Genomic DNA, 72,089 nt, shown 5'->3' on the forward strand with positions numbered 1-72,089 from the left:
CCGAATCACACTGAAGAACAACCTTATACTTTCACTACTCTGTAATGCCTCAACGACTAGCTCTGGATGCTTACCATTATGTAATGCCTCGACAACAAGTAACAGTTTCCGGAGCTGAATATTGATGAGCGTCATCCAAAACAAACCTTCCATCACTCCCCAATGGCTTTGTATTGATGCTTATAAAATGCTTACTTCCCCACAATTACAATTGACACAATTTATTCCCACTTAATACCTCTTAGTTTTTATTCTCATACTGAGTTGAGCGTCATAGTGCTGCAAGTAGCCCCATGACATCAAATTCCATGGTTGTTATTCCATCTCGGCCAACTCATCTCGTTCATATACAATCAATATCCAAGCATAATTTTTGAAATATATATGAAAATAAAATGTGCATTCTCATGCTTTTTTGGGTACAATTAGACTACTTTTATTGAGGCATAACAGATTTTGAATAATAAACGTAATTAACAAATTTCAAATTCTTTGAGTTCTATACTTCCAAGTAAGGGGCCAGGAATAGATTCCCACGTGGGAGTTAATTTTATATATGTAAAATTTATTTATTTATTAAATTTATATAATCATCTCTATACTCCACTAATATAAAAGATTCTTCAAATATCATAATTAACTTTTGGCTAGCTGACACTTTTTCTAAAAAATATTAAGGAATAAGATTCTTATCATTATATTTTTTTTAAAATATTTAAAAATATTAGAAAATAAAAAAATTCATCCTAAGTTCTTCACCAACGTATTATAAGAAAGAATGTAGAAGTTTTTAAATCACTTAAAAGACGGGCATGACATAAAATGAGGTAGGCATCTTTCATATCTTTATTTTGCAAAAACTTCGCTAAAATATGCGATAACCCCTGCTAAATTCACACATATACTCCAAGTTTGTCATTGCTTTCTCTTAGCAACTTACCACTATGATCAGACTATTGAAAGGTCATTACTTTTTCCACCTTGTAAGTTTCTCGCGCACCCTATTCGAATTCTATAATCCGAAATGTTTTAATGTGTTTTGGAGGATTTTATAGGGTGTTCATGCCGTTTGGATTATATAATCCGAACTGCATAGGACGCACGAGAAATCAATAGGGTGGGAAAAGAAGGAGTTCTATTGAAATTGGATCTGATATTTATTGGGCTCTTTTTACTGCCAATCGGGCCTTACTGGGCATTATTTCCTCATTTTAGATTTTTTTTGTTACCTTTGAACTTTCGAAAAATTTACCCCGTACCCCTACAAGTGTAAATTCACCCCTACAAATTATGTAAAATGCCAATTTTATCTTTTGTGTCATTGAATTTTTTACACCTTCATTTTTCTTCATCATGTTTAACCTTTCTAAAACCAACACGACTCTATCCTCACATGACATTTCTGATACGTAAGATTTTTTTTTGAAGGAGGATTGTAAAAAATATTATTGAATTTTTCCGGTAAGCTTAACAAACTGGAAACAAACATTCGAGAGAATTCATTCTTGAACAAGGCTTCTTGAGGCTAAGTGTGTCTATTTGTATGGCTTTATCTTAATAGATACAACCAAAGAAAATACAGGAAATAAAATGTACCAAGCCAATGTTTCTTCTAAAAAATTTGTTATGACTAAAGAACCAAATGTTGTGGTTTTCCGAAAATAAACAGTGAACTGAAAACTACAACTAAGGTTTCCGGAGTTGTTTGTGCACTCGATATGTCTTGATTACGTTTTCTGGGAAGTAGTTGCCGACTAGAAAACTTAATATTTGCCACTTATCCATTCTTTGTGTAACGGAAAGCTTAAAAAATGTGGAAAATATAAAAAAGTGTAGGGTTTTAGGGCCTGTTTGAAATAGTTTTTGTTTTCAGTTTTTGAAATATACAAGTCATCTTCTCACAATAGTTATCTTTTTACATGATTTAGTTTTTTTGCCCCAAAACTAAAAAATTCAAAACAGTTTCCAAAACTGTAATTTTAAAAATAGTTTAGCAAACAAGTTTTTAATTTTCAAGTTTTTAAAAACTAAAAAAGAATTTTTGGAAAATGTTTCAAACAGGCTTGTGTCCGAGGGCAAAAAAAATATTTCAAGTAAAATGTATACGTGGAGGTAGGGCTGAAAATGAGTCGAGTCGAACCGAACTCATCTGAGCTCGACTCGACTCGATAAGAATTGGTTCAGCTCAAAACTCGACTCGAGTTCAAAACGAACCTTTTTTTTAGCTCGAGTTCGACTCGTTTGTAGTTCACGAACAACTCGGCTCGGCTCGTTAGGTTCATTTAAATTTAAAAGCCTTTTAACATAGAGCCTCACAATTTAAAGGCCAAATAGTAACATAATTTACTACAAATCCCAAAAAAAATATTAACTGCATTTGATTGTGGAAAGTTGGTCATTATAAGACCAAATACTCTACCAATGCGCTGCACTCTCTTCTTTTGCTTTTATTTATAGCCAATATTCATTCCTTTACTTACTAAACTTTCGATGTGGGACATCAGTTATGTATATTACATTTGCAAACCTCATAGTGAAGACTAGACTATATTCAGTTCCTTTTACTTTCAGTTTAGTTTTTTAATTGTTTTGCAGGAATATGATTTTTAATAACAAAGTTATTGGAATAGTAAAAAGAAAACATAATTATGATGTGAATATAAAATCATTCATCCATCGCCAAACTAATTTGGCTCATCCTATTACCAAATTTATATCAATTCTCATGCAAAATTGGTTTTAATTAAGGATGTTATGAGTAAGGAAAATAAGGATATTGGAGAAACTTAAAACTACACAAGAACTAGCACAAATAAAATCAACATAAATAAGCAATGAGAATATTCTCAAAATACTTTTCTACTTCCAATATATATGTATATTTAAGAGGATATATATTTCCTAAAAAAAAAGAGGATATATATTATCGAGTCAGCTCATGAACCAAACGAGTCGAACTATATATAGTTCAAGTTCGGCTCGTTTAGTTAACGAACTTCATTTTGAACTCAAGTTCAGCTCATTTGGTTCATGAACCAAGTTCAACGAGTTAATTGTCGAATCGAGTTTCGAACTATTTTCGAGTTGGTTCGGTTCATTGCCAGCCCTACGTGGAGGTATAATTGTAGTGGTAGTGGGTAAATTTTTCCGACCTTTTTTCAAAAGACCTTGTTACTGTTACCCTGGACCTAAAGTGGTTAGTGACTGATAAGAAGAAATGGACCCTTGTCCAAAAAAAAAGAGAGAAGAGGAATTGACCATACGTGAGCTCAACCCTACACCATGCACAGAGTGTCAGAGTCATATAGGATTTTCTTTAGGAAATCCATGCAGCATGAAATAACTTGCACCTGAAAGAATTTAATAAATTGACTTCTTTTAAGAGTTTTGGTTTACTATTTATCATGTAAAGTAAAATAAAAAGGTTTATTTATTGTGTGTAATCATAGTATTATTTTTTTTAAGAGGTAGAAAACAAATGCATTTTCAGTCATATTTATAAGAAACAATTAATTTTTTAGATTTATTAAATAATTGATGTATCTGGTCTAGAACAATGTTGTAAATTAATGAAAGATGGTCAGAAAGTGAATGGTAAAAAAGAAAAACGAGAGCCAAAAGCCGTGCTTTATATTCATTACGCATTGACAAATAGTGTTGTAAAAATAGAGGAAACCCTTGAGGAAAAGTGTGAAGGACAACTTAGTGCTTTAACTACTCTTCATTCATCAGCATGATTGAAATATAGTGATATAAGGTGTAAAACTTGGAGACATACACCTGTTAGTAACTTCACACTATACCACGGGTAAGGTAGTATAAGTTGAGACGTTGAAGAAATGTTATGAAAGAGCTACAAAATCAATTTTAAAAAAATCTGCAAGACCTTGTAAAAAAATGAGACAGAGCAAACAAAGAGAGTCTTTATCTTTATTACACACACTTTCTAAAAATTCTCATCTCATTACTAGTACCAATTTGCCCTCAGGTAGGAATATTATTAAAAATGTGTGCCAAACACGTTTTTTCTTCAAAATATACTTGGGAATAATATTTCCAACATATACTCCTGGGAAAATTGTACCCGAAAAGATATTTTTCATTACTTGAAATGAATTGAAAAGTGTTTAACTTGTAATCTTAAGACAAATTTCCTTTTTTTTTTTTTGGTACAAGACAAATTTCCTTTTTATTAATCATGGATGTGTATGGGGAATCTTAAGGTATCATTATAGTATATCTTGCACGTTTTTATGCCACCTAACAGCAAACAGGTCTCTCATCATTCAAGAATTTCTTAAGATATCTATTGATGTGAGACAATTTATTAAATTCTTTAAAAGGAGATCCTAATAAATTGTTTCGAATAAGCTGTTTTTGAAAAAGAAATCCTAATAAGTTGTTTTCCATAAATAAGCTGTTTTTTTTTAAAAGAGATTCTAATAAGCTGTTTTGCGTAATTAAGAAGCTACTCCCTACGTCCCGGATTAACTGAGCCAAAAGCTCATTTCACACTTATTAAGAAAAATGTATAAATGAAAGAGAGAAAAATAGTTTTAAGTGCACTTGTTAAGTATTGGTGCATTCTCCATTATCATAAATGTAAAGTGGAATATATTGAATTGAGAATGATGAAAGTAGTATTAATTAGAATTATAAAGTGAAAAAAGTAATTAATATTGTATTGAAAAGTGAAATGACTCAGTTATTTTGAGTCACTAGTTTTTTTTGCAAATAACTCAGTTATTATGGGACGGAGGGAGTATTGACTATCTCAAAGCCAAAAAATGTTCGAAAATTTTAGCAATGTGGGACTTCATACCTACTGTGGATTTGTCTATCGTAGACCCTGTGTCCAATTAATATCAACATTGTTGTCTTTGACCTAACTTTGATGTCATGTTAAATTGATTTAATCTCACTCCCAAAAAGTTAGCTCTCAAATGATGAATGTGTCCAAACAAAAATTTTGACGGTAGGAGACTCAAATACATCTTCAATATTTACTATGAATAACGTAAGTCTTGATTCTAATTCCTATGTTATTATGTAATATGAACTAAGTCATTACTTACGGAACTAATTTACTTTGTGTTGCTTTCAACTTGGAAAGACGATATACTATATTTTTGAGTGTTATAAAATTAATAGCTACTCTCCCCGTTTCATTTTATAAAAGTAGTTTACCAAAATTTTTGTTATAGATGTATGGATTACTCTTTTTCCATATATATATAGGGACACAACTTTTTTTTCAAACTACTCTAACAAAAAGGGACGAAAGGAGTATATATGTTTACTCCTTTGTCAACCACCAACCAAAAAAAACAAGAGAGGGAAATGTGGGAAGGAATAAAGTGAGCTTTGTGGACCTAACAATGATTTGAAAGAAGAACGACTTGGAAATGAATAGTCTCGCAATTACGTGGATTGTCCTCAAGAAAGATTTACTTTAATTAGGGTCCAAATTAATATGATACATAAATTAAAGTAGCCAACGAGCTACAGTACTACACCCTCCGGTCACAAATATAAGCAAAAATTCACTTTTAAGGTTCATTCAATAAATGATGTATGTGGACTATTAATAGTCCACATACATCATTTATTGAATGAACCTTAAAAGTGAATTTTTGCTTATATTTGTGACCGGAGGGTGTACAAATCAATTTGCTTTCGTGTCATGTCCTTTATTGATCATAATGAGACTTTAGGAAAGATAATGATTCTATTATTAGAAATCAAAATATGAGAAGTTTATGCAACAATTGAAGGAAGAACTTGTTCAAAAAAAACAATTGAAGGAAGAATTTATGTGCACATCAAGCAGAGGGAAAACTCTCAGATGCGGGCGGCAAGAGCTCTATGATTGGAGGTGGTGTAGTTGCAAATACTCATATACACAAGTTAATGAAGATTGAATTGAGTGAGAGGTTGCGAGAATAATGGATATTTTTTTTTCTAAGTGTAAAGATAATTTTCAGTGGAGTTCTTCAAGAGAATTGGTGGAAAATCCCATTGAGGTTGTTGAGTGATTTTCGTCAATTGTCGGACACCTTCTGATGTCCATACAATGATATCTTTGGAAGGATGTTACATATGTGATGTCCCTAAGTAAATAATGAAGTTTGTTTGTTCACTAAATCCCTTTAAGTGGATCACCATACTTCTAAAGATTAGTTCGCGCTTTCGACCAACCCACTTAAGTTGGTTTGATGATGTTGACTTGAAACATTGGATTGAAGTGTGTTTCTTCTCAAAGTTTCAGGTTTAATTTATATGGATTAGTTTAGTCTCTTAAAAAAAATTATGGCTTTCCGCTAGGAGATAGCAACCAAGAAATAATTATCAATACATTTAAAAATAACACACATTGGTTTGATCTTATCCGATATATATATATATATATATATATATATATATATATATATATATATATATATATATATATATATATATATATATATATATAGTTGACTGTGGGTTTTATCATCTATAATACGAATACATTGGTAGTCTAGATGGAGAAAAAAAACCCATAGTTAACTATATATCTATATATTAATCGGATAAGATTATCTCTATGTATCTTATCTTAAGTTCACTTCATTATCCATAACTATTATATACGATGGAGTGAACTTAAAATAAGGCACATGAATATGAACTTATACGAGTATACTAGTATCTAGAAGAGACAAATATTCACCTGGTCGAGTGCATGCAGTTGAAATCATATATAGTAAGAAAAGAGAGGTAGGGGACCGTTAAATTAGGGACATAATTGGCTAAAAGGTAGACCGACAAAATGCACGTTCACTGCCATGAATCTTCGAGCTAGCCATTATTGTAAGCAGGTTTAAGAAGAACACGAGTACTGTGCATATAATATCAACTCAATTGGAACTTGGGAGTAGTTACTTTTCAATCTATCTAGATTTTAAAGTAACTTTTCTTGAAGGATTTATCATTGGTGTTGTGTGATCTGAAAGTCACACGTAAGGAAGAACATTCATTCTACAAGAATTGTTCTCGACAGTAAAAAATATAATGTGGGTTAATTTGTGATCATAAATATAAAGGAAACAATTCAAGTGCAAATGAGTATATAAATATAGGAACGATGGTGGTAGGAAACGAGATAACATATTATTATAACATTATCTCCTTTCTTCAAAAAAAAAAATTTATAACATTATCTCCTACTTTATTTGTTGTTTTCTGGTTAGAACTTTATTTGTTGTTAAGAAAAAACATTATTTCCTACTTTTTATATTTAAACATGTAATTTTATTTTAATTAAAAAAGTTTAAGCAAATTGAATTTTGATGGTTGACCAACGTTAAAACATATTTTGAAAGTTGAACTCATAACTTTGCGGATGAGCCAACGTCTTATCAAGTGAATCAATATTCATTAGCAACATTTTTATTTTTAACTATAAAATAATAATGGTAAAAAAAACTATAACATGATAATATAATATTTAAATGACAAGATTACTCTAGTGAAACATTTACATATATCTTTTTGAAATAATTTTTTATATTTTCAAATTTTACAAATTAACAAAAAAAAATAATATTTTCATAACCTATGTTATTAAATGATTTTATGTAATTTGATTAAAAAAAACATCACACCACTAAATAAAACAATTTCATTTTTAAATCACTAAATATTTTTATTACATACGTTAGATAAGTTAAATAAAGATATGATATATTTTTTTTGAAGGGATATGATATATTTATATATAAATGAAAAATCAACCCTTACATAAAAATAATATAAAATTTGTTAAAAAATTAAATTTAAATTCATATTTTGATATTTTTTAGTACAATTTAAATTTTAAATACTCTAATTTTAATAAATTAATCATTAATATTTTTTATTAAACTTATTTTTTAATATTAGATTTCAATTTTCATATTATAGCATATTATAAAAATAAATCAGTAATTATTTTTGCAGTCTATTTTATTGGTTTTTAAATCAGCTCGTATATCGGATTAAAATTATAAGTGACGAGATAAAATATGTTTTTGAATTAACTTATCATATAATTTAACCTTAGATTAAGACATGATATGATACATATCCTACTATATCTACTAATGATACATATCTTACTATCTGAAATAACTTGAAGTTTGGTTTTAGAAATGTAGAAATCAAATTTTTTTTTTTTTTGAAGGAAAAGAAATGTAGAAATCAAATTAACTTTTGACTTAATAGCATCGATGATGGAATTTGGTTTTAGAGAGGCGTTTGGAGATAGTGGACTAATTCTAGCCATGTTCACACCTATTTTTTTTTTGACAAAATATTTCACACCCAATTCTTTCATGTATTTTTTTTTTTCTCTTCGTATGTTATTGTCCTTTTCATCACATCATTTGTCAGTCACTGTCTCTTATTTTCTTTTTCTTAATTTTGTCTCTATTCTCTACACTTTCCTCACACACTGAGAATTGAGAGAATTATTTTGGCCTGTTTAGACAGTTTAATCACCGATTAAATGAATATAATCTTTCTCCGTATGATTTGAATTGATATAGACTGTTTGATCACCGATTAAGTGAATATAATCTTACTCCATTTATTGGACTTACATGGAATCTTCATGGGACCTCATTTTTTGAGATTGGTTGGTAGTTCTCCATCAAATTTCACGTCTACCTCTCAGTCTGCTTCTTTACAAAATCATGGCAAGAGAGAAAAGAGAAATAATATTTGTATAACCACTTTATGATAATTTCTTGACAACTTTATCTCTCATACTTACATTATGTTTTTATTCTCTCTCTTCCTTTTTCTCTTTCTATTGTTTTTGACCAATAAAAAGTGAGAAAAAAGAAATTGTCACAAAAGTTATCTCAAATGGTTGTTCAAATATAACTACTCGAGAGAAAAATATATGTGAAAACAAATAACCATATTAGGATTTGAACGAGGTTTCATTGTGTGATTAGGAGTCGAAACTTTTATTATAGACAAACAACTTTAAAAGTTACGTCAAGTAAAATGGTCAAACATGAGAAGATGCGTTCTCCCAATCAACATTCTTTTATACAATTTACTTCATTCGTTTTAAAATACATGTCGCAATTTTACAATGTGCACTATTCACACAATTTACTTTGACCATATTTTTTTAACTAATATATAAATACAAATGTTAGTATGTAAGATATTGTTTGATTTGTCTCGATGAATATTTTCAAAATATCAAATTTTTATAATTTTTTATTATATATAATGAAAGATATTAATGGTCAAAGTTGAGTATTGACATGTGTGCAGTGGTTGACTGCGACATGTATTTTGAAACGGAGGGAGTATATTTTACACATTTGACTTCTTAAACACTAGAGAGATTGTTGACGTTCTACATAGAGTTCAAAATGTTTTGCATAATAATATAATGTTTCTTAGGTCCATGAATGTTATGTTTATGAGAATTAGTTTTACCATCTAAAAAGGCCAAAAGATGTAACTTATTACACACTTGCCTTTCATTCATGTGTAATTAATCATTGATATTGACATATATGAAAAAATATGATAAGATATAAACATATTCTACAAGTAAAAATTGAATAATGTTACACTTTGACACTCCAACGACTCACGTGTTAAGTCAATTCTTTCATCTAATATGATATCCTTCAAGTGGAATCTTTTTCATATTCGACAAATACTTACACTACAATTGACTCATATATACTTCATCCGATCACTACTATAAGCAAAAATAAACTTTTTAGATTCATTTAATAAATGATATATTTGGTCTATATTATTGGGGAGGGTTAGAGAGAAGGCGGAGTTCCCTTCACTACACATGCCTTATTTTGACCTAGTTTTTAGTATTCCATTCCACATTGATTAATTATGCTTGTTTTGGAATATATTGATGTATATTACATACTGATATTTTAGAAGAAAAAAAAAATGTATTATTTGAATATCAAAATACAACCCTGTATGTATTTCTGATCTTTATCCATCTTACTTTTTATTTTTCTCATTTTGTATTCTTACACAAAAATTTACCATTAGTCCCCCTAAAAAAAATTACCAATAGTTTTTTACCTAAAAAGGGACTTTTTTTTATGGTTTAATATTTTTATGGACTATAGTGAGATATCTCTAATATGAATTAGGTCCAATGATATGCTTGAATGGACTGCTACCTACTCGATTAATATTTATTGGTCTATTTTTAGCTTTTAAGAGGTTTATGTTACATAATGCAATTCTTTGCATTTGAGTTACAAATCAACACTATTTAATAATGAGTTTTTCTATCATGTGCAAATTTACATATGTTAAGAAGTTTAAAGTAGTAATTTTGTATTAGAATTTGCACATTTTGAATTGAATATATAACATTTTAATAAATAATTATTGTTTTTTAATAAAAACTTGATATTTGTATTCTTTTTAACATGTACAATATTGCACATGTTAGACAAACCCTTTGATAATATCGATATACGTAAGTATATTTTTGTACATATTTCCATAAACAAGACCGAGTAATCTAAGAAATACTTTTTTTTTTTGACAAGAAGAAACTTATTGCATTTCATTCATAATAATAGTAGAGATACAAGATGGAATCCTAGTATGAATATGGAAACTAGCATGACGCAAAGCCACTCTAGCAAAGCTATGAGCAACTTCGTTGGCTTGTCTCCGAATGAACCTAACATCAGAGGTTACTAAATCAGAAGCTAACAGACGTCTACAATCATTAATTACTGCGCTAAAGTTAGAGACGCCACTTTTACTACCATAAAGACTGTCTACCACGGTTTTGGAATCAAGCTCAAAGTCCACAATACCTAGTTGTAAATCACGAACCCAGTACATTGCTGATAATAAACCCAAAGCCTCACCCAGATCCACATCAAGGAGCGGAGTCATCCATTCAGTCTTGGCTAACACAAAGCGACCTTCATCATCTCGAATGCAAACACCAATACCAACCCGATTTCGAGCTTGAGAGAAGGACGCATCAACATTACAAGTAAACCTGCCTGGACTTGGTTTGTTCCACTTCAAATCATTCGGGGTATCAGCATTATGAGGGATAAGATGTCGAATATTCTGGGCGTTCTTCCAGCTAGTAAGAAGAGAACCTGCACGAGCACAGATATCTTGAGCTGTTTCAGTAATGTTGTTCCATACCTTATTGTTTCGATGCTTCCAAATACTCCAGAGAGTCACACTGAAAATTTGTTGTTGCTGCTGATCCAGGTGATGGAGGATAGCAAACACATTGGTTGGAAAATTGACATTAGTATCAAAAACATCCATCAAATGACTCCATAAACCAATACGTTGCCAGCAAAGCATACTTTTTCTGCACATAAAGAACAAATGAGTACTATCCTCGCCAAAATCATCACACACTGCACACCTATCAGTACACTGAACTCCTTTAGATTGCAAACGGATTCTCGTGGGCAAGCAATTACGGCAAGCTCGCCAAAGGAAATTCTTAACTTTCGGGGGCAATTTTAAACTCCAGATACAATTCCAGTTTCCCGGCACACGGTGTTGAACAACTGCCACATCATGATTCAGAATATCCTTATAAGCACTTTTAACGGAATAAGTACCATCCCTCTCAAACTTCCAAACATGCACATCATGAGTTACCGAAGGAAGCAATGGAGTATTAAAAATATTTCTAGCAGTAGCATTGTCAAAAAAAGTATTAATGAGCTCCATATTCCATTGTTTCTGGGTTGTAATCAACAAGTCAGAAACAGTGATAGATGGCCATTCCAAATGATGATGAGTTGATGGTGAAATTGGAGCAGCATTACTGATCCAAGGGTGATCCCAAACTGGAATGTGTTCGCCTGTACCTATACTCCACTGAAAACCACGTCGAATCACATCTTTAGCACTCCAAATACTACGCCAAACATAACTAGGATTATGGCCTATACTAGCTCCAAAATAATCACTTCGAGGAAAATATTTAGCTTTGAGTAAACGAGTGATTAGAGACTCTGGAGAAGAAACCAACTTCCAAGCCTGCTTACCAACCATAGACATATTAAATGCCTTTAGGCCCTTAACTCCCATACCTCCAAACACCTTTGGAACTGAAAGACGCTCCCAAGACAGCCAGTGCAAACCTCGAGAATTTGCGGAATTATGACCCCACCAGAAGGAATTTAACATTTTTTCTATCTCATTTATGAGGGATCCCGGAAGAAGGAAAATACTCATCATATAGGAGGGAATAGATTGCAAAACAGACTTAATAAGAACCTCCCTACCAGCCTGCGAGAGACATCTGCTACTCCAAGAGTTTATTTTATTCCAGATACAATCTAAGAAATACTTATATACTTCAAAAAATAATTATATCGACACAAATATTTAGACACACTATTATTATTTTAAAATATCCATTATTTGATTTTTTTTCTCTTTCTACATTTTTTTAAATATGTCTGTGTGTCTAATTAGTGAGATTAAATAGTTGGAACTATACAAGACTTCCTCAATGATGTAGTACACCTGATATATGAATACTTAAACAAAGCTAGTCCTATTACTTATAGAAAAACAAAAACATAAAAAGAAAAGTAAAGCTAGCCCTATTAGCTATTGGACTTATCTGGTTTAGGACAATAATGAAAATGGAATCGATTAATAAAAAGGCCATAACGTTCGTGTTTTGACAAATGAGGGCAAACTTACATGATTGTATCCTAATGCGGAAAATTTATAGTTAATGCTAATGTGTGACTCCCCTGCATACTATAATTGTTGTTTGAAAATTCGAATATGGTATCTCTAGGACAGTTCCACATTGCCCTAAAATAGAAGAACTAAGCCTTAGATATGGTGACTTATTGAATGTCATAGATAACTAGGACATTAACCTAGCTAGACTAATCGAGAAATTTTATTATTTTATATCATTAATTAATTTTAGAGCAAATAGTCACTTTAGTCCTTGACTCACCTCGCTGTCACAAAGGTCCCTGACTTAGGATTAAATACAAAGAAGTTCATAACTCAGCACTTTCGTTAAGTGATCTGTTAAGTGATGATGTGGCACAGGTTAATACAGACTAAAGTGATCAGCATTTTCATACGGACTAAAGTGAAAGTAGAAAATGATCACTTTGGTCCCTAAACTAAAAATCAATATCCTCAAATTAAATCTCAAATTCCGAAATCCCTAAATCTCAAATCCTAAATGTCATCTAATTCACTCTTTTGTTCAAAATCAATCTTTTATTAAACACCAATTTACTATTAGGTCCCTGACTATGCATACTTACTATCAGTTAGGTCCCTGACAGTAAACATATACTCTCACTAAGGTGCCTGACAAGTTGTTAGTTTAACAGAATACATGTAGAATTAGTTTACTTATTTTAATGCACATTCCTTAAGTTTTATTTCTCCATATTTTTGAGAAATATTTATTAAATATATGCATGCCTTCTTAGTTGGAATACATTTCTCACTGATTATTTAATTATTTAGTTATATATAGTTCTGCTTTTTTCTTTGAATGGATATATATATATATATATAGGTTCTGTTTGTGTTGCAATTTTGGTGATGTAAGTGGAGTATCATATTTAGTGGAGAGATTTCTTGTCTATTGTACAATACAAGTATTGTAATATTTCTGGTCTAATGTTTTTTGGTTTTATTGGTTTTGGCCATGACAGTTTTAGTGTTTTCTATTTCTAACTAAGCATAATAAGGAGTTGTCCTTGTTTGTTGTTAGAGTTTGGTTTAAGTCATAAGGGCTTTTTTTTCTTTGTCTTTTTTCTTTTTGCTGAAGGATATGTCAAGACAATTTTTTAAAGGTTCATTATTATGATCCTTCACCTAGATTGAAGGCATGCTTGTATGATCCTTCATTATCTTTTTATTGTATACTAAAAAAAAGATTAATGAAGTACATTTTATGGTAGTAAATAAACACAATTATTTTTTACTTTACATAACATCTCTGTAAGTAATGTTTTCACCAATATAAGATCTTAACCCTTGATTAAAGAATTGGTAAAAATCATATGTTTGTTTTAGGATAGTCCATCACAAGCTTGAGATTTGTCTTAATGTTCAATACATCTTGACAATTTGGACTCATGCTCTCCCCAACTTAATTACATTTTTAAAGTAACAACTTGCCAGAGACCTTAGTGAGAGTACATGTTTATTGTCAGGAACCTAACTGATAGTAAGTATGTACAGTCAAGGACCTAACAGTAAGTTGGTATTGATTTCTTCAAAAAAACAGTAAGTTGGTATTTATTGGAAGATTGATTTTGAACAAAAGAGAGAATTAGATGACATTTATGGATTTGAGATTCAATTTGAGGATATTGATTTTTGGTTTAGGGATCAAAGTGACCATTTTCTACTTTCTCTTTAGTCCCTGTGACACATCATATGTCATGTCATCGTATAACTTGTGTCACATCATCACTTAACAAAATTATTTAACGTCAGAGATTATAATGATAACGGAAGTGCAAAATCAGGGACTTCTTTGCAAGGTTTTGCAACTCGAGAGTTTACCTCAACTCGTTTTGTCTAGGTAAACTCGTACGAGTTTATATAAAATTTATTATATGCAAGACATATAAGCTAATATAATATTGTAAATAGGTCAATAGTGCAAAATATGACTTAATTACAGGGGCAAATTATACCAAACTATCATAATAAAATGTTATGCTCAACTTAGCATGAAAATACAAAAATTAACGCACAAAATCATAAGTTTCACAAGTCTCCCATCTATAAAACCATCCAAAAAACCAAGTTTCACAAGTTCCAAAAGTTGTTAATAAAACTATCTAAAAAATAAACTAGTTAATTTCTTCAAAAGGTTAACAAACACCACCACCACAACCCTAACCGGCGTCGCAATCACCGGCATCGAAATTTGAATTTCCACTGTCAGAATCTCAACCCTAACTGGTATGTGCTCCTCTGTTCATGGTTTGAGAAGAAAGAAAAAGAAACTTTTCATTTCAGGAACGTGTTATGTAAAGGTAACTATTCAGAAACGTTTCAGTCTTTGGGTTTGTAGAAAAGGAATTGGGTTTTGAAAAAAATGGGCCCAAAAAAAGGGGTATATTTTATTAGATGTAAATTTGTAAAACTCGGTAAACTCGATCGAGTTTACACGAGTTTACCGAGTGTTAACTCGATCAAACTCGTCAAACCTTCCGATTTTACCAGAAACCGAGTTTACCTCAGAGTTAACACGATTTTGGTACCTAAAAACGTAAACTCGGAGTGTTAACACTAGATTTGTGGAACATTTGTATTAATTAATCCAGAATCAGAAACCTTTGTGACAACGAGGTGTAGAGTCGGGAACTAAAGTGACTATTTGCTCTTAATTTTAAGATTTAGTATCACTATAAGATTTTTTTTTGGTGAGTTTATAAGAGTTTAGTTGATGTGACATATAATAAAACTTGATTTGTAATAATAAATAATTTTTATTTATATTTTTCAAAATGAAACTAATTTATATTTTTTTTACCATACAGAAAAATTACAATTTTTTATAAAAAAAATCAATTAAAAAATGATTTTTAAAAGAAACTACACTGAAAACAATTTATCTTTTGGCTATCATTTTTCTAAAATCTATAATAAACCGATAAAAAATTTTAATAATGTAGGTATGCCATAATTTGTATCTATGATCTATTATGAAAATGGAAAAATAATATTAAACTATAAATGAAAAGAGTATACATATGAAAGAAAAGAAGAGGAGAGAATTTTTTTTTAACAGAAATAAAAACTAATATGGCCCATAAAATGTCTACTCAAGATCACCATATATACCCACCTCCATCTCTTCCTTCAATCTCTCCTCCTTCTATTCCTTTCACATTTTTCACCTCCCTTTTTCTTGGCTTTATTATTTATTATTTAAAAGAAAAACCAAACCACGCAATCTCATTATTCATCAACACACACACACACACAAGAAAATGTCTACTAGTGGTAGCAATTTTCATGGCAAGAATCTGGAACAAGAATCATCATCAACAACCACTCCCGTAGCGACACTTAGCCGCTATGAATCACAAAAGAGAAGAGATTGGAACACTTTTGGTCAATACTTGAACAACATGAGACCACCAGTTCCACTTTCACAGTGCAATAGCAACCATGTTTTAGATTTCCTTCGTTACTTGGACCAATTTGGAAAAACTAAGGTTCATTTACAAGGTTGTATGTTTTATGGACAACCAGAACCACCTGCACCTTGTACTTGTCCTCTTAGACAAGCTTGGGGAAGCTTAGATGCTCTTATTGGAAGGTTAAGGGCCGCTTATGAAGAAAATGGTGGGTCCCCTGATACTAATCCTTTTGCTAGTGGTTCCATTCGTGTCTACCTTAGGGAGATTAGAGAGTCTCAAGCTAAGGCTAGAGGTATACCATACAAGAAGAAAAAGAAAAGCACAAGTCAAAGCAAGGGAAGTGAAGAATCCAGCTCCAGCAATATTCAATTTTCTTGAATATTCCTTTGTCTATGGTAATGATTAAATTTGATGCTATCAATTTTACCATTATAGTGACTAAAGTCTTTAATTAGTTTGCTTAGTTATTAATTTTTAATGGCAATTTGCTTGCTTAATTACTTTGGAAGATCACTATCATTATGGTAAGCATCAAGTTCTGCTGCTTATATATCATAACCTATAGAAGTATTTTTTTTTTTTTGCTAATACTGTAGAAGTATGTTTTCAATTAATATTATGTGCTTTGAAATATTAATTGATAAACCATAGATGTTTTAAGAATAGAAGAGGTGATCAACCCAAATACAGACCCACAAACAAAAATAAAAACTACTCCTAATATTTTTTAACGGCAAACAGAATTTTATTGATTAAGTAAAAGATAAGTACAAGTGGTATTAAACTCACACGGTTAGACTTAATACGAGTAGTAATCTACTCGCCTGAAAATCCCCAAAACCTCCAAAACACCTACATAAACAACCGAGAGGATTGGAGTGCAACTTGACTTTTTTTTTTCTTCTCCAAAAATAAATTCCAAGATCTTACTCTCACTAATACATACAAATATACAATGACTCTCTTTTGTCTCTGCAATGAACCACTTACTTCCAGAAAATAACCTTAATATTTTCAACTAAATTTAACAATACAAGAGAGTTTATTTGAAAATATAATGTCATTTCTGGCAGATCTGAGTGCCAAATCAGAAACAAAACCCTAATTAACGTGGGAACAAAAACTTTTTTATGGCATATCGATTGAATAAATTATTATTTTCCCGTTTACTAATTTCTCCTAATTTTGGCCTTTTATAAACTAAGCAGATTTTGTCCCATGAATGTTTAAGTGAGGTGTCAGACATTCCCTTGTTACTAAAGCATCAAATATATTAAAGGTCCGAAAAAACATGCGCCTAATTAACGTTTATGTTCCAAATAAAACACCCAATATAAAATTTGTTTTTTTGAAGGACCGAATATAAAATTTGTTATAAGTACTACTAATTAATGCAAGCCTTTTGTAATGCACACTTTCTTATATTTTTTTAATAACAAATGTTAAATAGATTTGTTTTTTCTCTTTTGGTCGGGTTGGTACCAAATATTTTCAACTCCTTATTCCTTGAATCAAACCGGTTGAATTGAACTAACTAACTCTTTTTTTTTTTTGAGGGAAACGTGCTTATAGCATTTCATTGATAATAATAGTCTCAATACAAATGGGTATCTCATAATAGATGGCGGAACTAGCAGAACACGTGGCCTCTCGTGCAAGAGTATGAGCCACCGCGTTGGCTTGTCGCCTAACAAACTCCACCCTAGAGTTAGAAAATAAATCACGAAACAAAGAACGACAGGAAGAAATAATACAACCAAATTCGGATAAGTCGTTCTTGCTAGAACGGAAAGCATCAACTGTTACCTTGGAGTCTGTTTCAAAGTCTACGTTATCCAGACGCATATCACTCAACCATTGCAAAGCTGAATACAACCCCAAAGCTTCTCCCACATCCACCGAAACAGTACAAGGATATGTAATAGTCTTAGCCAACACAAAGCTACCTTCCGAGTCTCGAATACAAATGCTAATACCTGTGCGGTTATGCTGAGAAGAAAAAGCCGCGTCGATATTACATTTATATCTACCTGACAAAGGGGGCTGCCATATAGTTCGATTGTGTGAGGAAGAGGCCCCCGTGTTCACATCTAGTGCGTGTTGTGGCAGCGAAGTAGCTACAAGGGAAGCTGGCGCATTCGCTAATTGCCAATCTGTAAGCATATTCCGGACACGCTCAACTACTTCGGCACAAGTTTCTGTCACATCGTCCCACACACGAAGATTACGATGTTTCCAGAGACTCCAAATTACGGTTGACAGTCGTTGTGTTAACTCAGCAGACAGGTTCTGTAAGAGATAAAAAATAGCATCTGTACCTGATGCGGTATGAATGAGGGCCTGCTGCACCGAGCCCCAAAGACCCGTTCTGTTCCACACCTGTATAGCAAAAGGACAATCGAAAAACACATGCAAAAGATCCTCATTAGTGGAGTCATAACTAGAACAGTTAGTGGGACAAACAACACCTTTATCTAACAGACGGACACGGGTCGGTAAACATCCCCGACACATTCGCCAAAGTAAATTCTTAACCTTCGGTGGTACTTTAAGATTCCAAATACCAGACCAGTACCCCGGACGCCATAAATAGGAAGTATCAATTAAATCCGTGACACACAACCTGTAAGCACTACGTACAGAGTAACGTCCGTGTCTTTCCGCTTTCCAGATAACTCGATCTTCATCAACCTGGGAGATAAGTGGCGTGTGAAGTATTTTATTCGCAATATCCATACTAAAAACCTGTCGAACCACCTGTTCATTCCAACTTTTTTCATGTGAATGCATTAGACTATTAATAGTGAAATTATGAACAAATTGAGCACCTGGAATATTGCTACTAATAAACTCCCCATTAGACAACCATGGTTCATTCAGAATGGAAATGGACGCGCCTGAACCTATACTCCAGCGTGCTCCCCCACGCACTACAAACCTAGCACGCATAATACTTCGCCAGACATAGCTCGGGTTATGTCCAACAGTAGCCGTGAGATAGGAACCGGACGGAAAGTATCTAGCTTTAAAAATTCGAGCAACAAGAGAATTCGGTTCTGTAATAAATTTCCATCCCTGTTTCCCTAACATAGCTAAATTAAAAGCAGAGAGGTCCTTGAAACCCATACCTCCATGCAATTTTGGAGCAGACAACTTCTCCCAGTTCATCCAATGAATCCTTCGTTGTGTCGAATTGCCATGTCCCCACCAAAAGGAGTTCATCATCTTTTCAATGGAGTCAATCAACGTACTAGGTAGTTGAAAAATGCTCATCACATAAGTAGGAATAGATTGCAAAACTAATTTTATCATTACCTCGCGACCCGCTTTTGATAGACATTTACCACTCCAGGAGTTAATTTTCTGCCAAACGCGGTCTTTGATATACGCAAAGGTGGCCTTGCGATCTCGACCTATCATAGAAGGTAGGCCTAGATATTTACATGTACCTAAAACAACTTGAACACCAAGAATATTAGTAATAGTGGTTTTAAGGTCGTCAGGGACATTGCGACTACAATAGATCTCTGATTTTGGCAAACTGATCGCTTGACCCGAAGCTAACTCATAAGTGGATAAAATATTTTTCATAACATGTGCGTGTTCCTCCGTGGCTTTAAAGAATAAAAAGCAGTCATCAGCAAACAAAAGATGGGAAACAGAAGGTGCTTGGCGACAAACCTTTGTTCCCGTAAGAACACCTCGGTTCTCGGCATCTCTGATAAGTGACGATAAACCTTCTCTACACACATACGCAGACCACGCCCTGGAATTATAGGGCCAACCTGCTCACCATTAACAAGCACAGAATAATCGACTGTCTCTACACACATACGCATCCACCGAATCCAACGTTGATGGAAATCCATTTTATTTAAAACTGCCATTAAATAAGACCAGTCCATACGATCATAGGCTTTGCTAATGTCAAGCTTGAGAGCAACATACCTATCTGCCCCACGTGTCTTCGACTTCATAAAGTGAAGTACCTCAATTGCTACCATAGCATTATCTAGGATGGAACGGCCGGGAACAAACGCGGACTGATTGTCAGAGATACATTGGGGCAGCACCGTCTTCAACCTGTTCGCTAGCACTTTAGATATAATTTTATAAAGCACATTACATAGTGCAATTGGCCGCCAATCTTTCATGCTAACCTGCACATAACCTTTTGGAATGAGAGCAATGTTAGTAATATTTAAATCCGGTGGAAACTGTCCTGTGTCCAGCCAACCATAGCATTCTTTGAAGATGTCATCACTGCATAAATTCCAAAAATGTTGGTAAAACCCCGGACTATAACCATCAGGTCCGGAGCACTTGTCCGGATGCATAGAAAAAATAGCTTCTCGAAACTCACCCTTAGTGAAAGGTGCCGTGAGACTATCATTATCATGAACAGAGATGGATTGATTAATAACGTTTATAACAGGAGAAAATTCGCTATCCTTTTGTTGGAAAATATTCACAAAATAGTTTCGCGCTATTTCCTGCAAACCGTAATCACTATTGACCTTATTACCTACATCATCATCAAGGGAAAGTATACGGTTTACCTTCTTTCGAGCTGTTGCCGAGGCATGAAAGAACTTGGTATTTCTGTCGCCATCCTTATACTAGAAAGATTTAGCTCGTTGACGCCAATAGGCGTCATCTTGGGACAGCAAGCGTTGCATTCGTTTCCTAAGTTCAAACATGCGAGTCTGGTTCTCACCCGAAGCTTGCAACCGTGTGTCTTGCATTTGTTTGCGGCAATCCTCGATGTCTGTTCTCAATTTGTGACAATGATTCTTTTTCCATGTCGAAATATCTTCCGCACATAAAGACAATTTAGGCATGAGTGTGCTTGTCGAATGTTCCTGCCAAGAGTTAGTAACTAGCTCCTTAAAACCCGGTTCTAGCTGCCACGCATTTTCATAGCGAAAATGGCGTTTGTGAACATAGGACCGAGTTATAGGTGCAACATTTACAAGTATTGGATAATGATCGGAAACAGGTGCCACAAGAGTCTCAACAATAGCATTCGGAAACATGTTAAACCATAAATTATTAGCAAGTGCACGATCTAACCTTTCTTCCACCGCACACGGGGTGCCAAGACTTTTAAACCAAGTGTACGGATACCCTTCAACCGGGACGTCGGATAAACCTGAATCAATAACAGCGCGACGAAAACCATTGATAAGCAAAGGAGGCCTCATAGTGCGCCCTCTTTTCTCACCTGCATCCAAAATATCGTTAGTCACCGAAAATACACCAAGGGCCAGAAAATTCCATTGCAAGTTGTCGGAGAAAATTCCAAGCGGTTGTTCTACGACCTCCGCTAGGATAACCATAGTAGCTGGTAAGTCTCCAAGTACCAAGAGTAGTATTTACAATTTCAACAGTGATATGATTATTAGAAAAGTTAACAAGTTGACAATGCAAAGAATTCTTCCAAAACAAAGCTAGACCCCCGGCTCTCCCGGTGCGATCTACATGAAAACAAGCATCGTAACCAAGCAAAAAACGAAGTTCTTCAATTTTATTTCGGTGAGCTAGAGTCTCACTTAGGAATAGAAGATCCGGATTGAAGTGCCGGACTAGGTACTTAAGGTCGGGAATTGTACTCGGGCTACCTACACCCCGACAATTCCACGCCACTAGGCTCATTTATCTAGGCAGGCCTGAACATCAGGGCCTGCCATTACATTTTGTTCATCACCTAAAGGATCAGCAATTACATTCATAGGAATATCCCCCCCATGACTAACATTTGAACCTATTACAAAGTTTCCCACATCTCCTTTAGCAGCAAATGTCTCTCCATTCTGAAGGGTCATCATGCGTTTCCTTTTCTTCAAATTCGAGCCAATTTCCTCCTGTATCTCACCACTTGAATCGCTGGAGAATGGGACAGCAGGTAAACCGAGTACCATTGTGCGATCGGGCAGCAAGCCAGAAGCCGAAGCACCTGTAGAAGAAGAAGGCAGCAGCTGCATTTTGCAAGCAGAAATTGCACCATTACCTTTCTTAGCTAGCATTGAGTTTTGGGCAGCAAGCACGTCATGTTTCATAGCTGTGAGTTGGGACTGGAAAGCAAGCATACGGTCATTGAAATTTGTATAATTTCCCACGCCTTCAGAGACTTTGTCACGGCCAGCAGGTGCAGCACCTTGCGAATGATTTTGATGCGGTATAAAGGCAGGAATAGGATCCTGTAACCAACGGTTTGTAGCAGCAGTTCCAATTCATTGTGTTACAGGTTTCAAGTCAACTCCCCAATTACGGACACCATCATCAGCTTCTAATTCGAACAGCTCCGGACACACCTTGTCGGTATGTCCTATCAATCCACACCTGTAACAGAAAACACCCAATTTCTCATACTTAAAATCAATAGTAACAAAAGAGCCATTACTAGCACGGACACGCCATTCTTTTTTCAGTGGTACGGTGACATCGATGGCAACTTTGATGCGCATATATGAACTATGAATTGTGTTTCGCTCATCATAGGCTTTGAGGGTACCTAAGAAGCTTCCTATTCCCTGACCTACTTTCGGTTGGATGAAGCCAAAGGGCAGGCCATGAATTTGAACCCAAAAATCGATATGGTTCAATGGAACAAAGGTGGGTACGACACCAGGTGAGATGCGATCCATGACAATATGAAAATTGTCATAAAGCCACAGACCTTCCTCAAGAACACGAGCAGCACCGACTCTGTGGTGAAACTGAAACAAGTAACGGTCAGACACAGACTTAGTGATTGTGACTCGTTTGCCTGGCTTCCAAGCACGAGACATGCGCTCGCTGAAATAGGCAAATTGAATCTCACGATCGCAAGGACACCACCGATCAAACAGTGTTCGAGGACAGCAGCGGTTTCGGGTTCAGACTCTAGGTTTAGGGTTAAACCCTCCTCGGACAAGGTCAAGCCATCAAGGTTGAGAGTATTAGGATCCATGGATCCGACTGACACACAGAAAAACGGGATGAAACAGACAGAAAACGTACAGACTAGAACCGAGAATAGCAACTCAGAAAACAGGGAGGAAAGAAAACACAAGGCTAGGGTTTGAAGCGTGAAAGACTACTACAATTTGACGGTATAAAAATGCCTGGATGGAAGCATCTAGATCCTGGATCAGATGCAGATCAACTTCTCACAAGATGAATCCGACCCAAGGTGCGACGGCAGCCCAAACAAGGGAGGCGTTGGAAACCCTAGACGAGGAAACCCTAGGAGACCATTTCCAAAACCTATGTACTTTAAACATTTGTTTTTCAACTAACTAACTCTTTGTAATGCACAATTTTATTATCCTTTGTCTTAGATATAATCAAATATACTAGTAAGTAAAAATAACAAGTTTCACATCAATTAAAAAACCGTAGTTATATTGTACCCAAAAAATAGTTATAGTCTCATATAATGTTCTAAAAGTAATAAAAAATAATTATATTTTTCAAAATACACTTCATATAGGAACTTGTCTCATGAGAATAAGAGAGTTATTTTAGAGAACGTACACAAATTTACTTAAAAGCATAGACCATAAGTCAGGACAAAAAAATATTTAAGGGAATCAATACTTACTGAATTTTTTTAAAGGGACTAACAATTAAATTTGAGATATTTATATGGATAAAAAAAATTATTTAACACCAACATATAAAATATTTTTATTACTTATATTTAAGATTGAGGTGTGAATACAAAGCCATGATTATGGAATCTTTCATGCAAATGTTTGAGAAACCTGGTGGTAATTAAATATTCTCCACCATCCTCCATTCTCCAGTATACCCCACTTATAGCTATCTTTAGTGAACAAGATCCTTGCAAGGGGTGATTTGATATTAGTACTAATTATTTTTCTTTTCTCCACTAGCTATGTTTTGTTTGTTTCACCATGCATGCATGTACCTTGATTAGATCATGTCTTCTGTAGTTCATCAAAAAATTGTACTATATATTTAGTACTAAACTCTTGAGTATTTTGGAAAGAAACCAAAGTATTTTGTTTGGTTAGGCGAATGCTTGAGCTTTGTGCTTCCCGTCATTTCACGTGTTTTGTCGGTTTATAATTCAAAGTGAAATTGACACGTTTTATTTTTTGTATAAAACAAGTAGTACTATATTATTCTGGACTGCTTGAAGGTACAAAATTCTTTGGTTTCACTTTAGCAATTATATATTGTACTCGTTTGTCAAAAATCTGCTGCACATTTTGATTTTCAAGCATATAAGTATAGATGTGTGTGTATCTTGATTATTGAGCTTTGTAAAACTTCTGCCGCATAATGCTTCCTCTAACATAGCATCAATGCAGAAATCATGTGTGGCATCTACTCGGTGGTAGCTGGTTGGTACTTGGTACCAAATTAGGGTTTTTTAGTTTTTTTCTTAAAGAAAAATTAGGGTTTTTTAGTTGTACTCTTAATAGTTTTTTTTGGTAGTGTATAGAATTTTTTTTTTGGTAGTGGTACTCTTAATAGTTTGTCTTCTAATCAAAGTATAAGTAATGAAACTACTTTTTTTTAAGGATTCAGAAATTTTGACTCGTGGAGAATTTTTTTATATAATAAACTCTTATACAAAATTTTAAGCATGTATAAAAGATAAAATAACATCATCATTATCATTGAGAAAAATACTTAAACTTATAAACAATATACTATTATATATTAAAAATATTAAATATTCATTAACATTTATAAATTTAAACTTCCTTTAAAAAAAATCTATAAATTTAAACTATTTTTTATGTGTCTTTATATTTAAAAAGTATTTTAGAATATTGTTCTTTGTACCTCTTCCAAAGTTAATTCTCTCTCAGTTTTTTCTCTTAGAATCTAAAACAGTCTTCATCATGATCAAGAACTTCATGAGCTCTATGCTTTGCAAACTAGTTTTGTAAGGATGAATTATTTACTCAAATTAAATGATTAATAGTTACTTAAATTCCTTGAATATCTTCTTCAAAACTTTTGAATACCTCGCCGCATAATTTTTTGGGTTAAATATGTTTTTGATCCCTATAAAATTGGGAACTTTTAAGTTTAGTCCTTACTTAATTTTAATAGTTTTTTTGGTCCCTACAAAAAAAAATTACTTATATGTTTAGTCCCTGCTAAAACAAAGTTTGTTTAATTATCCTTAAACTTTTAAATTTTTGAACGATTTTTTTGTGACATGTTTAGAACACTATGAAAAGTTCATTTACTAAAATTTAGAATTTTTTAACATGGAACGAATTAAATATGAATTTTTTAAAACGACAAAAGTTAAAGATAAAAGTGACAAAATCTGGATGTAGAAATCAAATTTTACGATAATTTTTTGCGGACGAAATTTTAGTAATGTTCTTAACACATCTGCAAAAAATTGTTAAAAACTTAAGAGTTTAAGCATAAATTAAACAAATTTGAATTGAGTAGGCACTACGGCTGAGTGCAGATTTTTTTTGTAGGGACTAAAAGAACTATTAAGTAAGGATTAAATTTAAAAGGTCCCAATATTATAGGGATCAAAACATATTTAACCCTACTTTCTTCTCTAGTTTTTTTTTTTTTAGGAAATTCTCTAGCTAGTTGTAGTGGTTCTCTTTTCTTTTTTTACTCATAGTTCTCATTGTTAATGGATTGACGTATCCTTTATTTAGTGTTGTGAAGATTTCTCCTCTTACTATAGCATCCCTAATCTCCTTGCAGGAATTTTATAAAAAAAGAAACTTGTTGCAGGAGAATATGGCATATATAAACTAAAATGGAGGAGTTCTTCATGAGGTCTTGTTTCTATTTAAGGTAATACTGAATGGATTATGTTTGTTAATCATTACTGGGAAACTTGTAAGCTCTTAATTAGTCGGATCAAAGATCATTATAAAAGTATCGGTTATTCCTCGGTGTGTCTTGTTTATTTTTTTTTTCAAATAGTATAATGGTTAGAATTTTGTATGTTAATGTGAATAAACGAGGAATCTTGATTCGAATTTTAATCCCTACATATTGCAATGCCCCATTTATTAATTGGATTAGTGGTGAATCCTCCGTGTGTCTTATATTCAAACATCTTTTGAATTGAATTTACTTTATAGTTCTCCTTCCGATGATTTGCTGCATCTCCTCAAGACTAATGCGGTTGAAACCTTCTTTTCGTTTTGTTTTGATTAGTCTTGTAAAAAAAAAAAAATAAATCTTTTGAGTTTCCTGATCTGCCATTCAAGAAAAAGGAAAAAGGAAAAGAATTTCCTTGTTGACTACATACATACCGTCAAATTTTGTATTTAGGTTTGACTGATTATTTTACTCCATCCATAACAAAATATAAGGAAAAAAAAAGGTATATAGTTAGATTTTTTTTTATTTAGCAATAGTTAGATTTTTATTATAAAAAAAAAACTGGATACTTTTCTAATATTTTTAGGACAAAAACATGCGTTTCCTCTGCCATTCAAGAAAAAGGAAAAAGGAAAAGAATTTCCTTGTTGACTACATACATACCGTCAAATTTTGTATTTAGGTTTGACTGATTATTTTACTCCATCCATAACAAAATATAAGGAAGAAAAAAAAGGTATATAGTTAGATTTTTTTTTTTATTTAGCAATAGTTAGATTTTTATTATAAAAAAAAAACTGGATACTTTTCTAATATTTTTAGGACAAAAATTCACTTTAATCCCTAAGAAGAATTGCGAGATCTAAATTAGTCATTAGAAAAAATAAAACAATTTTAGTTCCTACGAAAAAAGAAAAAGGAACAACTTGGTCACCGCCTAAGCCACAAGAAAAAGGGACAAGTTTTTGGAACACCTATTGTAACAATTTTTTATTATGTGGTGGATTTTTTTAGAACCGTCAGGTATCCCAGCTCTTTCACTTTTTTTTTTTTTTTTCGATGGTGTCTGGGATTTGAACCTCAGACATTGCATATTTTATGCATTGTTCTTACCAACTGAGTTAAGCTTACGGGACAGCTCTTTCACTTATGTTGAGTTCAATTGGTTTTATCATTCCTCCTATTTAAAAAAAAAAAAAATTGTCAAGTATTGTTGATTTTCAATAGAATAATATTTGTCATTGAATGACTTTGCTTGAATGATAAAGAAGAAGAAAAAGATGAAAATAGATATTGAAGAAAAAACTATTTAGGTATTTTTCATATTATAGAGACCGACTTTTCTCTTTTTATTTATTGTCAAAGATTAAATCGCCCATTTTTAATTATTGTTAAAGATATAATTACCTATTTTCTAATAATAATTTAGGTAGGGACTAATTTCTCCCAAATTATTTTTTCTTAAAAATTAAAAGTTGTTTTTATTTTTCTTAGGAACAAAATTGGATCTTGCGGTTTTCATTTTGATAGACTAATATATGCTAACCGTTAGTCTATATCATTTCTTCTCAAACCCTTTTAAGGTATCCTAGTTCAACCATCATAGCTACACCTTGAAGATCTTTTGCTTATCCAAGTTACAGAATGGTGACCTGAGTTGAAAAAAAGGCTAAAACATGGTTTTAGTCCCTGCAAATATGTCCCGTTTTGGTTTTAGTTCCTGCAATTTTTTTATTTTTTTTGTAGTTTTTAGTCCCTACAAAATATTTTGTAGTTTTTGATCCTTGAAAATAGTTCAGGGACTATTTTCAAAAACAAAATATTTTGCAGGGACCTTTTAAAAATCAAAATATTTTGCAAAGACCATTTTTCAACAAAATGGGTTCAGTTATCATGTGTCACGTGTGCAAATCATCACAAAAGTGGTGTCAGAGACCAAAACCAAAACGAGACATATTTGCAGGGACCAAAAATAAAAAAATAAAAAAAAAACAGGAACTAAAACCAAAACGAGACATATTTGCAATGACCAAAACCTCATTTTAGCCTTGAAAAAATAACTACTAATTACAATTGTTAGATTCATGGGGCTCAGAAGAAGATAATTACTATTTTTTTTAGGTAATTTATACTTTCCTCTTAAACATGAATTACAATCACTTCGAAATATGCGCTCAGATCCTCTAGAAAATAAAAATATAATGGACTTAAATAGTATATACAGTAGAAACTCTTTAAATTAATACTCGGTAAATTAATAAACTCTCTAAAATAATAAATTTGTCCGGTCCCGACTTGGGCCAATGTAAAAAATTGAAAAACTCGATAAAATAATAAGATAATAATTTTTCGGGAGATCCCTTTATAATTTTCGATCCCAAGAAAATCATAAATTAATAATTCATAGAAACTGAAAAAAAATATATTAAGAATACATTGAACACATTTGTTCCTCTTGTTTACATTTATTGTACTTCAAAAGTCATTATTGATTTCCAATGCATATGAACACAGTAGTTACTAATTTACGTTGAGTCCCAAGGTTCGCTGCAACGTAATTCTAAGAGGCATAGACTAATTTGCCTTTTTGTTTGGTTTGTACATTATAATTACTTAAAAACTCTTTAAATTAATAATTATTAATTTATCGATAAATTAATAAGTCTCTAAATTAATAAATTTCTCCGGTCCTGACATTATTAATTTATAGAGTTTTAACTGTACTACTCCCTCTGTTTTAAAATGAGTGTCGTTTTAGCCAAAAAAATTGTTTCAAAATGAATGTCACTTTTCAGTCTCCAATGCAATAATAATTTTTTCTTTTCAATTGTACCCTTTAATTAATATTATGTTACACTACTTCCAAAGTATTATTTTTTCTTTAATGAAAAACAAACCAATAGTTGATTAGGATAATTAGATAAAATTGCTATGACATTTGAATTTGAATACTTTATTTCATTCTTTAATATTGTGCAATTGGATAAAGCGACGCTCATTTTGAAACGGATGGAGTATTATGCATTAGATTGGGATTTTAAAGGGTTACTTTTCAATGAAAACGTTTTGTGAATTTTAAGAGATTGCATCGTAAGAATGTAATGATTTGTAGGAATTTTATCAAAACATTTCATAATTAATTTGTAGACTGGATTTTAATAAAGTTTGGGTATATGCCCTCACTTATAAATATGATGTCAAACTTTTAAGAAACTCTGACATTCAGGATCATACATCTTGAGTATGATTAAAGTGGACCGTTACTTTGTAGACTGGATTTTAGTTTTTTTTTTTTTTTTTTTGAGGGATAGACTGGATTTTAGTTAGTTTTGCTTGTGTCAGGAAAAATAATACTTATGCCTAAAAACTTAATAAGTGGATCGAGATTTTTAGTTCAAAGCTTAGTACATTAGTCTGCCATCTAAGTTTATTTATGAGAGAAGATAGAAGAACAACGAGCGTCAAGCGCAAGTGGTTGATGTGCAATATGCAAGTATAATTTTGGATACATTCTTGTACAATTCTGATCTCAAAATATCAACGCTGCTTTATTGTTCTCCCCATGCGTCACTTTCTCCCCTGCCTCCCATGTCCTATGCTATCACAACTCCCATTGTCAACCGACGTAGCATGGTGAAGGTGGCACTCTTCGGGTTATGTTTGTCAGCCAATTAGGGTTCAAACCATGGCAAATATCAAGAAAGAGAGAACCATGCACTTTGGGATTTAGAGTATCTCTAGCAGGAGTTGAATCACAAGTGACAAGTCCTTGCCGAGAAAATAGTTTTCCTCAAAAGTTCATCCATGGAAAATGTATGACCTAGCGCAACTTGTTACATAGAATGAATGTTATCCTCAAACAGTGTTCCCTTGCCTTTTAACAATGTTCTTCTACGGTATAGATGGGTGAAAAAATGAATGAGTCAAATTAAAAAGTAAATAAAATATTGGGTTAAATATGTTTTTGGTCCCTATAAATATACCAACTTTTCGTTTTAGTCCCTCTAAAATTTTCCTTCAACTTTTAGTCTTCAAAAAATTTTCCATCTTCACTTTTGGTCCCTCTTTTAAAGTAAACTCATATGTAGAATTCATATTTTTGAATAAAATTTTGCAGAAAAATTAATAATATTATAAGAATCACTCCCAAAAGAATTTAGAATTTTTTAACAAAACATGAATTTAATATGAATTTTTATATATTTTATGGTTAAAAATTCATATTAAATTTATGTTTTGTTAAAAAATTCTAATTTTTTTTTGGAAAATATTTTTACAATATTCTACACATTTCTGCACAATTTCATTAAAAAAATACTAAAATTAACTTAAAAATAGGGACCAAAAGTAGTGATTGAAAATTTTATATGGACTAAAAGTTGAAGGAAAATTTTAAAGGGACTAAAACGAAAAGTTGGTATATTTATAGAGACCAAAAACATATTTAACCCTAAAATATTTAGTTATTTGGTAAGTTACAAGACCCATTGTGATTTCTTAAAGGTTGCACCATTCAAACAAAAAAAAAAGGTTGAATCAAGGCGACGATGTAGTATTCTAGAGTCCACTTAAACAACGCATGATGAGTTGCATCATTAAAAATGCTCTTATAGAGTATACCGTTGAAAGTTCTTCAAACTACAAGTTTGGACAAGTCCATCTGAGGGTCTTCGGAGTAGTAGAAAAATTCATTTTATTATCGAAAAAAGAAAAGGACAACAAAATTAATTTTCTCCACAAAGAAGCATTTAAAAATATATTTATAGTTTTCAGGTGATATTTTTTTAGATTATCCATTTCTCTTCTTTGAATATGGGGATACACTCGATGTAAGCAAAGATTTAGTGTCATGCTCTTTCAATCGATTGTAAGAAAAGACTTACTCTCTTCGGTCTTTTTTATAAGAAACAAATGAGTCTACATTATTAACCAAATACATTAACTTTAGTTGAACAATTTATCTCTTATAAAAAGGACCGAGGAAGTATTAATTAACAAGGCAGAAAGTTTTCATAAAATTCATTTAAGACATCATTATAAATCCAATCGAAATTAATAAATGAACGTTTTCATTGAGTAAGCCATCCACAATCTCTTTGTTCATTTATCGATCTTCTAGTGTTTCCTCAAAGGTGATAAAGAAAGAAAATTTACTACACAAAAGCAAGTATTACGTAATAATAGATAGATACAAGCAAACCTGAACCTCGCTATGAAATACCTTTCCTAAATTATTTTTAATTCGAAAAAAAAAAGGGCTATATATGCTTCCATGTCCAAAATGTAAAATCTATCTATTCTTCCCAATAGGAATCTTCATCACCGGTTGCTATGAGAAACTGTCTGCTGGAGGAGAAAGAATAAATAAATAATCATGAGAATACATATCGTTATTATTCAATGAAATTATATTGCACAATTAATCAATGCTCTTGTTAAGCTGAGAAAGAAGGAAAGATAACAAAAGTTGAATGTAAACAAACGTCAATTAAGGAAACTATTCTTTCATAATACATGTCATTAAGTCTATTATAGAAAATGAATTATATAACTAATTATTATATGATATGATGATATTTTTTTTAAAATTTGGGGACAAGTATATTTCCACTCATTCAGAATAAAATATGAGTATTAACATTTTAAGGGCCTCTGATGTGGATATTTTTAAAGGCAAGGGGGAGATCCACATAGACAAAAATGGGACATAATACAAAAGACAAGTCTACGCCTCAATAGTTACATAATGACCTCAATTATTTTAGTAATATTATTACTCTACTCTGCCTGCATATATTAATAATGATATTATAATCACATTTGGTATTAAGTTAGATTCAACTAAATTAATACCAAAAAGAGACTTAATATCATGCTACTTAGCAGTTAGCATCTTCGAATAGTAAATATGTGGCCAGTACTTAAGATGCATGGTGTTGATGACATTCTATGTTGCAATTAGCTGTTGCACAAATCAGTGCACCTACACCATGCTAGTGTTTATGGAGAGAAAAGCAGGAGTTGTTTAAGGAACAACCAATTTTGTCTCATAAAAGTTGTGCCCAGTCAATTTTGGTTCCAAAGGAAAAAACCTTATTGTTCAATGTCAATGAATTGAAAACATGTTTGACCATATCTGTGACCAACAAGACAAGCTGAACTAAGCTTACACAGCATTTATATCACATACAAACAAACTCTTCTTTCTAATCCAGATAACATAAGAAGTCTTGTCTTAAAGTTTTATGGCCTGTTTGTTTGTTTCAGTTTGAGATTTTAGTGGAAGCAATTAAAAATTTCTTAATAAAAAGTGCATAAGGAAGTGTTCCTTTTTTGTTTGTTTCCCACTGAAATCTAAAGTAAACATGAAAATAGACAATTTAAGCCAAAAATTATGAGGTTATGCAATTAACTAACAGTTCAAACAATTTTGAAAATGCAGTTAATCAGAAAATAAAAATGCATTGATATTGCTATACTTTTCATGCCAAATGTGAAAATAATATTCTGTAAACAGGATAAAACTAAGTAACATAGGATAAATCAATCTTGTTATTAGTGAGAACAAAGTGTAAAGCACATACAAGTGGAGCCACTTCAACCTCAGTAAACAACTTTTTCTTCACAATAAAGCATAAAATAGGGAACCAACATGCAGGTTTCTTAAGGGAGAATTGGAGAAACCAAAAAATTTCTTACCATCCCAATCCCAAGAACAGTATATATAGAAAGAATACAATTAATCAAAATACTGTCACTAAGCAGGCTAAAACATACTAGCTTAAAAAAGTTCAGCAAAAAACTTCAAAAGTGTTATATAATTAAGGTTTCTTGTAAAATATAAATAACCCCTAAAACTTAACTCATGTCTTGATACAAAACATCTGGGGCCCGTTTGGATTGACTTACTTTTAAGCTTATGCAAATAAATAAGCTTTTATGTATTATTCACAAGCTTCTCAAGGTAGTTTGTGAAAAAAAGCTTATGAAGATCAACGTTGGTTAGTGAAAACTTATGAATTAACATAAAAGCATGTTTATTTGTATAAGCTATTTTTCATAAGTTCAAAAATAAGTCAATTCAAACGGCCCCAAGTTTGTCAATTTTCATACAATTTCTTCTACTAGTAGTATAAACTAAAACCAAAGAACAAACATTTTCCCCTTTAGACTTTCATAACTTTTAATAACTCGAACAAAACAACAACATATCAGTTACCATTATCACAAGTAACAAAATACCCAACTTCTGCTGCAAGCAACCATATAAAACCAAATTTACACATTAATGTGATTCACAAGCCCTTAATAATCATTCAGAATAAGCAATCAAGCAAAAAACATACAAAATTCCAGATAAATAAAACCATAAAAAAATCAAATACAATGATCATAAATTTGAAACAGGTTAAGCTCACCGGAACCAGAAGCACGTTTAGTGCGTTTGATTTTCTGAAGCTGAACCTGCGTTTCCATGTATAACTGCATTCTCTGATACTCCAAATCCTTCACAAACTGCATCCTCTGCTTCTCCAATTCCACCATTTGTCTCTGTTTTGAAGCTTCAACTCTTTCATATACTTCACTGAATCTCTCTATAGCCTGAGCGAGCTCTCTGAAACCAAACTCCTTATGGGTCCCATCGTTTTCTCTTCCTTTCTTCCCCCTCCATTCCTCTGACTCCACACTTTCTGCCTCAGCCGCCGCCGCAGCAGCCGCCGCGAACGCCGAGAAATTCCGCCGGAACGATGCTTCGTCTCTTTTCGCCATTGCCGGACGTTTTTGTGTTCCGGATCGGGGACCGACCGGATGAGAGATTATCCACGCCGGAGGCGACGGTGGAGACGGTGGAGAAGGTGGAGATTGAGGAGGTGGACGTTTGACGACGGTTGGAGTAGACCGTACATTCACCGGCGGGGAGAGTTTTTTGACCGGAAAAGTATCGCCGATGAGAACGTCAAGACGAGTGAAAAACGGCCAGGGACTCTGGTAACCGCCGTCGGATTCGGAAACCCTAGCTTTCTCGATCTTGTACTTCTTCTTTAACGTGTCGATTCGGTTTTTGCACTGAACGTCGGTACGTCGCGCTTTCTTGTTACCGGCGGCGTGGACGTCGTTGACGGCGTCGGCAACCTCTTGCCAAGTTTTCTGCCGAAGGTTACCGCGGTTAAGGTCGAGGTAGCGTTCACCCCAGGCGTCGATGAGGGTGGAAGTTGCGTCTTCGGTCCAGCAGTCTTCGCGGACGGGGAACGGCGATGACGACGGAAGACGCGGCGGAACGGAGTTGATAGGTGACGGAGCTCCGGCGATGATGTCCATGAAAAGCGGTTGTTGAGTTTGGAAAATCGTCGGACGGTTAAGTTTTTGGTCGGCGGACGGAGGCTAACTGATGGAGCAAAGTTTACGACGAGAGTCGTTTTACCGTGCGGGGGGGAAAACACATTGCAATTCTTTGTTATGTTTATTTTTATTTTATTTTATTTTTTTATTTTACTATTTATTGCTTTTTATAATCGTTTTGTTTTTGCGTTGTTTTGGTGGGCTTTGACAAATGGTGAAGCGGATTACTTTTTGCACCTCTGAAATAAATTACTTTTTGCACCTCTTTTGTCATGTTTATTGTACTAGTTTACAGTGTCATTGAGACTCATATCAAGTCCAATTGTGCTTGTTCTTAATGTCCACAATAACGTATGCATGTAATGAAATAATTTGATTGTCATTTTTATCCGTGGTAAAAAATTCGTGATATTATATGTCAAAAGGTGCAGAATTAACGAAAGAGGAATGCTAATTACAAAAATTAAAACTTAAATACTATAAATGAAATGTATTCATAAAAGGTATAAGAAGTAATGTTTTTTTTAGGTATAAGGAGTAATGTTATTCTACTTTATTTTCAATGGTATAAAATCTTTTACAAAATACCTCATGGTCAAGGCCTAATAAAAAATTACAATTAAGAACTTTGAGCCCTTCGTCCAAAACACCACATAGATACTAAACTTTTGTCGAGCTTTGTACATTATAGATCATCTGAAATATGCTCGTACAAGTGAGGATTACATATGGAACACACAATAACTGTAAGGCATGCATACATGCAAGGTTATCATGCAATAATAGTTACAAAAGTGCTACTCCAAACTGATCTTAATCATCAATACATGTCTTTCTTTCATTAACAGAACATAATGAGGACAATTTCATGACATATAAAATATACACATTGCATGTATAGTATACTCATCTAATGACACTGATAAAACTAATGATGCAATGCAGATTCATAAGCAATTATATCACTGACTCATGCATGGGTCCAGCTAACTTCAGGTTGATACGGGTGGAAAAGTCACCTTTAACCCGCAAACTGAAGAGTCTAGTCAAGATATTCATTATTCAATTGGAGTGTGTCTCTATTGTATCCCCTCTTTAAGCTCGTCATGCTAAAGTTTCCTTCATTGTTCCTCAGTCATTGTCTCTAATTTTATCATAGTTCACCCACCTGTTTTATCCCACTTGTGATGCAACATATACATGTAGGATATTCATCATATCGTCATCAAAACTATTTAGTATTCACTTAACCTATATTTTTCAACTAAGAACTTGCAATAGCAAGATAAGATAACCAATAAAATAGGTGCTCATACAACAATGGCCACAAAAGTGATACTCCAAGCATATATTAATCATCATAGGAATAAATCTTAATTGGACACGTACAAATAAAATTACTTAAGAGACACACAAATAAAAAAAATTAAAAGATAAATTATTTATAGTCACGTCATTTAATTTTTACTTTTTTAATTTTTTAATGTGTGTGCAGTTAAATATTTTAGATTTGGACTTGTGCAATGGGGTATTTCTCTCATGATAAATAAACATGGTGTATAAACACAACTAGCATATGACCTCAATTCATATATTTCTTTCATTAACCAAATATAATGAGGAGAATTGCATGACATATAATATATGCACATAGCCTATAATCCTATATCTAGTAAGTATCCCAAAAATGCCCCGGATTTCATAAATCTTTTAGAGACCCTAAAAACTTTGCACGGACCCTTGAAGTATCCATCAAATTAAGCTGTGTATTGCTCAAATAAGTTATGACTTCCTTTTGTAAAGTACCGAGAAGAGTACAACAAGCGAAGCCTCTAGACATATGAAATTAGAATTTTGCTCTTCACCCTACACATTTTGCTCGCGCTCTGCAGCCGTTCCAATTATACCCTTGCGCATGTTATCTAACGCAAGTGTAAATGTATGCGTTAGTTAACATACGCTGCGCAACTTAAGTAACACAAGTGTAAAACACTGCGTGAGTTAACTTGCGCAGCCATTAGCACATGCGTGAACACTGCATGAGTTAACATGCGCAGCAATTAGCACATGCGTGAGTTAATGATAAGTGTCATAAAAGTGTTAAATTCATGTTATATTTTAAGCACTTTTTGTTGCTTGCTTTGCAAGTAATTGAAGGAAAAGCCGAGAAATAAGCGTTAAATGCCTTATTACGCTTTACTTATCATTACTCTATCCTTTTGTAGAGTAATTAGCCTCAAGACACTGATCAAAGTCCAATTCATCATGAAAAAGTGCAAAATGGTAAAAGCTGTCCAGCAAGCTTGAAGAAATGGCGCTAATAGCGTGTTCTACGCTATTAGCGTGTTCAAAGAAGTGTCAAAGTTCCGAGAGATACGCTATTGGCGTATCTGGAGCTTAAAGAAATTTCGCTATTAGCGATTTTGGCGCTATTAGCGTAAGTTAGGCGGTTTGCTCAATTCAAGTGGCCCACTTGCTATTCTTGGAAGATATTATGTTAGATATTATTTAGATATTATGTTAGATATTATTTAGATATTATGTTAGATATTATGTTAGATATTTTTTTAGATATTTTGGGCTTGATATATTATATATTATTAGAATTTCATTAGAGAGATATATAGTTCATATTAGTCTTAGTAACTTAGTGAGTTTTTCATAGCTTTTCTCTTAGTTTTCATTGTAATATCTTAGAGAGAAAATAGGGTAGATCATATGAAGTGAGAGTGATTTTGGAAGTTGGATCCTTATTCCTTTGTTGAGACATCACAAGTGTAATGGTTCCTTCCTTTTCAATCCATCCTTGCAAGGCTTCCATGATGATGTGTAGCTAAACACTCTTTGTTGGGATGAGAGGTACTTGATTCTTGCTAACATGTAATCTTTTGATCTTGCAAAATATGATTCTAGCAATTTATATTCAATATTGTTGTTATTCTTGTGTTAATGCTTTCAATGAGATTCAAGATGATTTGGACACAAACTCTTGAATCTAGAGCTAGAGTAGCAATATATCTTAGGTTATATCATTCTTGACAAGTTTGTTAATCTTGTGATAATCACCATAATCAAGAGTTAAATGCTTTCGGATACTTAATCAGGCTGGACACGGTCGATTAGGTTATTCGATCGACTTTGTTATCGTTTAAGGGATTTGGACACGAATGTTTAAACGATACCTTAGAATTAATTATATCGCTTTGGACACGAAGGATAGTTTAGAATTGATTGTGATAATGTTGTTTATAAAGCTAGAATCCGTATGGATCATTAGTTTATGTGTGACGCTTGGTTAAGGAACGCTACTCCTAACAAGTTTCAATCCTTATTAATCTCATCTTTTACTTTTTGCATTTAGTTAACATAGTTGTAAATTCAAACAAACAATCACCCTTTTTACCTAGAATGATATTTGATGTTGAAATATCCGTGATGTCGCACTAATCCCTGTGGAGACGATACAAATACTTATCTTGTTTTTGATGCAAAACTACTTCATCAAAATGGCGTCGTTGCCGGGGATTGGTGTTTAGATATCATAGATAGAACGATTGATTTATTGTTTTAAGTATTCGTACATATTCCGTAAATATTTTTCTTTACTTAATAGTTGTTACCACTAACCCCTCTTTGATAAACAAAGAAAAGTTTCTTGTTAGTTGTTTCCATTTCAGATCATCACCTAGACAAAATCATGGCTGATCATGGTTATAACAACTTCTACACTCCACCCGAGTATGAACCATATCAACAGCATCAGCAATATCCTTTTGAAGATGAACGAATGACCAATGTGGAAAATACTTTGAATATCTTCATGCAACAATCCATGATAAACATGCAAAATACCAACCAAAGATTGAGGAATTTATCAATTCAGTTGGAGATGATTCAAGCTAAAATCATGGATAATCAAGTCAACATTCAATCCACTCATGACGGAGAGATTGTTGGAGAAGGTGTTGTTGAACTTGAGGAAGATGCAATAGTAGAGGAATGTGGTCCACCACATGAAATCGAACTTCCTCAAGAAAGGTTATTTACTGAAGAGGACAAAACTGTTGATAGCGGAGAAGTGATAGAGGTGGTAGAGAGAAAGGAACGGTTACTTAGCAAGGAAGAAACATTTGAACAAAAGGGGAAGAAAGTGAGCAAGGCTGAAATTGACCGGGTCATTGATGAAATTTTCGCCTTGTTCAAATCAAAGTTAAGGAGGACATGGACTCCACATCATCTGTACTTAAAGTTCATGGAATTCCTCCCACAGAGAAGGAACACAAAGGATGATGTGTTGTCCGTCTCATTTTAGCCACCCTAACGAAAAAGGCGTCGAGCTAACGACGTTAAACAAGCGCTTGTTGGGAGGCAACCCAATTCATTTACTGTTTTAATGCATAATAAGTCTAGGAGTCATGTGCATGCATCAAAACAGCAAAAACAGAAGTTAAACAGAGAGCAGAATCCTGAACTGACACAACTCGCAATGGCGAGTAAAAACAGCTCGCAATTGCGAGCAAGCATAGTTTGGTTTTTTGTTTTCTTTCTTGATACCTTTAAACACTAGTTTGCTTCTGTTGTTTGTTTCATTTTGGCACATGAACTCGTATTTTGTTTTATTAGTACTATGTTTTATGTTGAATAATGTGTTAGCATTTTTTGTTGATTAAGTACTTCATTTTGTTTTGAGAATCATGGAAGCTTCATTTGTATCACTCTTGCTTAATTTCAAATCGCAGATGATTGATAATGATTCATAGTTGTGATTAAAGCACAAAGCCAAGGTACAAGTTTCCAGTTTTTCTAGGTTTTTACTCGAATATGGAACGAGTACTTTGTGCAAATTTCATTTCATTTAGTTCTTTACAATAATTTATTTGTTTGTGAACCACGTAGTACTAGCCTAAAGTGAGGAAACCTCAAATGTTTGTACATATGCAAGGAGACCGGTATTCATTGTTTAACTCAGTTGTTTTATGTTAAATCCAATAATTGTTTTAAATTGTGTGAAGGCATGGAAGTGATCAAGGCACATTTTTTGTTTATGAGTGAAACTTACTTGACCACAAATAGCCTACCTTGGGAGAAGAGCGAGTACTTGCTAACCCACTTGAGCCAAATGAATCGGAGTCATCAATTATGAACTGTCAATTCATAAGCACAATGCTTGATGAGTTGCCTTTAAATTTTTCAAGATCCAGTTCATTTTTAACGCACTTTAGGACTCTGATATGTTTTTAATTGTTGAACCCTAAAATTTCATTGTTTATTTGTCCCCTTTGCCTTAGAGTAGAGGAACATTCAATTAGGGTATTTGTTGATTCAAGTTGGGGAGAGAAGGTAGATGTAAATCTTATGTCAAGTACTATGGTGTAATTTTATCTTTGATCAAGACAACATGTTGTTGTAAATACAAAAGAAAAGAAAAACAATGTGTACATGAAAAGAAAAAGAGAAAAAGAAAGAAAAATCCAAAAAGAAAATAAGTTGTTAAGATCAAAGTTTGTCATGTTTAAGCACCAAGGGTTTGTAATGATTGGTAGGAAAGATTATGAATTTTAATGGTTGATACAAGGAATGTTCCTAGTTGTTAGGCTTTTTGATTTCAATTGCCCCACATATGACATTTCTTTTGTAGCCAAGCCAAGTTATAACCCTCAAAGACCTTTTGATCCATGTTTTTATGCCTTTTGAAATGATATGTGGATGGACACATAACTTGATTGGAATGTTAACTTGATTTTCGGATGTGTGTTCATAACCCTCACTTATTTGTTGTCAATTGTTTATCTACTTTCAAAGAAGTGTGTTAGGTGTGGTTCGTGAATATATGTATTATTGTTTTGAACTATTTGGAATGAGCTTTGTACATAGGACTCATCTCATATTAGTAGTAGAATTCTATATTAGTTGGAAACTTAGCCTTGCACGCGCATTCATTTTGAATCATTCATCTGAGAAAATTTTCAAAGCCTTTTGTACTTGTGTCTTGTCATTAACTTTTTTGATTTTCAATCCTTTGTTTGAGGACAAACAAAGAGTTAAGTTGGGGAGAGTGATAAGTGTCATAAAAGTGTTAAATTCATGTTATATTTTAAGCACTTTTTGTTGCTTGCTTTGCAAGTAATTGAAGGAAAAGCCGAGAAATAAACGTTAAATGCCTTATTACGCTTTACTTATCATTACTCTATCCTTTTGTAGAGTAATTAGCCTCAAGACACTGATCAAAGTCCAATTCATCATGAAAAAGTGCAAAATGGTAAAAGCTGTCCAGCAAGCTTGAAGAAATGGCGCTAATAGTGTGTTCTACGCTATTAGCGTGTTCAAAGAAATGTCAAAGTCCAGAGAGATACGCTATTGGCGTATCTGGAGCTTAAAGAAATTTCGCTATTAGCGATTTTGGCGCTATTAGCGTAAGTTAGGCGGTTTGCTCAATTCAAGTGGCCCACTTGCTATTCTTGGAAGATATTATGTTAGATATTATTTAGATATTATGTTAGATATTATTTAGATATTATGTTAGATATTATGTTAGATATTATGTTAGATATTTTTTTAGATATTTTGGGCTTGATATATTATATATTATTAGAATTTCATTAGAGAGATATATAGTTCATATTAGTCTTAGTAACTTAGTTAGTTTTTCATAGCTTTTCTCTTAGTTTTCATTGTAATATCTTAGAGAGAAAATAGGGTAGATCATATGAAGTGAGAGTGATTTTGGAAGTTGGATCCTTATTCCTTTGTTGAGACATCACAAGTGTAATGGTTCCTTCCTTTTCAATCCATCCTTGCAAGGCTTCCATGATGATGTGTAGCTAAACACTCTTTATTGGGATGAGAGGTACTTGATTCTTGCTAACATGTAATCTTTTGATCTTGCAAAATATGATTCTAGCAATTTATATTCAATATTGTTGTTATTCTTGTGTTAATGCTTTCAATGAGATTCAAGATGATTTGGACACAAACTCTTGAATCTAGAGCTAGAGTAGCAATATATCTTAGGTTATATCATTCTTGACAAGTTTGTTAATCTTGTGATAATCACCATAATCAAGAGTTAAATGCTTTCGGATACTTAATCAGGCTGGACACGGTCGATTAGGTTATTCGATCGACTTTGTTATCGTTTAAGGGATTTGGACACGAATGTTTAAACGATACCTTAGAATTAATTATATCGCTTTGGACACGAAGGATAGTTTAGAATTGATTGTGATAATGTTGTTTATAAAGCTAGAATTCGTATGGATCATTAGTTTACGTGTGACGCTTGGTTAAGGAACGCTACTCCTAACAAGTTTCAATCCTTATTAATCTCATCTTTTACTTTTTGCATTTAGTTAACATAGTTGTAAATTCAAACAAACAATCACCCTTTTTACTTAGAATGATATTTGATGTTGAAATATCTGTGATGTCGCACTAATCCCTGTGGAGACGATACAAATACTTATCTTGTTTTTGATGCAAAACTACTTCATCAGTTAACATGCGCAGCCATTAGCACATGCGTGAGTTAACTCACGCACATTCTGTGCATACAACCAGAAGAGGCAGAAACCTCTATTTTCCCTATTTTTTCAATCCTTCTTTCATACATTCACTCAAGAACAGAATTTTCATCATTCATTCAATAATGCATTCAATCAAGAGCAACTCATAATTATATTACGAAAAATAACGGAATAAAACAACGGAATAAAATAACGGATAATGTCATAAAAACGCTAAAAAGCACAAGTGTGATAGGATTACACCCAAATCCAACAAAATGTCAAAAGAAAAAAACTACACAAGTCATGTTGGTCCATCCCGTGGACTCCTACTCCTCCTCCGCGGAGCCGGCACATGCTCCAGCATGCTCCACTCAGACCGTATGCCCTGGATGATGTGAAGAAATTCTGGATTACCAAACACATCAGGATGCCCAATTGCACTGTCCATTCTAGCTCTGATGTTGCTGATGATCTGGTATGGGTCGGGAGGATGTCTGGCCCACTGCTGCTCAACAAGAACCTCCTCGTAAGGAGGGACAGGACGAGGAGGGGCAGCAGCTGCGTAGTCAGAAATGGCCGCAGGGGGGTTCACAATAGGATGTGATACTCTAACGAACCATCTCATGTACCCCCTAATATGAGACCACGACTCGTTATCTGGAACCAGATGACCCCTCTGCTGATGGCTGAGGACATGTAGAGCAAACTTCGTGAAGGCCAGGGCCACGCCATCCGCCGCAATAACCTCAATGTCTGTAGGAGGCCTGGGAATTCTCTGGACATACCCGTACTGCCTAAGAACCCGCTCTGGCAAGTGACGGACCATCATGTAGTTGCCGGCCATGATCCATCCAGAGTACCAGCATATATCCTGAAAGTACCAGCATATATCCTGAAAGGGCGTGATGTGTCGTCGCCTCTCGTACGACCTCCAGGTGACATGAGAAAGGTCCATCGAATCGATGGCAGCTCTGTAGTGTCCAGGATTAGAAAAGCCCCTGGGAGGTTTCCATTGACTCACAAGCGGGGAAATAGTAGGGTCGTAGGCATCATCATCAATCCTCGGAATGATGTTCGAGAAGTGCGCCAAAGTCCATCCCTGCAAACACAAAGAAACAAATATTTATATCACCGCAAGAATTATACAAACAACTAAACATTTATGATCCAATAAGTAAAAAAGAAGAAAAACAAATATTACCACAAGCAATGTCATGTAACCACCAATGGAGGCCATCGATGAGTCGGAGGTAAGAGATAGCTGCTCATATAGGAAAGCAAGTCCCATCCCACCCCTTGACCAGCTGTCCAACTCGTCCATATCTTGCAGCGCAAGCAGCCAAAAAAGATTAATGTTTTTGTTGTTCTTGGCAGAAAAAATGGTCCAGCCAAGCAAGAGCAACAGAAACGCCTTAACGCAGGCCACCCTAACTTGAGCTCGCTCGTTTTGCTCCTCAACTGTGTCAATCTCAAGAAGCTGATTACACCTATTCAAGAGCTCCTCGTAGCGCCTCTTCAGTACACCCAAACTAACATGAGAACCACGCTATTTTGTCAGCTCCTTAGCGGCATCCTCCGCTGTAAACAGTAGGTCCGCCTGCATAATCTCTAGCCCCTCCTCACAGGTTAACTCTTTATCCGGAAGGAGTCTCCCAGTGATGGGGTGCCTAGGAGACACGCCACATCATCTAGTGTGATGGTCATCTCTCCAACAGGTAGATGGAAGCTGCTGGTCTCCTCATGTCATCTCTCTGTCATCGCACAAACGAACCCGTAAGATATGTTACCCACTAGTCAGAAGGGGAGTCAGACCGAACATATTCACTTCATCCCAAAACCACTCATTTTGTTCCCCCGACATAGGCAATGCCAAATTTTTAATGCTCAGCTTCTTCCCGTACGAGATACCTTTCACCCTATGTTTTCTTTGAAACTGAAATACAAAAACAAAACACAACAAACAACACCGTTAAATAAATAATATGTAAAACGAACATTAAATATATGCTAACATAAATGTTAATTCTAACATTAAATAAGTAAAATAATAATTAGAATAAGTTGTATAAATAGTAAAAAAGTAAAATAAACACTGAGTAAGAATAGCATAGACATTTAACAACAACATTAATTATTTTAATTGAATTTCAAAACAAAAAAGAAGTAAAATAAACATTAAATTATACTTACATCGTCATCGACCCATATCCTGCATGCCAAATGTCCACCAAAGTGAGGTAAAAGCGTGAGATCAGAAGGCCCCCCGGCATAGGCTCATCATTCTGCTGAAGCTCCACCATCATGAAAACAAGCCCCACCATCATGCTGCTCAGGCTGCTCAGGCTCATCATTCTGCTGAGGCTCCTCAATAACAAGCAGCTCCTCAACAACAGGATCGTCAATAACAAACTGATACTGGTGAGGCTGAGGCTCCTGAAACTGATACGCATGATCCTGCGGCTGCTGATACTGCGTCGGGTCCACCATCTGGGATGGACCCTTCTGCGACGTTGACCCCCTGCAGCATCAAGTCTACCAAGTCTCGTTCCCCCACCTCTCCCTCGACCAGCCATAGGAGGGCGTAATGCTTCTTTCTCCCTTCGTGCACTACCAGTAGGGGCCATCCTCCCTATCCTAAGTCTGTCACTCCTATCCTGAGGCGGCTAAGGCGGCTCAGGCGGTCTCTGAGACGTATTCCTCCGAGGTATATCTGCACAACATTTAACAAAACACAAATTCGATACATTTTCACACACACATTGTGTCATTTCCAACAATTCAACAACAACACTAAAATTCCAACAATGTCATTTCATCTGTAAACTACCACATTGCAGTCAAACATATTATAATCAAAATTAACAAACCATATGCTAACTAATTTGATAAGTCACAATCCAAAAAAACAAAATAATTACCATTGAGACATTTTACCAAACACATGGTGTGCAATTTTCAAACAACTACCTTAATCTAACAATTTGTAAACCCTAAACTACCACATTCTACTCTAAACAACTTCTAAACAACAATTCCTAAGTTAATAATTCACTAACAACCATCAAAACTAACATGCAAGCAAAATTTATAAAAACCTAAAAATGTCATATTTCTTCAAAAACACTAAAATTTCTACAAGTTAAATGCAATTAAGTAGGGTAATCATCACTCACTTGATAATGTGGGAGAAATTGGCTTTGAATGGCGCAAGAATGATGAAATCGGATATTCGGGGGGGGGGGGGGGGGGGGGGGAATTTCAAAGTTGGGAAGTTGGAGAAATGAGGGAAATGTGTTTATGTTTTGCTGATATATGACTTAAGTAACGCTGCGCAAGTTAACTCACACAACGCCACTTAAGTCACGCATAAAATACAACTAGCGCAAGTTAAGGTGCGCAACGTGACTTAACTTGCGCAGGGGTAAAAATGGAAACGATGCAGGGTGCGAGTGATTTGTGCTGGATAAAGAGCAAAATTCATGAAATTATAAAGCAAAACAGAACGAAGAAATGTGCAACCCAACAAAGTGAAGAACATGGTTTGCAAAAGAGAAGATAGATATTTCAAACAAGAAATCACACCAAGATGCAGATCTTTATAGGAATGGTCTTGCAAGGCATGACATTTCTTGCGTAATTCCTTGTGAGGCAATATGCTCCATCTCCTCTAAACATCTTGTTGAAAAGAAAAATCCACAAACCCTTTGAAGAAGTAATCAATAGAACTAGACAAAATATTAGGGTCATTATTCAAATGGCTTAAATACATTTTTGGTCTCTTATCTTTATTTTCGGGTTTATATTGACCTCTTGTTAAAAAAAAAGGTGCATATAGATCCTTTAATTTGTTTAATTGGTACCACGTTAGTCCTTTACATGTGAATTCATGGTTTTGAAGTACGAGATCCATGTGGATTTGTGTTGGATCCACCTTCTGCACCATTGTTCAACGATTTCAGAAAAGAAGTTGATGAGGAACCCCGTGAATTTGACATGTTAACTCGGATGGGAAAAAAGATTAGTTGCAATCTCTAATTTGGGGTGAAGAATTTTGGGAAAAAATGGGTTTCAATGAACCTTAACTTTGATTTATTGGGGAAGTAAAGTGGGAAGAAGGGGATGCTGACTTAAATGTCACTTATACTGGGTTAATGTCGTTGGCCTTTGATCGATGAAAATGACTAATGTGATACCAATTAAACAAATTAAAGGACATATCTGCACGTTTTTTTAAATAAATAGATCAATATGAACTCCAAAATAAAAATAAGGAACTAAAAAGGTGGTTAAGCCTTGTCCAAACACAAATCATTAGAGTAATAATAAAATATTGGTTGTGTAGCAAGTAAAATTGTCGTGATCGTTTTTCTGTCAAGAACAATTATCTTATGTTTTCACCTCAACTGATTGTTTTTATTTTCCATTGCTTAGCTCTCATCCAACGTGGAAACTTCTTCATTTCCACTCTCTTTTTTCCTTCCTCTCTCTCTCTCTTAAGTCCAAGTGTTATTTGATCCTTACACATTTCTTGTGGACAAAGTGTGTGTTTGGTTCAGCTTTGAATATAATTGATTCTGACAGAATTGATTCTGATAGAATTGATTCTGACAGAATTGATTCTGAGAGAATTGATTTATGTTTGGATACAATTATGTAGAATTGATTAAATAAACAAACTGATTTATGTTTGGATACAATTATGTAGAATTGCTTTTGAATGTATAATTACTAAAATAGACATAGCTAAAGGAGAATTGATAAAGAAGGATAATTGATAAAGGGCAATAAAGGAAAATAATAGGTTGTAATAATAAAATATAAAATTTACTGTTTAAAATTGATTCTAGAAAAGCTAGAAGCTAGGATTTGTAGCTTCAAGGATAATTGCTTTTGGGGGATAGAAGCAATTCTTAAAAGCTGAACCAAACACGTTGTTTTTGGCTAGAATTGCTTTTGGCACTGTAGAGAATTGCTTTTGGGTGGTAATAAGCTGAACCAAACAGGCCCTAAGATAAGGAGAACGAACAATTTTGTGTGTGTCATGAATAAAGTTGAATTTTGTGTTGAAGTTATCTTGGTTGACTTTGTATCTGATTGGGTTGGCAGTGGGAAAGCCAAACCCACGTTTCAAGGAGATACTTTCGTGGAAATCTAGAAGCTTACTTTCTTAACTTTTGTTGCAACGTGGTTTCCTACCGGCGTTTTGAAAAAATTAAGCTATTCCAAACACACACTTTGTATCTCTTATTTCGTAATCCATGTCATTTGTGAATCTTAACCTTGTTCACTCACCACTTTCCACGATGTTAATCCATGTTTGTAACTTCACTTTCCTTTCCTCCCTAACTTCGTGGTAACTAAATATTTGTTCCACTTTTTGCTCTCAATGTAAGCATGTTTCTAGATCAACCTTCCCTTGATTAAAAATTAGGAATTTCAAGTTTCTTTTTCTTCCAAAGTTATTTTTACTCCCTAATCCTCCTTTCTTGATTATATAATTTGCAAGTCTTCCTCCATGCCTCCTACTCCTCCTATATACTCCATAGGAGTCTCATCCTATCCTCTTCATTCACATAGTCCTTTTTACTTAGAGGTTGATGCCTTGACATTGCCCTCTCTTCAACGAACGTAATTCTTTGTCTACTCTTCCCTAACCCTCTATCTACCGTTGTGTTTCTCTCTCAAGATTAGGCATATATTCCATGAGGGGTTGCGTCTTCGGTGATGGTGGAATATCATGTGAAATACAAGAACAAAAATTAACAAAAGAAGAAAAAAATTGGACCTCACAACTCAACTAAATGTTTACACTCATGATAACTCTTTTGCATTATATTATAATCGGTCTCTCTTGACTTTTACCACTCCTTAATGTGTATTTTTATGTATTACTTTTTAAAAAAAACTAATGCCTATAAGGTCCAAAAATTCTAAAATAAAAAAGCGAAGTCAAGGAAATATGTGTAGAAACTAGAAACCACATAGTTTTTATTGGATTTTTGTTTAAGTTTTCAAAACATTTTCAAATAGTAGCGGATTTTACTAATACACCTCTTTTTACAAATGCACGTCTACGACTTGAACTCTAGAAACAAGATTTTTTTTTTTGCATTTTTTTTCTCTATGCTACTGGACTTTTTGAATTTTAATATTTGCTTTAGAAAAAAGAAGATGATGAAGCTAAGAAATTTGGAATATTTCAGCAACACTGACTTGTGAAAATGCTTCAAAAACTGGAATACAATGAAAGTTACACATTGATTTGTCAATATATTCATGCAATTCATCAACATCAGGAATCAATCAATATTTTGGGAAGAACACATGAACCTTGCACTGACAAGGAGTTTCATAAATTTGAAATTTAGTGGGTGTATTGGATTGGGATTTTGAAAGATTGTTTTGGCAAAAAAAAATCTTAAAGATTTTAAAAGACTTTGTGTGATTGTATTGATTTTGTAGGATTTTAAAAGACTTTGTTTAAATGACTTTTCACAATCAGGATTTGAATGGATTTATAACATAAACTTTTAAGATTTCAAAGGATTTTATGAGATTTTAAGATTTGATAAGATTGTATCATTCTTAAGAAAAATTCAATATTACAAGAGTGATTTTTTTTTTTTATGGAATTGACTGATAATGATGATAATAATAAGTTACTCAAAATAACCAAATAATAATAATAATAATAATAATAATAATAATAATAATAATAATAATAATAATAATAATAATAATAATAATAATATAATTGTTGGTACAACAAAATCAAAACACCTATCTTTACACTTATAAATTTCACACTGTAGCCACAAAATCAAGAGCCATTGATTAAAGTTGATTTTAATAATTAGAAAAGTTTTTAGTAGGGAGTGGCCCAGTTAATCCTCCTAATAGAGTCTATCTATAGTGTATTAAATGCTGAGTTTTTAATGATTTGAATAAGTAGGCTATAGACGTAGCATCTATTGTCAAAAGAAGAAAGATGGAGGGAGATTAGAAAAGAATTCAGACGAATGGATAAAAAAAATCATCTTTTACATTGTCACTAATGATAAAATTGCCATTCAAGAACACAAGAGAATTGTTCAAAAAATCATAATACAGCAGAAGAAAAGGGAGGAAACGAGTATAAAAGAAAAGGCAAGAGTTTAAATCTAAAAATAGAAAATCAACATGAAATGCAAAAACAAAGGGTGCAATTACAAAAGCCACAACAGGTAGGGCAAAAGAAACCAGCGGCGCAGGGAGCTAACCAAACAAACACATCACCAAAGAAATAGCAGAAAGGAAAACAGAGACAAAAGCACAGCAGAATTGGACACAGCCGCACCACCCTTAGACCAAAGCCTGATAACCGACTGCCACCTCCAAACCAAACCGCCAACACCCAAACAACAGCAGCCCTTACTAAACATCAAGCAGGTTCTATTTCAGAACTTAGTTTTATCGATTGAAGCTTGTGGTAGTCGGAAAATGAAGAAATTGACAGTCTCAAAAAAGAAATTTGTAGATCTGAGAAATAAAGATGACGATTTTATAGATGACAAAAGGAAGATCAAGATGGTGGATTTATTTTAGCATGGGGCGGTCGGAGTTGATGGAAAAAAAAGAGAGAAGGTAGAGAAAACGGTGGTTTCGTGGTTTTTCAAGTGGAGAGAAATAAAAGGAAAAAAAATAACAAGAAGAAGAAGGGAACCATGCAATTTGGGAGTTAGTTGTGTTGACACGTGAGGGAGGGTGCATAAATCACATGGAAGCAACAAATAATATCCCTTTTCTTTTTTTTTTTTTTTTTTTGAAATATCCCTTTTATTTTCTTTTCTTAATTGTTACTAGATATTTGACCCGTGCTCCGCACATGTATAACCAACAAGATATGAATGAAATTGGTGCGATGCATTCTTTTAGTATTAAATAAGTGTAAAAAAAGGGTAAGAGGATAGGAAGGAAATTAGTGCTATACATTTTTTTAGATGGAATTTGTTAGGTTAAATTACTGCTAACCTAATACAAAATGAGCAGGAAAATATTAGGTTAAATTGCTGCAGACCTAACAAAATTAATAAATAAGGATGTTTATCTTTTTAAGAATTTTTGTTATTTATTTCTATATTCATTTTGAGATTTTTATCTTTACAATTTTGAGATATATTTTATTTAATAGATTTTGAGATATAATATTATACTGACAAAATCATTTTTTTATCATGATATTGATACAAAGTTTTCACCTTCGATTAACTATAATTAATCTTCATCGAAGAAACAATGGAGCACACAAACTGGGTTTTCATCTCTTATTCAGATTTTTTTCGATATACATAAGACAAAAATTAAACTCCTAACCACATACTTAAGGGGTTCAAGTTATTTACCACTTGAATTGATCTATTGTTGGTTATTTACTAAATTATTAATGGATTTAAATTAACATTAAACAGATCTCCATAAACTTAAGTCAATTGGTAGAAATATTATGATATGGAGAGTGGTTTGATCATCTTAAAAGGTAAAATTTTGTCCACTAGACCAAAAGAAACAAAATAGTAAATGGTTAACTATATGAATTAAACTAAGTCAATTGTTAAAATATAAATTTTGGATACTTTTTTGAAATATTCATATTTTTATTTAAAGATGCAATATATAGCGATAAACTAATTTTATGATTTATTTTTTGAAAAAATAAAATCAATTAAAAATCCAAGAAAACCACATGGAACAGTGTAGGACATTGCATAAACTCTGAACACACGGGAAACATGAACAAGAAAAGTTATTTATGAGCTATTTTTTACATGTTAGGATTTGTTATTGTTTTGTGCAAAGTCATACTCATAGTTGATTGACCTCAACATTAATAGTAATTTATCTTCTTTTGTGTGGAAGATAGGTAAAAATTATTCAAAAATAATGATCAATAGAAATAAAATCACAGTCCCCGTAACTTTACTCAGTTGACCAACCTCAGTCGAAACTAACCTTGTGAACAACAGATAATATCAAACTAAGGCACATTGGATGCCGGTCTGAAGAAGGAGACAAACTGCAAAACACATGACGTAAAACCACAGGAACTGAAGAAACTCATATTGCAGCACCGAAGGACTAGAAAAGGGTGGTGCAGAGAAGGAAGGTTCTCATCGCACTACCATTAGAAACTATTAAATCTTGGTGGCTGAGATTTGGATCAAAAGGGCAAGGCGGTGGATGGGTTGCCTTAGAGAGAAGGCAGAGAAAGAAATGTCAGAGAGAAAGAGGAACAAAAATGAAAAAACCATCACTTAAAAGAAAAATGAAAAAAACCATCACTTAATTTATTACTATTAGTATATCTGTAAAAAAAAATATTATTATTATTAACAATTTTTTCGTCCTTATGAAAAAAGATCTCACGCCTACAAAAAAATTCAAGTAATTAATATTCAATTAATATTAGGTAAAGAAAATTTAAATTTTTATGGAGGAAATTTGTGTAATATTCTAAACATGCATGTGAAAAAAAGAATTTAAAATTTAAAATTTGAAAGATCATTAAACATGTTTTGTTCTGTAGATTAAAACTACTTGCAAGATGATTTTCTTAGGGATTAATAAAAATGATTTTTTTAGGACAAAACATGAACTTGATAATTTTACAGGGACTAAAAACATATTTAACTTAAAATGTTATTTTAAAAATAATAAATAATATAGTCGTCCTTGCAAAAGTGATAAAGTAGGTTTGTTATTATTAATACTACTTTTTTGAGAGAAAAAAATATTAATATAGATATTCATATGGCTTTCTTTTAATATCTATACAACTTTTTTTTTATTGAGACAAAACTATAAGATTGTGTCATGCATTTTAATTTTTTTCAAGTGCAATTCAACCAATGATGTAGTGATTCGATCAATGACCTAATGACTCAACACCCTTACCGAGTCAATGATCGAGTTGGTTTATAAAACATTAGACAAATATTTGTTACATATAAATTAATAACAAAAACTCAAGTTAGGTATTTGTCATTGATAAATATAATAAAAAAGGGGACAAATATAAAAAACATGGGATAAGTTTATGTGAATAGTAAACATAAAAAATATGGGACAAACATTTGTTATTAATAAACTATTGGCGAGTGTCTTAAATTTCTATTAAATATGAAAATTATGTACATGATATCACATATATCAGTAGATTAATCTAACAATGTTGAATGTATTGTAAAAAAAAAATCTTATTGTTTTTGGCATTACCAGGTCATTTTGTTGACTATCTGCGGCAACACTTTGTTCAACATCCAATACTTTGCATTGATAATGAGCAGGAAAAAAATGAGGTATATTTAAGAAAAGTATGACATTTGAAATAGGTCTTTTGTGGAAAGCTTTTTGTGCTTCAAATAATTTAAAAGCCCGGGACATTATTGTTTTAAATTCACAATCAAAAATCCTCATTTGAGATGTAATGTTTTTAAAATTTATCGATTGCTTTCATTTTCACATTCAATGGTGTAATGTATATGTAAGTTTAGTTGTACCCAAATTTCTTCTTTTGCTTTTTTCGGAATGAAATTTCTATTCCTATTTTAGACTTCATCGATCGTATTTTTAATTTTAAGTGTATGCGATGTTGATTTCAAGTGAAGTGTGCACGTTGTTGTTATTATTTTTTTATGATATTTGTATCCCTATATTAGACATGTTTCCATGTAGTCTCATTTAATTATGAGTCACACGCCAGGTTTAAGTCGTCTGACTTACACCAAATATGAACGGTTAAATTCAAGAGATCATGCGGTTCAAAATATTCAACCGAAAATTAAAAAAATTGTGACGTGAGAAATTTTCCATGACTTGCTTTCTTCCCTTGACATCCCTTTTCCATCGAGTAAACCCATAGTGTGAGGAAGACAAAATCAAATATATTTGAACAATAGTCAAGACATTAAGTTCCATTAATCAATCACAAAATAATTGTTATCCAAACATTATTTAATTTGTGGAACCTAAATTACGACTTAGGCACTCAAGTTTTTTTTTCTCTTAACAAAAACAATCAGTTTTTGAATAATAGTTTGATCATTACGTCAAGAGGGAACAACATTGTAATTAAATTTCATCTTGATATGTTGGGATTTTTTCACCGTCCACGTACGTTCAAACACAAATAGGCAAAAAAAGGGACTAAATTGGTCACGTTGAGGGTTAGCTTAAATCAAAGAATCCATATGAATTAAGCAATTAAACTGAAATTTAGAATTGATTTTAGTCAAGTTGGTTATTGTGTGTTATATTTTCATTGACATCGTGTTTTTTTTTTTTTGCCAAATTGATTTTAGTCCCTGCACAACCGGTGTTCGATTTCCTTGAACTTTTTATAGACATGATGATCATTTTGCTCTCTATGAAAAACAAGAAAGAGGAAAAGAAATAGAAATGTGTCTCACGTGCCTTTCTTACGGAAAATTTATGAACCAGTGGATCAATTTAATTTAATGGTTGAGCTTTAGTAGAAGTCTTTTTCCTTACACCTTGTGTGAATCCCGACTCTTTAATTATAGCTATTTGTATTATCGTATTTTTATTATATGCTCTAACACCCCAAAAGTTATGTTGAATTGAGACGTGACTTGATACTTAACCTCACAACTATTATTTGATGTGGCCTTTTTTTTTATGTTAACCATATGTTTTTTAGGAGAATGGATTAGGCATGGCACCAAAATCCATACCCGTGGGTACCCGCCTAAACGCACCCTGATTGGACGGGTTTTTCCACTTTGATTGAGTTTGGATATGGGTTTGACTTTTCCTTGATTTCAAAACATAGGTACAGGACACATTACATGGATATATATATACCCACCCGGAACTCATACCCAAACCTGTCCTTCGGATGTTAAAAATTACTATATTACTCTTTTTCATATAAATAAAAACTCAAATCCTAAACCATTTCACTCAATCAGTAAGACTGTCAGTGTGTCTGGACTTACTCGAGTTCTCCCTCTTCTTTTTCCACATCTCACACCCTCGATATCTCTTTTCTGCAGTAAAACATTGCCCTAAGGGCTGGAGAAAACTTCTTTTTGTATTAAAAAGATGATTCGCTTTGGGTACGGGGAATGAGATACCTGAACCCGTCGGAGACAGGGATGAGATTCAATTTCTCATCCCCATTGGGTATGAGTAGGGTAACAGATAAATATATGGGAATTGGGGATGGGGACGGGGATGGTAAAATCCGTCCCCACCTTGCCTCATTGCCATGCATACTGGTAATTTGGAGTTCGATCGTGAGGTAAGTATAGTCTGGCCAAGAATTGTTTCATCCAAGAATCAAACTCAGGTTCCCCCGAACAATTCATCATTTGGTTGAACTCATTAATCCCTTGAACCCAATTAATTTAGTAGTTGTAGCTCATCTTTGAACCTAAATGACATTATTTTTTACACTAAAAAAATGATATTTTTGTTTTGGTATGATGTTTATAATTTGTATTTCTATTCCAAAATTTCCGTTATTTCATTTGTTTTTTGTTTTTGCGTCTAACATATGATTTATCTTTCGTTTTGTATATGAATTGTTTTCTCTTTTTACATTTGTTTGTGCGAGTCAATATTCTATTTTTATATTGTTTGTGCAAATCAATATTTCTCACAATATGCAGGTGAACGGTTGAAGGAAACCGAACAAGATCCGGTTCAAGACAAATGAACAAAAAAAAATTAACCGTGCGACGCACGGGTTAGATCACTAGTAATAGAACGTTGCCCCTTAGTAAAAAAAAAAAAAAAAAACAGAATGTTGCCCTGTTAGTGAAAGGTAAAATAACAACAACAAAAAATATATGCGAAAAAACCAAAGAATAATCTACTTATCTATTTAGGACGATAATTGTCCGTTTTTTTTACTATTTTGCCCCTTTGGGGGTATTTTTGTAAATTGATAATTTGTTGGCTTTGCCTATATATATGGAATGATACGGTTTAATTCTTCTCATTCCCACTATTTCATCGTTCCCACTACTCCATACTTCATATTCATGTTTCCCTTCACAGTCCGGTTCCCTCTCTCTACTTCTCTCTCTGCCTCCCCCTTTCTTCCAATTCCTACCAAAATCATCAACCAAATCAACATGCAAGCTTGGAAACTTAATCTTGGTAACATGTTAGCTCAAATGCAAGGTTATTTCTTCAATTTGGTTTTTTCAGGTTTTTTTTCTTTCCCAATTTGAGTTTTAGGGTTCATTATGTGCTGGAATTCCACCTTCTATCAACTAAGAGATGAAAAGAAATGAATAATCACACATGTATGGCTTGATTCATGGAAGTTTGGTTAATGGGGTTTATGGGTTCGGTGGTTGAACCTCAGAGAGAAGAGAAGATGAAATTCTCCCCTTTTTCTACTCAAGATGTTGTTTTCTCAGCATAATTTTCGTTGGAAATTCATAAAGTATGAATTTTTTCCCTTTTCACTTTCTGGATCATCTTCATATACACTCAATTCAATGTTATTGTTAATCAAATTGTTAATTATGTTGTTAATGTTGTTGTTGATATAATTGATCAATTGAATTGTTAATTTTTTTATTTAATTATGTGATTTTGATTGTGTAGGTATGAAGAGGGTTAGAGAAACTGTTGAGGAGTTTCTTGGTGTTAGTTTTCTTTTCTTCAAATACTTTGAATAAAAAAGTTTTGATTTTTCCATTGTTTTGCTTTACATTGAAAAAAAGTTTTGATTTTATTTGTTTTTCAGGTTTTTGGTTGCTCAGCTGCAATAATTGATGGGTATGTGTGTTTTCTAACTCTGCTCTGTTTTTGTTGATTGCTGGAAAAGTGTTTTGAGTTAGAACTTGATGTATAAGCTAGAATTTTGAAGCATAAGTTGTTTAAGTTGTTGTAGGGAATGGATTAACATTACAACTTATGAGTTTGATTAATTATATATTTTGGGTTGTTAGTAGCAACAATGGTGATGTTGGGGTTTGAGGTTAAAAGACCCAAATTAAGGATAAGAATGAGTGAATTAGTACTTTTTTTTTCTAAGTATGTTTTTGGTACTTGCATTTATGTCATGAATCAAGTTTGCAATTAGTTATTTCAATTTTGTAAACGCATTGCTGCTGATTTGTAGGTTGTGAAATTATTTGAGTGGGTTGTCTTTTGAAGGTTCTGTTTGTCTTTTGGTTCTTTTTCCTGCAGATTGTTTCATTGTAGATGATCAAAGGCGTGCCTTTTTTTTATGGTGTTTTTTATTTTCTAAGTGATTGTTTTATGTTTGGTTGATGTTTAGTTAGTTTTCTTTGATGCAGTATTTCAAAACTATTAGGTTGTTTGGTCATTAGTGTCACCTTTGAGACTAATCAATCAATCTACAAGATGCGTATTTCATGCCAATGTTGTCTTTCATAGTAGTCATATTTTTTGCATGTGGATTATGATAGAGGTCATCATTGATGAGAATTGATAGAGGTGTGTTGCTAATTCTCTAACACATATGGTTTTTTGGCATAATTGATGAGATATAAAATTGATTATCTATTTGGTTATATCATTGGTGTTAATAAAATTGGTGATGCATGAATTTTTTACTTGATGGCATAAAAATTGATGTGCAAGAATATCTTTGCTTTTTGCAATATTAGAATGAAGAATTCTACTACAGAAATAGCAGTACTGAAGGTAACTATGACCAATAAAGAAATCCTTAGCATGGTATTAATTTCATCAAGAGATTTTTATTGCCTTTTTTTATACATGATCATCATGATAGCATAGGTATTAAATAATAGATGATTTCAATTGGATTTTACCAAATCAGAGTCAGAATGCCAATTTTCTCCTGATTCCTCCATTAATTTTGTGGAAATTATGCTATTATATAAAGTTAATTTTGTGCCAAGAAATGTATATGTAGGGTAATTGTGTGGAAGAATGAAAGTATAGTGTGCGGGAATGAATGAGATGATTAGTAATCTAGCTTATTCTTTTAATTCATATTCATTGTGTTCATGATTTCCTTTATACTGTAAAAGAGTGAAGATTTCTGCTAATAAGAGCCATTGATTTATGAAAACTAATTTTGTTTACAAGAATGACACAGAGAAATGTAAGCAGGTTTGATTTATGAAAACTAATTAATTTTACAAGAATGGCACAAAGAAATGTAAGCAATATTTCAAAACTATAGGTTGTTTGGTCATTAGTGTCACCTTTGAGACTAATCAATCAATCTACAAGATGCGTATTTCATGCCAATGTTGCCTTTCACAGTGGTCATCATTTTCTGCGTTTTTGTTATTTTTAGTTTAAGGGTTTGATTTTGCTTTTTTGTATTGTTGTTTGGTGATTTCAGTTTGGTCCTTTGTTTGTTATTGCATGTTTTCAAAATTTTAGTTTTTGTCTTTGTTGTTTGGTGATTTTGTGTTTATAGGTTTGTTTTGTTATTTGGTGATTCTTTGTTTTGTTTTGGAACACTGGTTTTGTGTTTAAGATGGAAATTATTGTTACTGACGTTAGTCAATAACAGGTGGTGGAAAAGAGAACAATCTTAATTTTGTTAAATGATGTTTTTAGTTGATTGATGATTTGAAAGGAAAAAAAATGCAATTGGTGAACTTTATGAGAAAACATGGTGCAGTTGATTATGTTATCTAAACATTGTTAATATGGAAATTTGATGATAGTCAATATGTGTGGTTTGTCGTGTGTCTGGGTTCTTAGAATACGGTGAGTGTAAATCACTGACTTCAACTTTAATATACAGTATAATTTTTGCACATCTTTGGATGTTCTACGGCGTTGTGGCTCGAGGAAGGTTTTCATTACCTGCGCCATCAGCTCCACGTAATCGACATGCACGCGAATGTCATTTTAACTAAAATTTGAGACAGTTTCTACATTGAGTTTTTGTTTTGTTATTGTGGATATCAGATTATTTGACTTCAGAATCATTAATTTTATTTTTCGTATTGTTCTTTAGCTATCACGAATAAAACCTCAAATCTGGTGTTTTGAATCCTTATTTCATCTTTGTTTTTATAAATTACTATTATCAATTTTTTTTTTGTCCCTGTTAATGATTATGACAAGTGAATACAAACTGGTTTTCTATGTTATGACAGTGGGCGCCATGTCATGCTGTTGTTGCAATGCCATTGCTTATTGCGTTTGAATTGACGACTATTGCTGCGTTGTTTTGTTCTAATTATTTTTGAGGTTATGATGTCTCTATGTTTGAATTATGTTTCTAATTCATAGATCTTGCAGCTACTTAGTGCGCAAAACAACCCATATTTTTGAGCTTTCTGATGACTCTCTCATCTATGTTTGTATTATTTTCACTTGCTTGAAAACCTTAGATCTCATATTTTGTTCTTTGCAATTTTTGTTTTTCAGAACGATAGCAACGAAAAAAATGAGGCAGCTCCAAGTGAATGATTCGTCTACAACTCAGGTGAATTTGTGTTATCGATTCACTTTGTTGATTTTATCAAATTTTGATGAAATGCAAATTTTGTTGTTTTGGTCATTTGGTTTTGTATTGTTGTTGAATTTGTCTTATTTTTGTGTTTGGATCAACAAAATTGACTGAATATATTTTTTGCAGATTGTGTATTCTGTGATTGCTCTGTTTCGGGTTGACTTCACAGGAAGAGGAAATAAAAAAAATATTAAGATATGCTTTCTTGTGTTGGAGATATTAAAAATGAAAGCTTATGGAGGAAATATTTAAGAAAAAAAGATTATTTCCTCTTAATATTAGTATAAGAATTTCTAATAACGTTGTGCATCTATGTTGGAGATAATATTGGGGAAAAGATTTTAAGGCAAGCAAGTGGTCAAATAACTGGTCAGGTTCGAGGTTGCTAATTAACTTGAAACACCCAGTAGTCTAGAGGTTTAAGTCTGAGTAAGTTGATTAAGACGTTTATATATACTGTTTAATTCCAGCCTTCATTTGATTTTTATACAATTGTTATTTTCACTTCAGATTTCAGGTCATTAACAACTCACAATCAGCAAGCGAAAAATTCACTCAAGCTTATGGGTCTTCTCAAGTTTCACAAAATGATGTCTTCTCTAATGAGTCAAGTTAAGAAGAGTCGAGACTTTAAAAATCTCACAAAGGTTTGCTATGTTTTATGTATTTTACATTTATTTATATACGTACGTTCACTAAGATGTCTTCAACTATTTGACATTTTTCCAAATTGTCCTAGCATACCTATTGTCTCACTGTTGGAACTACCAAAAAATTCAATCCTAATTACTTTGGGTGGTACTATGAGAGCTGTACTAGGTGTATCAAGTCTTCAAAGTCTACTGTTGGAAGTTATAAATGCTCATGTGGTGAGGATGTTGTAGCTCCGTTGACACGGTAAGTTGATAACCATACTGTATCTTATTATGTTTACCAAAATATAAGGAATTTCTGATAACTTATTAATGTCAAATTTATTATTAGATACAAAGTTGTTGTAGCTGTAGACCATGATGGTCACAGGTCTGATTTTGTATTTTGGGATAATGAATGTATTACTTTATATAATAAATTTATTTAAATTTATTATATAAAGGTTTTGTTGTTCTTCCATTTTTTTAGTATTATCTTTCATTGTATGCATTTCTCTACGAAGATAATCATGGGTTCAAGTTCTGCATAATAAATCAATGTTTTTCTACGTTGGGGAGGATGACCCTAAAATCTATCCAAAGCATCTTGACAAAATGCTTGAAACTGAATTTATTTTCCGTGTTAAGTACCAACGCTACTATCATCAATCTTCTGTTCTCAAGTGTACTAGAGATGAAGCTGTTATAAAAAATATTAAGTTTCAGATGCAGCCAGATGAGATTCAACCAGAAGAGGTATGATCTGGACAATTTTTTTTAGATTTATACACTTCAACAATCTGAATGTGTTTTTTTTAGATTTATACACTTCAGCCAGATGAGTTTCATTGTGTTTAAAAGTACAATGTTGTCTTTCAGATTCAAACACAGACAAACTTGGGTGGGAAGAACAATACCGAGTGTTCTGATTCTCTTACCATTGCTACTGTAAGTTTCAAATTATGACCTTTTGGTTCTGCATACTTCTAAATATATGTTTTAATCATATAGATTAATATATCATTTATCATATATGACACTAATATATTGATAAATGAATCTTGGCAGCAATCTCTATCTGTTTGCGGAGAAAATGAATTTGACCAGGTTGTTAACATAACTCCTGCTAAGTGATCATCTGCTGAAAAGGATCTTCTATAAACAGTGTAAGATAAATCTGTGTTCTTTGAAATCACTCTTGATCAGCTTGACATGTCTGACACATCACATTTAGTTGAGTTTCAAAACCAAACTGAGTTCATTATCATTATTCTATCACTAACATATTGAATTTCTTTTAACCATCACTTTTTTTCCTGTAATTTTTATAGATCCTTAGCCAAGCTTTTGAGAATTTCCTTAGGGATGCTGATTTTGATCATCTCATTCTGTGTGGAAACTATAACGCCCCTAGATCTATCTGTGAAATCAAATACCACACTTGATACTAGATTTTGTCAACACTTGAGGTAGGATGGCAGTCTTTCTGGCTTCAGAATGGATTTCAGGCTGGAGACACAATCCGTTTTAAGTTCTTTTAAGGAGTTTTCAGCCACTTTGTGCATGTGTTCAACATTTCTCCTTAGGCTACTAAAATACCAGTCCTAATCTTTTGTGTTTTGTTTGGTAATGAAATTAAGTTTCACTTGACTATGGAACATGTATGTCTATTGTCTATTTAAAATGTTTTGTTATGTTCCTAATTATCTATCAATGAAACTCTCAATGTTCAAGTTTTATTTCTATCACCTGGTCTTCATCCATCTGAGATTTATATCAAGTTTAAAGTTACTTGCTGAGTATTAAAGAACAAAATCAGTGCTATACAAAATTTGGAAAAATATCAAACTATGCTGCTGTTATATATACATAGAATTGTAATTTTATCAAAATTTGAACTAATAGTCGTGGAATTGTAATTTTATCAAAGCATTTGCAACTCAGAAACAAGTAATTGTAAGATATATACACATGTTGACTGAAGCAATACTTCTCAAAAGATGCAAATTTTAATTTGCAGCTCTTAAAAGTAATTACATCCATATCTTAAGGATAGTTTTTAAAAGTACAATTTTAGTTGGAAACAAAAAGATGGAATATGCTGCACAACATATAGACCAATGAGATATATTGGTAGAAAAAGAAGTACATGTTTATTCTTTATAGATTACCTTGAGAATATAACAAACTTAGTTGATTTATTTTGCCAAAACCGCATGCTCAATTATATTATTACAATTTAACCTATTAATTGGTCACTTGACTATCAATGGAAAATATCACAACATCACTGCTACTATTAAAATCAGTTTTCATTCACTTTTAAACTTTTTATCTACATTTTTACTTTATATTACTATGTTGGACAATTAGAGACATAATTCTAATGTACATCGATAATTATATTTTACATTCATCGTCTAATTATCTATATTTGTTTCCTTAACATAATATTTATTAAAAAAATGCAATAATATTTTGTATTGACATTGCTATCAATTATCAAACAAATTGTGGATTCTTATTTCATCTATGACAGCAGCAACGTTCACTAATATGTAATCGTAATTTTCACATCATTGGTTCCTTTATTGGTTCCAATTAGTTTGATCTTAATTATTATGTTGTTTTCCTGATTTCGTGGACAAAATATATGATCTTTTCATGAATCAAGACTTGGAAAGGTTTTGATAAATATTTCTAATGTTTGTGCAATATTCCTTAATTTGCTCATTTTTCCTTTAGAACAAAATTTTTACAAGATATGTTATTCAACCCGTGCGAAGCACGGGTTTGTAACTAGTAATAAATTAGAAAAACAAATTAACTTAAAAAATAACTTTACACTTATGAAGCAGTAGCATGTAACGTGAACAAAATTGGCTATTACTATTAGCATGCAACATGGACAGCAACTTTTTTTCTTGAATGGAACGTGAACAAAAACAATGAGAAACAATAATATAAACGATCAAGGAATAATAAGTAGAGACTATGATTGTGGGGGTATGAGACAAAGACAAAACAAAAGTTGTGGATGTCTCAAAGAGTCTCAAGGTTTTTTGTGAGATTGTTGAATGAGCATGTTATGTGTATTTTTAACTAAAAAGTCTCACAAAATCCACTATACAAAAGAATCCATTAAAATCTACATATTTTTGAATACCTATAGACATTTTATAAGTTGGTACAAATCTTGATTGAATACCATGATATTTGGTTGTACTCAAGAAAAAATCTTGACTGTCTTGATTGAATACCATGAGATTTATTTTTATTCCATAAAAATCTTGATTGAATACCACAAAATTTTTTTATCATTAAAAAATCTTTTAAAATCCTTTGAAATTTTAATTCAATACACCCCCTAGTCACAAGAACCATGAATCATGTGCAAAAATTATGAATAAGTCTCTTGTAATCATGGAATCAATGTACAGCAACATTATATCTAGGCAATAACGATGAACGCATTCAAGAAGGATTTGATTTTAGTTAAAATGCTAAACTAGATCGTAACTCTAGATCTGAATTTCACAAAAATTGATCAATTATAGAAACATCAATCAATTACATAATAAGTCTATTGATCGATTAAGTGTTATATAACCCAGCCACAGCAAAATAAATCAAAGGACAAGAATGATATGCAGTTATGCACACACACAAAATAAATTGAAAAATATACAAATCAAAATAACCAAAGAAACTAAAAGACTGGAATTTATTGCCAATAACCAATTCAAAATACATTCAACAATGGACAATGTCTACAATTTATGAATTCAGTGTAATTGATCTATAGACCATATATATCGTAATTTCAGCGACAAGAACAACAGTCTTGATTAACAATCATGCTGGTGATATATGTGAATTATGCCTCCAAGATCCACTCTCCCCAAAACAACTCTTGATGAACCCTAATTTGATCACAAGGGTAGTAAATAGTTTGATGGGAATAATCAAAATACACACTATAGTAGTAACTGTTTTCCATGAGGATCTTCTCGCTAGCAATTTTTCCTACCCACCAACCATCGTTATCAAAAACATCAACTTTTTGATTGAGTTCAAACTTTGAAGGATTACGAATGTGTGGTGGTAATGGACGAAGATCTTTTGATAAAAGTGTTTCCATAAGAAGTTCAGACTCGTCATCTTTAAGAAGATTCTTGTAACGAATCACATATTTTCCACTCTCAAGACATGAAACAATTGTGGCTTCAAAGTATGAACCTACAAACCCTTCTTCTTTGCTACATACTTCTACTTTATCTCCTACCTTGTAATCTACTCTCTTCGTTGGTGGACGCATGGTTGCACAAGATCGAGAATCTACACGAAGAAATAGAGACGGAGAGAGAGATGAATAGCTTTTTTTACTATGAAGAACACACCATGTGTATTATATAGTGTTTGTTTGAGACTGGGATATTTTAGACGGTTTAGAATTTCCTAGAAGGTAACTTGTAGTTGTTATGGACGGTTGAGATTTTTATCTCTGGTTTGTTATATTATTTTTTTGACAAAAAATTGTTATATTTTTTTGACAATATCTTGGGTTGTTATATGAAAAAGATTTGTTAGGATTTTTAGTGAATTTTGCAAGCATGTGATAGTTTTTTTTCCTTTTGTTTTTAGGGGAGGTATGCGATAGTTTTGTTTTCCGGATATACTAGTATACTACGCAATAATTGGATTTATTTTTGATTTAGAAAAATATCGATTTACATTAAATCATTAATAATTCAGTTTTTGAATAAAAGTTGTTTGGAAGTTTTACTCTATATCTCAACAGTTATACCCCTACACCTACAAATCATAAAAAATACCAATTTTAACCTTTCTTAAATCAAATCCATTCACCCGACCAAATTTTTAGGAAAACTTGAATCACAGCCCTCATTCAAGTTGTAACAAAATTTATAGCCCAAAAAATCATGAAATTTCAGCTGCTTGGTGATATGTGTGCCTTGTTAATTTTCTTTGATAATCTATTGATGTCATACTTTAGAATCACCATCGTATCATCACCAAATACAGCTATTGTCACCACTAAAAAAAAACATCAAATTCACTGGATTAAGCTACACGTACATGTCTTTTTTTTTTTTTTTTTTGTAGATAGATGAGATGGCAAAGCCATCATAAACTCACACACACAAAGTAGAGGTATCAGAGTTCGAACCCCGATCATGACGTCTGGCCTAACAATTTCAGCATTTTTGCCAGTTGAGCTAGGACTTGACACACCTACATGTCTTCTTGTGCATATAGAAACATTGAATTCACCTAATCATTTGACATAATTATTGGCCATCTGAATCTTGATAGAACCTCACAAAAAATTCGGAAAACTTGCAACGATGAATTCTGATGAGTTTATTTTACTAAACAAGAAATGTAACCTAATTAAAACAAGAAACTACGGCCAAGTTGGAAGAAAACTTTGTGGTGACCCTAATGTGAACTCTGCCTGCCTCTCGCCGTCATGCATTATATCAAAACTGTTAGCGGGCTTGTGCGTCATGGATTAGAAAACTTGAATGGAGACAACGATTGTAAAGAAAATTTGATGGGGTGAATGAAAGTAGTTTGGGAAGGGTTAAAATTGATATTTTTTTATGGTTTGTAGGGGTAGGGGTATAATTGTTGGGATATAGGGTAAAATTTCTAGGTTTTTTTCTTGTGGCGCTTTTGTTAATATACTACCTTTTTTTTAGATTTTTTCTAATGACACCCTAAAAATATCCAGTTACACTCAAATCTATTCAAAACTTAATCATAACACCAAAAATTGCCCTTTTACATTTTACTTTTATTTTTTATCTCTCACTTTAAATGTTCATCTCTCTCACAAACACTAACGAGAAGGTTTGAGTGTACTCCTCCTATAGAAGCAGAGGCATTGGGCTTGAAAGAGGCTATTTTATGGTTTGGTGAATTGGGACTTTCGAATGTGCATATTGAGGTAGATTGTAAGCTAGTGACGGATGGCATAGTGGATAGAACCAACAACCAGACTGAATTTGGCAACATCTTGTCAACTTGTAGATCACTTTTAATCATTTTCCAAACTATAAGATTAGTTTCGTCAGGAGACAAATAAATTTTGTTGCCCATGCCCTAACTAGGAAGTCAAAGTTGTATGCTAGTCGCCAAGTATTTGATTTGATTCTATCTTATATTAAAACTATTGTTATGAATGAAATAATATAAGTTTATTTTGGTAAAAAAAAATCTATCTCACAAACAAACATCAATATATGATCAAACTTGATGAAAGATTAGATTGAAGCATAAAGTCTTCCATTACAATGATTTTCACGTTTAAATGATTATGTGTGTTTAAATGATTATATGTGTTACACGTGAATTCAGAGTGTACACATGAATTCAATTTACGTACATTTTAACTACTCCATTATAACTTAACCTTCATGTAAAATCAGTTCCAGAGAAATTCATTTTAATGAGTAATCTCTCTCATGTTTATTCTCTTTTTCAACGGACTTCCATTCTTATTAACAATCCCTTTTTTTTATTTCCAACATCATAATTCATGTTTTTCCCAAAAGTTGTTTCCCTCTTCAAATCTGTATATTTAAACCAAATGCAAATCATGAGCGATGTTGTTTTTGATAGATTCACCTACAATTCAGTGGCGGAGCCACATGAGGACATGGGATGGCCATGGCCTCCCCATTATTTGCTGGAAATTACCAAATTACCCTTGGGTTAATATGAAATTTACAACCATGCCACCCATCAGTTACACATGAAACTCTTGGCTGTCTTATGTTCTCTATAGATGGATGTTACAATTCATGGGTTTGTATATTTCTGTTAGTTATCCTGCTATAGATTCACTCTTCAATTATAGGTTTTACGCTAAAGATTAAATTAGATTATTCTATTAAAAATAAACCTCCCTGCATTAATTCTATCCAATATAATTCTTGTTGTGGAAGAACATATATAATCAGTTTTCTTTTCTTCTACTTTGCTAGATACTTTAATGATGCTTGTCCTGTTGATCCCTTTCAATTCACATGTTTGTTGTTATTAGCCTTTTTAGACACAGATCCAAGAACAAGAGTGATGTAGCATAAGTTGTAAACAAGGGACTGACTCTTTATGTATTGTGAGTTGTGACTCCATAATACCATGTGAGATATAGTTTGAAAGGTTTTAAATTGGAATTCTCTCTTTTCTGTCTCTCACCCCAAGCGCAATTCTATGTATAAAATTGTCGTTATTTAAAACAACATACTATAACCATGACTTATATATCATTTTGATAAATTGTAGTTTTATTTTTTTTAACGATTGACTTTATGTATTACGTAGTTTAAATTTGTGATAATAGATTTTATGTTTATTGCAACTTAAGGGTGTTGTATACAATATAATTTATATATTTTAGTCTATTTTGATTGCGGCCACCCCAAACGTTTTTGTCAGGCTCCGCCACTGCTACAATTTCGTGCTTAAACCTAAAACGCTTAAAGGGCTTACAAATTTATACAAGAAAGTGGTAGTACCGTGAGGACTGAGTTGTATAATAGGAAGAGAAAGTAGGACGGAGTGGAATAAATTAGGGGATCAGAAGAGACAGGTAGCCAAGCCTGCTTGAATTAGGAATTGTGGAATGAAAAGGCTAATATGACTTGATGCAAGACTTTATCCTAAATTTTTCAGTGACATTCTTGTTTGATTCTGTTTTAATTAATGAAATGCAGCAGATACTTTCTGTTAAAAAATTGTAAATTGTAGTTATAAATTACCCATGATATTATTTTTTTACAAACAAGCTATATATTAATACAACCTACATGTTGGATAATGGTACCACGAATAATAGAAAAATTACAATATAGCCTGGAAGCAGAAACAAAAACACAACAATACAAGAAAGAATATAGAAGAGCCACAATAAATCCTCGAACCCAAAAAGAATCAACACTCAAACATTGAGAGGTTGAATGGAAACCAAAAGGAAAGCTTTTGATCTTTGTTTTAATTTACGTCCATGACAAACTTTACCGTGTCAAGAATTTGCTTGTCACAAAAAACCAAATTATTTATATACTTTAATTTCATTATTGACCAAATACACCCCAAACATAAAGTGCGAAGAATTTCACGTATCACTTTTATCATGAGAAATCAAACAAGTTACATGACGAAAACAATTATTATACATAACACCAATTACTCTCAACCATCCCAAGACATCAATCCATGCCTTCTCAAAGAAAGGACAATAAAAAAATAAGTGTTGTGATGTTTCATCGACTTCACAACCATCATAAATAGGAGAAAAGCTAAGTTATTAATTTAACGTCAAATTAAATGATCTGTTGAAAGTTGATTGATAAATAATCTCCAAGCAAATGAAGATTCTCCATTGTTTGAAATCTTGAAATACGTTTCTTTGTTCGAGTATTCTCCTCTTGAATTTAACTCCATTTTCACGTTATCCTGCAAAATAAACATTAGCCAACAAATCTTACACTCCTCCCACTAAAAATGGTTCTTCTCCAACACCACTCCGCACCTCCCAACGGCCACATTTAACATTTCTTTCACCGTTACATGTTAATTCTTGATCAAGCTGAAAAACTTATTAAACCTATTCTTCAACACTTTCCCATCTAACCATTGTTACTGTTGATTGATCTTATCCATATTAATAATATTAGTGCATCTATGATGAATTGTAGTGGATTAGTGTGAACCAACCTGGTTCACGCAGTAATTCTTCAATTTTTTTCTTTTAAAAAAAAACAACTTCAAGGTTTACAAACATAATGAAAAAGGTGCATTTGTACTTTTATTGTTTTAATTGTCGTAAATACAATATATGTAACCAAAATAAAAGAAGAAATACAATATATAATATTATATGTATGGGCCGGGCCGGGCCGAGGTCCTCGTGAGCTTAGCTCAAGGTAAGGACAATGCATTATGTATGCAAGGTTCGGGGTTCAAATCCCGACCATCACCCAAAAAAAGATATGTATGGGCTTGGGTTCGAACCAGAAACACTCCACTTTTCCACAATTAAATTTAAATTGTGTAAGCTTTAACCACTAGGTTACTTTGACCAAATATATATATATATATATATATATATATATTTGCACTAATTTTTAATAATGTGATGCAGCCATTTACACTGAGAAAAGAAATTAAAGTGGAAAAGGACGTGGAATGCAGACCAAACCCACGTAAGAAAGCTGTGGCGCAAAGACTAACGATGACTTCTCACTCAGGCTTCCTATCGTGGCAAAGTTTGGATCAATTGATTAAAATTAGAAAAATAATCATTCATAAAAAAAATTAGAAAAATAGTAACAAGTATTCATGGGTAGAGGGCCATATTAAGTCCCTCATCAATGGACCATTATTAAGACTTCGGTTTAGCGCAAACTCACACATTTTATTATACTCTCTTTGCACTATCACAAATCTCTTTTTCTCTCCAAGCTCTAAACCACCGGCAAAACCATCAATTGAAAAAATCTTTTTCGAAAAATATCTTTCTTTCGGCGACAAACAAAGGTCTCCGTTGTCATCAACGGCAGAAAGATTCGTGTTGTTCGACGAAGATCATGAGAAAATGGATAGTGGAGATTTGATATTATGTTAAGAGGAGGGTTACACTTTGGTTACTTTAACAAAATCACTTAAAATTAATATTAGTTTATTTGCACACTCCGTTTTGTGAAATTTGCTTATGAAGTGGATGGTCGAGAGAAGTTTTGTTTTAGATTCTATTTGCGATAGACGATCGTTTTGCCTAACAATTAAGATGGTTGAGAAATGTAATGTAATGTGATGTATATCAAAGTGGATGAGATTACCGATTTCTCTTCAATGTTTCCCTCTTGCCATTTAAGCAAAATAGATTCGCAATGTTTGCTTCATGTGGGGAAGAAAATAGCTCTTCTCCCAACAATAAACGCTCACTCCCATACAAACTTACCAAAATACCTCCATGTGAGTTAACTCACGTTCGGTAAGCTGAAAGTATAACCTACATGAGTTAACTCGATTTGCGAAACATTGGCTGAAGTATAACCTACAAGTCACGTGGGGGATATTTTGATCAGTTTGTATGAGAATGAGCGTTTTTTGTTGGGAGAAGAGCAATTTTCTGTGGAGAATTATAGGTCTGTGGGGCACAAGTTAACATTTCCCTTTAAATAACTAAATGCACTTTTCTACTCAAAGTCTCTCTCTTTCCACCATGACAAAGCATACATGCATATGTCCTGTTTTATTATTTCAATGATTTCCTCCATGTGGAGAAGAAGCATAAATCGGAAATTACAAAGAAAATACAAATATTTAAAAGAAAAAACTAATGATTGAGGGAAGTTATAAGAAATGCAAAATGGAGAATGAAGAGGAGGATTCTTTTTAGCGATGAATTCAACTCAACGATGAGCCATGTTGTTCTTGAGATCTGGAAAGGAAAGAGAAAGGATCAAGAATCAGATGAAGAAAGGAGGAGCATAATTATTGTGTGTGAGACTATGCAGATATTCTCATATTTAACTCTAACGAATTTGAACCATATTCAAAGGTGAACCTTTTCTGCTTCACCGGTGGGGAACTTAATAAAGCCCTCACTCTAGAATATATACACCGAAAATCAATATATAATGTTCTTTTGAAAAATGTACAGTTCACTTTTTTAAAATTTTAAAAATGGATTAAATAAGTTTTTTATCCTAATAAATATAATAACAAATTTTATTTTTAGTCATCTTAAAAAAGTGGTATGTTTGCATTCCTATGAAAAATTTCAACACACAATTTTAGTCTTTATTAAATTTAAATTTGTTTAACTGTTCTTAAGTTTTTGAATAATTTTTTCAAACATGTTTAAAAATTGTTTCTTCGCGAAAAATGATTTCAAATTTGATTTCTAAGTCCTGACTTTCATTACTTATATCTCGAATTTTTAGTGTGAGATTCATTCACGTGAATTCACTCTTCCATCAGCTGCGGCCATGCCTTTCGACTGGCAGGCGGAGCGGACTGTGCCGGTGAGTCCATCCAATGCTGCGATGGTTCCTCCTCCTCCCAAGCCCGTTAGCAGAGTCTCTTTCGCACAGGCTCTTACATCAACTTCTACGACTTCCTCAAACGACAACTTGCCGCAACCAGTATTTCGAGGTGAGTCTGTAAGCATCACAATCTCACAAGAAATGTATGAAAAGGGTATGTTTGCTTGTAAGCGTAACCTGAGAGGACGGCTTGTTCTCAATAAGGGAGATACACCTTACAGTACCAAGGACATTCACACAAAACTGCAGAATCATTGGAAGACTGCAGGGCCCTGGAGCATGCGCCCTCTAGGGAGAGGTTTTTATGAATTCACTTTCGCCACAGAGAACGATTTAAGGATGGTTTGGGCCATGGGAACGATTAATATGAAACCAGGTGTACTTAGATTATTTGAATGGACCAAAGACTTTAATATGCACAAGCATCGTAACTCACATGCCCAGGTCTGGATTCGGCTGTTGGAACTCCCACAGGAGTACTGGATGGATAGGACTCTACGGGAGATAGCTAGTGCTGTAGGCACTCCACTCCTCATCGATAAGGCAACATCCAATCGCACTTTTGGTCATTATGCCCGCATTTTGGTTGATATGGATTTTTCAAGAAGGATTTTTCATGAAATCACGGTGGAGAGAATAGGTCACGCTTTTACAGTGGAAGTGGCCTATGAGTGGATGCCTGATTATTGTACACATTGTCACAACATAGGCCACGATGTTTCAGCTTGTCGTTGGCTATATCCGCGTAAGGACAGCAGTGCATCCAAGGAAGCAATAGTTCAAGGCAAGAAACTGGTTCCGTCGAGGCAGCAGAATTGGGTACCTTCTAAGGAAAACCCTTCTGGTATAGGTTCCTCTATAGCCTTTGCTGCCCCCCAAAAGGAGGCTGCACCAGCTCCTACTGTAGTGGATCCTAATGTAACAGTCACGCACCAGAATGCTGCAGTTTCTAGTGGACAGTTTGAAGACATCCAGGTGCAGCAGCAGCATCCTGTACATCACGTAACCTCTCAATTAGATGGGGCAGACACATTACAAATGGGGACATCAAGTAACAGCACTGGTACCGCGGATGCAAGAGTAGAGGCGCAACACAAAGAAATTCCAGCAAAGACAATTCCTCCTTCAGAAAACATGGCAAACCAAATGCCACTTGAGAATGTCACAGATGCAGTGGCCCGTACTGCTGTAGTGGTGTACGAGGATCCAGTTATCACTCCGGTCAATATTGATGGGGTTGGATCGGACACTACTCAAATTGAAGGGTCTGTTGATAAAGAAGATGTTGCGGCTTCCCAACACGCAGTAAACAACAACACAGATGAGGCAGAGGTAAACCCACCCGTACAACAACATGTCAGCAAAAACATTCAAGATGGTCTTGATTTATGGGCCAGAATCCGGGAATATGATCAACGTATGGCTGATGAAGGCTACACTCAAGTTCTTACCAAGGCGCAGAAAGAAACTCGTAAAAAGCTAGTCCTTGGCACGTCCTATAAAACCCGCGCAAAGGGTGCTCTTCCTTCTTCCAAATGATTCTCGAATATGGGTCATGGGATTCAAAGTTATAGTTGGTTAGATACTCTTCCGGCTGATCGTCAGTTGCTTATGGTTTCCTCGTGATAGAGTTGGTTTGTTTATCTACAGATTTTTGTTAGTCTGTAGTAGTTTATTTTCAGTTTTTTGTTTATTTGGCTTCTGAGGGTTTTGGCCTAGTCCCCCCTCTTCTTGTATATTTTTTTCCCTTTCTTTAATAAAATTTTTAGAGTTTGGCGGCATAGGACGGAGGTTTCCCAGATGCCAACCTAGTTGGTGTCGGTGTTTCCTCCCGATGTCTGCCAATACTCCTTGCTTAGCAAAAAAAAAAAAATATATCTCGAATTTTTTGTGATTAAAAAATTCATATTTAATTCATTTCATATTTAAAAATTCTAATTTTTTGTACTACTCATGGATGTGCCTGCACAAGCTTCATAGGTAATAAAAAAAGTCTTTGGTGCAGCAAAGACTATTTCAAGTGTTAATGGCAGTAT

The 72,089-nt window shown here is 33.2% G+C and overlaps 5 protein-coding genes and 1 pseudogene across 8 annotated transcripts; 3 read left to right on the top strand and 3 right to left on the bottom strand.

Moving 5' to 3' along the window:
* Window positions 1-15,890: 15,890 nt before the first annotated feature.
* LOC146931719 (protein LIGHT-DEPENDENT SHORT HYPOCOTYLS 10 pseudogene) lies at window positions 15,891-26,195 on the top strand (annotated as a pseudogene). The gene is made up of 2 exons (XR_015006802.1): window positions 15,891-16,570; window positions 25,878-26,195. The product of XR_015006802.1 is annotated as a protein LIGHT-DEPENDENT SHORT HYPOCOTYLS 10 pseudogene (transcript).
* On the bottom strand, window positions 20,795-21,514 carry LOC146931720 (uncharacterized). Its single transcript, XM_085707684.1, has one exon. The coding sequence runs from the start codon at window positions 21,512-21,514 to the stop codon at window positions 20,795-20,797; it is 720 nt and encodes a 239-aa protein (XP_085563810.1).
* A 4,863-nt stretch (window positions 26,196-31,058) lies between the features above and the next one.
* Window positions 31,059-34,431, bottom strand: LOC146931721 (trihelix transcription factor ENAP1-like). Of its 3 annotated transcripts, none has more exons than XM_085703291.1 (2): window positions 33,425-34,431; window positions 31,059-31,131 (listed from the first exon to the last, which is right to left on the bottom strand). In XM_085703291.1, exons 1-2 carry the CDS (start codon window positions 34,323-34,325, stop codon window positions 31,076-31,078), a joined length of 957 nt encoding a protein of 318 aa, XP_085559417.1. In that variant the 5' UTR covers window positions 34,326-34,431; the 3' UTR covers window positions 31,059-31,075. The 3 variants fall into 3 exon arrangements, with proteins under 3 accessions (XP_085559417.1, XP_085559416.1, XP_085559415.1); XM_085703290.1 differs by having other exon boundaries at window positions 31,059-31,349; XM_085703289.1 differs by having other exon boundaries at window positions 31,059-31,352.
* Window positions 34,432-54,844: 20,413 nt separating this feature from the next.
* Window positions 54,845-60,714, top strand: LOC146931722 (uncharacterized). Its single transcript, XM_085707685.1, has 12 exons — window positions 54,845-55,304; window positions 55,469-55,509; window positions 55,611-55,642; window positions 58,253-58,310; window positions 58,464-58,766; window positions 58,848-58,984; window positions 59,077-59,234; window positions 59,322-59,400; window positions 59,498-59,725; window positions 59,849-59,917; window positions 60,038-60,202; window positions 60,301-60,714. Exons 6-11 carry the CDS (start codon window positions 58,901-58,903, stop codon window positions 60,101-60,103), a joined length of 684 nt encoding a protein of 227 aa, XP_085563811.1. The 5' UTR covers window positions 54,845-55,304; window positions 55,469-55,509; window positions 55,611-55,642; window positions 58,253-58,310; window positions 58,464-58,766; window positions 58,848-58,900; the 3' UTR covers window positions 60,104-60,202; window positions 60,301-60,714.
* A 1,952-nt stretch (window positions 60,715-62,666) lies between these two features.
* Window positions 62,667-63,337, bottom strand: LOC146931723 (protein AGENET DOMAIN (AGD)-CONTAINING P1-like). Its single transcript, XM_085703292.1, has one exon. It carries the CDS (start codon window positions 63,285-63,287, stop codon window positions 62,847-62,849), a length of 441 nt encoding a protein of 146 aa, XP_085559418.1. The 5' UTR covers window positions 63,288-63,337; the 3' UTR covers window positions 62,667-62,846.
* A 6,659-nt stretch (window positions 63,338-69,996) lies between these two features.
* On the top strand, window positions 69,997-71,592 carry LOC146931724 (uncharacterized). The gene has a single exon (XM_085707687.1). It carries the CDS (start codon window positions 69,997-69,999, stop codon window positions 71,590-71,592), a length of 1,596 nt encoding a protein of 531 aa, XP_085563813.1.
* The last annotated feature ends 497 nt before the right edge of the window (window positions 71,593-72,089 follow it).

The sequence above is a fragment of the Medicago sativa genome, chromosome 4, assembly GCF_051527215.1.
Source record: "Medicago sativa cultivar Bolivia chromosome 4, Bolivia_mono, whole genome shotgun sequence".
NCBI lineage: Eukaryota > Viridiplantae > Streptophyta > Magnoliopsida > Fabales > Fabaceae > Medicago > Medicago sativa.

Coding starts and splice junctions, on each gene's coding strand:
- LOC146931723 (XM_085703292.1), bottom strand. CDS start 63,287: ATGCGTCCACCAACGAAGAGAGTAGATTACAAGGTAGGAGATAAAGTA.
- LOC146931721 (XM_085703291.1), bottom strand. CDS start 34,325: ATGGACATCATCGCCGGAGCTCCGTCACCTATCAACTCCGTTCCGCCG. Junction 31,132..33,424: donor TAAACGTGCTTCTGGTTCCG/GTGAGCTTAACC, acceptor ATCACCTTTGAG/GAAACACTAGAAGATCGATA.
- LOC146931720 (XM_085707684.1), bottom strand. CDS start 21,514: ATGGTTATCCTAGCGGAGGTCGTAGAACAACCGCTTGGAATTTTCTCC.
- LOC146931722 (XM_085707685.1), top strand. CDS start 58,901: ATGGGTCTTCTCAAGTTTCACAAAATGATGTCTTCTCTAATGAGTCAA. Junction 59,235..59,321: donor GTTGTAGCTCCGTTGACACG/GTAAGTTGATAA, acceptor ATTTATTATTAG/ATACAAAGTTGTTGTAGCTG. Junction 59,726..59,848: donor ATGAGATTCAACCAGAAGAG/GTATGATCTGGA, acceptor GTTGTCTTTCAG/ATTCAAACACAGACAAACTT.
- LOC146931724 (XM_085707687.1), top strand. CDS start 69,997: ATGCCTTTCGACTGGCAGGCGGAGCGGACTGTGCCGGTGAGTCCATCC.